The 72,089-nt window shown below is 38.0% G+C and overlaps 4 protein-coding genes across 7 annotated transcripts; 3 read left to right on the top strand and 1 right to left on the bottom strand.

Moving 5' to 3' along the window:
- The first annotated feature begins 13,744 nt into the window (after window positions 1-13,744).
- On the top strand, window positions 13,745-29,403 carry LOC149827615 (uncharacterized). Of its 4 annotated transcripts, XM_090018183.1 has the most exons (7): window positions 13,745-14,052; window positions 15,423-15,566; window positions 15,888-15,937; window positions 16,624-16,983; window positions 26,870-27,065; window positions 28,469-28,600; window positions 29,010-29,403. In XM_090018183.1, the coding sequence occupies exons 4-7, from the start codon at window positions 16,685-16,687 to the stop codon at window positions 29,133-29,135; spliced, it is 753 nt and encodes a 250-aa protein (XP_089874309.1). In that variant the 5' UTR covers window positions 13,745-14,052; window positions 15,423-15,566; window positions 15,888-15,937; window positions 16,624-16,684; the 3' UTR covers window positions 29,136-29,403. The 4 variants fall into 4 exon arrangements, with proteins under 4 accessions (XP_089874309.1, XP_089874310.1, XP_089874308.1 ...); XM_090018184.1 differs by lacking the exon at window positions 15,888-15,937 and having other exon boundaries at window positions 13,745-13,926; XM_090018182.1 differs by lacking the exon at window positions 15,888-15,937.
- Window positions 29,404-34,099: 4,696 nt separating this feature from the next.
- On the top strand, window positions 34,100-35,925 carry LOC149827614 (histone-lysine N-methyltransferase SUVR3-like). The gene is given in 3 exon segments (XM_090018181.1): window positions 34,100-34,728; window positions 35,329-35,384; window positions 35,386-35,925. Coding segments are annotated over 3 exon segments (549 nt in total). The 5' UTR covers window positions 34,100-34,565; the 3' UTR covers window positions 35,716-35,925.
- A 224-nt stretch (window positions 35,926-36,149) lies between these two features.
- On the bottom strand, window positions 36,150-39,186 carry LOC149827613 (LOB domain-containing protein 20-like). The gene is made up of 2 exons (XM_090018541.1): window positions 38,869-39,186; window positions 36,150-36,473 (listed from the first exon to the last, which is right to left on the bottom strand). The coding sequence occupies exons 1-2, from the start codon at window positions 39,184-39,186 to the stop codon at window positions 36,150-36,152; spliced, it is 642 nt and encodes a 213-aa protein (XP_089874667.1).
- Window positions 39,187-55,780: 16,594 nt separating this feature from the next.
- LOC149827612 (ubiquitin-conjugating enzyme E2 2) lies at window positions 55,781-67,881 on the top strand. Its single transcript, XM_090019531.1, has 5 exons — window positions 55,781-56,033; window positions 56,133-56,158; window positions 58,069-58,158; window positions 58,289-58,377; window positions 67,454-67,881. The coding sequence occupies exons 1-5, from the start codon at window positions 55,909-55,911 to the stop codon at window positions 67,580-67,582; spliced, it is 459 nt and encodes a 152-aa protein (XP_089875657.1). The 5' UTR covers window positions 55,781-55,908; the 3' UTR covers window positions 67,583-67,881.
- The last annotated feature ends 4,208 nt before the right edge of the window (window positions 67,882-72,089 follow it).

Here is a 72,089-nt window from a genome sequence, read left to right as displayed (position 1 = left end):
ACACTTTGTAGTGGTACTATGATTGTGAAATTGGTGTGACCTTTCTTATTAGCAGCAAACCATATTTTGAGAATTCTGCCATAACCTTTTGTTGTTTGAATGATTTTAACTGTATTTTGAATATATACACCTAGTTGCATTGACAATTTGCTTCAAAACCATGCAGTATCATGGATCTGTTGTAGTATTGGATGGGTGTCCGCAAGTATCAGTTATTGTGAATGCCATCTTTCTGTTATAGAACGATTTTTTCCTTGTATATTGTTTTTTTTTCTCCTCACATGCTCTGCTTGTGCTTGTAATCATCTTTCTTGAGGTTTGCATGAGTTATCTAGATACAGCCTTAACAGTTCGTGTCCTATAATAGAAGGCCACCCTGCATGTTGGCGTAATGTTTCTTATCATCTCAATGTTTTCATTAAACCATCAGACAGAGAATAGATAATTCAAACTGATTCTATGTTGGGACTCTGATCAGAGGACTGCATCAGAGCCATAAGTAATCTGGATGATGAGAAACCCCAGAAAGGACAACCAATTACTCATGAATGGAGTGGTGCGTAGAAATGAGACTCTGATTAATACGTTATTGTTGGAAGTCGATAAGATTGAAAAAGATGGACTTAACAAAAAAATATTGCCAACTTAATCTTCTTGCCAAATGACCTCATAGATCGCCAATCGAGCTCGTGGAGCTATTGACACCACGCACGCCAAGTGTTTGATGGTATGTGTGAGAGGACAGTGGTCTTGAAGCTTATTTTATTATTTTGATCATAAAGCTTACGCTCCAATGCCTCTAGGCTTACGCCTCGCTTCATAACATGCTCAACGCCTCGCTTCGCCTCATCGCATTTAACAACCTTGGAGATTATTGTTAGTATCATGATAAAAACATGATACTTTCAAAATTTCTGATTTGGTAATAATAATATATTAAATATGATTTGGATTTCTAACGAAACCCAATCCATTTGCTCATATTAGATCTACCAAGCTCTCTATACTAGCCCAAATTGGAAACACATCTAATTTCTAGGGATGTCAATGGCTTGGATTTTATCAGACAGATTTGGTAAGCCAAACCTGTATCTGATTATAATAGAACATGGATACAGTTCTGAGTTATACTAGAATTCTACAGATATCCAAATACAATTACATGTAAAATTGCAGACACACGCAATTTTCTCCATTCGAATATGAATCTAACTAGCATTAGGGATGTCAACGGGTCAGGTTTGGTTCAGACTCAGGTGGAACCAGACTTGCATCCAATTTTTGGGTATGGTATTGGGTTCAGACCCGGGTCTAATCGGGTCTACTATAAGAAAAACCATACCCAAACCCAATAAAAACTACATGAACCAAACCCGGTAAAACCATATTTTTTGTCATCTTTACATTGAAAACTTGCAGGTCTTAATTAGAACTCAGGTCGGGTTTGGGTCTGGTATAAAATCTCACAAATTATATTCGAGTTCATGTATTAATCAGACTTGCGGGTTTGGGTCTGGGTGAAAAAAAAATCAATGCGGCCTGGCCTGACCCAACCCTAGCCCGATAAGATCAGGTATCAACCAGAGCCTGCTAAGTGTTGGGTTGAGTCGGTGGGTCCTAGTGAAGACCTTGTTTGTTGAACTCTAACGAGCATTGATCAGGTTGGGTTGGCTCCATGTCCACCTCTAGGACCAATGGTCAAGGTGAAGGTTGGTTGGAGGTCGGACAACATCAGACATGTAAAACCCGCAAAATTTTTGATAATTATCAAAATAAATAAATATTACCATTCTTGAAAATAAATACGATAAAGTGATATACAGTCGATCCAAATGGATCTTGTATCCAAACTGGATCAAGGTTTTGGATTCAAATACGATGTATGGATTCAGATCTTGGATGGATCTGAAATCCGATTAAAATCCAATTTTTAGTTTTTAATTTCAGCTAAATTCTCAAAGCATATCTTTAAATCTTCATCTCTTGCAAAAATCGGCCTCGTTATGACCCATATCCTATCGATATACACTTTCTAGTAATTCACATGAAATAACAAGGTTTTTTTCCTCGTTTAGGTCCCAAATTCAGGGATTGACTAGTCTTAGATATTATGAATTTGACTTATGATTCTTGGGAATTGATTCCTCCTAAATAGTACTCATGCCACTTTGTACATCTTACTTACGCGAGTTCGGACCTCACTATATATATATATATATATATATATATATATATATATATATATATATATATATATATATATATATATTGAAAAAAATTCTCATAATCATACGAGAAATTCCATCTACTGAGACACAACCCATGCCCAAAGGATAATAAGTCAAGAGGCAAAACAAGAAGAGACGTCTCAGGTTCGAAACCCAGTTTGCGGAAAAAATGTGAAAACGCCCATTTCAGGGATTTAGATGAATTGTCATAATAGGATCAAAGAATTTTAGTTGCAAAAAGGGGCAACTAAAGAGGAGTTGGTGCAGTGGTTTGGTTGGTTGACTCACAGAGAGAAGAACTCAGGTTCAAATCCCTTGAGTGCCAGAACATTTTTGCTAAAGAAAAGGTTTTATTAATAAAAGTCATTCCACCATAATGAGGTTAAATACAATTTGGCTGCAAAGATTTGCAATGAAACAAACAATAGTGCACTGAAAGGGCTCATTACTTCTTAGGGAAGAGAACCCATGTTCAAATCCCCCTGTGCGCCGTTATCTTTTTATTAAAGACAGTTTTTGTAAAAAAAAATCAAATTGTGTAATAACTCCTCCATTAAGAAGACCTTAATGGGGGAGGTCTCAAAACAAAGAAAATAATGAGCCACCCAAATTTTGAAATTTGGGTGGGGAGTTTCAAGACCTCAATTAAGGAGGACGGTTACTAAGAGAAAAAGAAATAAATACCTAAGACGTCATTTTTGGAAAAACCCACCAGACGTCTATAAGTGGTTAAATAAAATTTTGTTGCAAAGATATGCAACGAAATTGTGTATGGCACACTTGTGGGGCTTGTTACCCCTTACGGAAGAGGACCCCATATCGAATCCCTTGTGCGCCAGGGAGCCTTTTTGCTAAAAACAACTTTGAAAAAAAATTATGCCTTTTGAAATTCAAAATGATTTGGAAACCTCCTCATTTAAGAAGGGTTTAAATGAGGAAACGCTGGACCATCAAAGGGGACGACTGGGCGGTTTCCAAAAGAAGAAACCCAATTGTTTTCCCCTTTGGAAAGATCCACTTTCCCATATTTTCGAAATCAGGAAAAGTGGAGGTGGGGGTTACAAGAAAAAAAACTGAAAACAAAGAGAGGTTTACAAAAAACGAGTTTCATGGAGACCCTTTCCCTTTCTCTCTCACTTTTCCCCTCTCAACCGTGTGATCTTCTTCCTTCTTCCCTCTTTCATGTCTTCCCCATTCCAGCCATTGCCATCACCATCTTTCTATCTTGGCTTCTTATTGACGCTGAACCAAACGACGAATGGAGACGTGTGGAGCAAGAGGAAACCCTCTCGCAAAACTCCTTTGGTCTTCAACAAGGTAAGAGGTATCGTATTTTTGTGCGTGTGTTTGGTGCTCTGTGGTACATGTATCTTGTTGCATCCCTCCAAACATACCTTGATTTCATTCCTAGTTGACATCGAACCATGCATTGGACTGTAGGGTTGCTTTTCTTTATATTGTGTGTAGCATATTGTGATCTAGATATGCGAATCTAAAAGCTTCATATAGCATAATAGATTCAATGCTTGTTCGTTTAGTTCACATGAATATTTGTTTCAATTTTTTCGTAAACATTTTGATATTTTTAGTCTAGTAAAGGATGTGTACTGGGATATTTTACTACCCTATAACTGAATGGTAGTCACGATAGTAATGAACCGATGGACACTGTATCCTCGATATAGGACAATCTGTTCTTAGGTTTGTTGCCCTCTAATGTTGTGATGCACAGATCGGACTCCATCGACCTGCACGCCTCGTGTTAAGGTTTGGCACCCATCCCTGGTAAAAGGTTAAGTAAATGGTGGATGTACAGTCAAACCGAGACTGCCCAGGCAGCATGCTTGAATCTAGTTTTCAGGGATATATGGTGACCCTGTTAATCACATCGAACTCATATAATGTCACTATAGGTAATCCAAAATGTGAAATGGGTTGATGTATTATATATAAGAGCTAGCATGTTATAGGTAGCGGTAAGGTATACATAAATAGAGTGGGACGTGTAGATTGCCAACGTGAGTGTCCAGATCATTAACATAGTGGGTTTAATGGACAGAATGGTGGTTACAAGAAACCTTGAAATGGGGTTCAATGCTTACACGAATTGAGCATATGTAGTAGCATTCTAGTGAAACTTTAAATTTTTATATGTTCAGCCAAATCAGTTCAACATTAACAGTGGGAATCAAAAGGTTTAACTTACCATCATCTGCTGGCACTACAAGAAAATTGTTAATTAGCGACGGAAATTTGCGACGAATTTTTTCTATCGCAAATTTGCGACAGATTAGCTAGAGAAAACTTTCTTCATGAATTCATCGCTAAGTAGCGACAAAAAACTTTCATCGCTAAATCGTCGCTACTTAGTGACAGATTAGCGACACCAATTTTTTTGTCGCTAATTCTCAATATAAGAAAACATTTTAGCGACGGATTTTGCGAGGGAATTTTTCTGATGCTAATCCGTCGCTAATTAACGATGAATTAGCGACGAAAAAATTCCCTCACAAAATCCGTCACTAAATTTCGATTTAAACCGAGCGCGAAATTTTCCCTCTCCTCATTCGAAATTTAAACTGACCTCGCCGATTTAAACCGACTTCGGATACTGAAGCAAGGAAATGAGAGAGAGAGAGAGAGAGAGAGAGAGAGAGAGAGAGAGAGAGACTAACCCAGCTTCAGACTCATCGGTCTCGTCGACGACGAGGAACTCCAGGACATCGAGTCAGAGGCGAGAGAAGAGGATGAGAGGGAGCTCGTGATCGGCCTTCCTCTTGGGGTGGTTGGAGCGCTCGACCTCCTCGGCACCGAAAGCTGCCTTGTAGAAGGCGATGACATCGACTGCCCTCGGCGCCTGAACCATGAGCTTCGGCCTGAGCATCAAGAACTTCGCAGCGGATTCACCGTCGTTCTCTACTCCGCTCCCGTTCTAGTAAACCAATCTAGGAATTTTCTAGCTTAAAATCTAAAATTTACACTTAATTTGGTCAAGCAGTGTTTCGTCATATTTGGGTTCAGGTTTGAATAAACAACCTGAATTCAATTATCAATCAGATATAAAGTTTATTACCAAACCAAGGTGATATATATATATATATATATATATATATATATATATATATATATATATATATATATATATATATTTAAAGTCAAGCTGGTACCGCAGAAAACCCCATAGAGATAACACGTAGTGCTGTTCCGGGCCGTGCAACATGGTGACATGTGCTAGATAGGTCAGCCATGCCGATCAGCCCAACCAACATGACATGGGACTCTATCGACTCTTCTCGGGTTGTGTGTTGTCATGTTTTTAGTTCACAGTCAGTGTAAGGCGTTAGGTTGGCTTGGGCGCTGCAAACCGGAACAGCACTACGTGTTATCTCTATGGGGTTTTATGTGGTACCAACTTGACTTTAAATATATATATATATATATATATATCACCTTGGTTTGGTAATAAACTTTATATCTGATTGATAATTGAATTCAGGTTGTTTATTCAAACCCTAACCCAAATACAACGAAACACTGCTTGACCAAATTAAGTGTAAATTTTAGGTTTTAAGCTAGAAAATTCCTAGATTGGTTTAATTTAGTTTCATTCGAACATAATTATGAAACCAAACCAAATTACCTTATACTTGCTTAAGTTGGACTTGAAAATGCTTAAACCTGACCCGAGTTTGGTTAAAATATATATATATATATATATACGCACACATGTTCATATTTGGGTTTTTAAGAAACCTTCCTATGCTTAGTATTAGCTATAGCGAGATTGCAACATGTTGATGACTCGTTGCATCCTGACTATGGTCTCAAAAGTATAAAGATACATATAACAACTCTCTTTGAGCGACGGTGGTTTTTATGCAAGCTTTAGATCATAAATGCTTGAATTTGAAAGACCTAAATTTTATACATACCCTCATTTTATTCGACTACCTAAATTAATATGGGAATTCAAATGGTTGTTCCTATCACCGTATACACACACATTGGGGCATGGTTGTACGTATTAAGAATGTACGTATTGAGGATTAAACAAGATAATAATGATGTAGTCACATTGCCTATGATTTTGTATGTGGCTTGTTGAAAAATACATATTTTTGTTATAATTGTACAATTGAGAAATACTACAAATGTGGTACCAAATGGGCACATAAGATGCTAAGTGAATTGCATATAATTGAATTGTGACTTCATGTAAATGTTATGACATGTCCTGTGTCGATTGATATATGCTTGTTTCACAAATATTCGCCTAATAAAGAGCATTCGTCATGTCATGATCATGATCATGTGAAGGCCTAAGACTGAGCTTGCGGTCTTGCGAGACCATTATAGTGCCATACGAGCACTTATGAAAAGTTATACTTGAGACATGCCTTATGAGTGCATGATCAGTGGGGTGCGAAATGTACACCCGAGCTCAAAAATAAAATCGTAAGATGCTGAAATTATAATTAAGTACTCGACTCAGAGTTGAGCCAAAATTCTGAGAAATTTTGGTTTGTGCCTATTGGGCATTCGATGGGTAATGTGCATACACTGAGATCACCCCGAGTGTGGGTTGAGATTTTGAGAATCCCTTATGGTGCAATGACTAGCACAAAGAAATAAACAAAAAATATAATATATGCACACATAACCTTAATGTGAGATTCTGGGTATACTTGAAAGACGGTATATGTTACTGGTTTCTCGGGATACTGGGTATACCTGACAATGGTATATGTTACTGGTTTCTCAGGGCTCTAGGTATACTTGGAAGACGGTGTATGTTACCATACCCATGATCTATCTTGGAGAGGGTAGGTGGTACAAGCTTCATGGACATTCTTGTTTTTGTGAGAGCTAGGCATCTCACCCGGTCCCCAGTCCACAGAGTTAGGGGGGTCAAGACTATCAATGCGTCCTAGGTGGTAGATCCAAGTCTTTTGCATAAGTACATGGTGCATCATAATTTTTGTTATAGCCATTGAGGAGTATTCTCTCAGTCGTGAACCGCCCCTTTGGATATCCGTACGGCTAGTTACACGAGTTATAAAATAATAGGCCTCCGTGTGGTCTCGGTCCACTATGATGTCAAATGCCTGTGCGTACCCACAGGAAAATTAACAAGATGAAACATAAAGTTAATACATTGAGAAAAATCTTCAAGTAATTGCATATTTCTTGATGTTGCAAATGTTAGAGTAAGATGTGATTCTTGTGGTGTATGGTTCAAATTTGTTTTCCTTTATATGGAAATTGTGATAACTTATGAATGATGTGTTGAACATTGGTGGTTGTGCTTTATGCACACTTTACATGAAATATTTTAGTTAATTCTGGTGTACATCCACATTAGTTTAAAAGTTGTTATTACTTATATGAATATGATTTATGCAATATAACATGAAATACTTGACTTTAGTGAACTGTACATTCATCACTTGTTTAGAAGGTTATTAGTTCTATCTAAACATGTTGCACATATACTTGTACACATGACACTGTGCACACTCATATGGATATTATGCTCCTTACTTAGACGTGGTAGTCTGACTCCTTCAGATTTAATATTTTCAGGAGACAGTATGACGAGCAATTGCGGTCGTCGCTGCAAACAATGCAATGTGACCATATCTTCTTCGGATGTCTTGAGGGTTTCTGACTTGTAATAAATCTTCAAGTTGTAAATGATAACTTATAGTACTTCAATGCAAGAATTTATTGTACTTAAATGCCTTGAGTCGGTGCTATTACTTGTAACCTGCCCAAATAATTTGACTAAGGATTTAATAAAGATTTTTCATTGTTGTTTAAAAAAAATTTGTATTCCAAAATTTTTAAGCTAAATATTTGGAGCGTTACAAGACATGATCTGACCCATTCTTTTGAACGAAACAAAACACTAAAAAATTATTGAAAATTGACTGTACTGTCTTCGTAAAATAGTGTTTTTGGAAAAGCCTCACAATTTGTCAAAATCCTCTTCATGTCCAAAATTTCAATTCTCAAAATTTAGGATATTTTTGTCCGTTCGCAAATATAATACAATGTTGTCAAGTCATTGTTGTGAATGTCCCCAAAATGTGAGAACCACCCTTTTAAAAAAATTGCATAATGAGGACGCTTGCAAACGTGTGTAGACATTCACAAGTCATTGTTGCAAATGTCCTCAAAATGTGTGAATATTCTTTTAATAAAAAAATATTGCATAAAGGCACATTTTCGCGGACGTTCTTCGATCATTGTTATGAATGTTCCCAAAAGGTTTGAACTTCTTTTTTACTAAGAGAAATAGCATAAGGGCACATGTAAGAGGATGTTGGCAAATGTGTGAGGATCATATGCCCATTTTGGGGACCTTCATAAATGTTGATGATATTCTTAAGTCATTATTGTGAATGTCCTCAAAATGTGTGAACAGCTTTTTTACTAAAAAAAAAGTGGCATAAGGGCATAGGCAAGAGGACCTTCACAAATGTGTGAGGATCATTCACACATTTTGGGGACATTAGCAACAATGACTTGCGAATGTCCTCACGCATTTGTAACATCCTCTTGTATGTGCCTCTTATGCCACGTGTGTGTATATATATATATATATATATATATATATATATATATATATATATATATATATATATATATATATATATATATATATATATATATATATATATATATACATATGTGTGTGTGTGTTAGTAAAATGGAGGTTCATACATTTTGAAACAACAATGACTTGCGAAAGTCGTGTTATATTTGAGGATGGACAAAAATATCCTAAAAAAAGTCAAGAATCAAAGAGTTTGGATATGCGGGGGATTTCATCAAATTGGTAGGTATTTTAGGAAGAGTGTCATTTTGCAAGGACAATATGATTATTTTTAAAAAAAAAATAGTGTTGGTTTGACATAGTTTCACATAAAACAACTAATTTTGGTATCAAAATGAGGGTGTAAAATGAACACTTCATGCAATGTCTAAAAGGTGGGACTAGGGATGCAAATGATTCAAGTTCGGAACAGCTTAATACATGAGGTTTTAGGTCAAAATCATATCCGAAACAACAAGAAATTGCAAAACCTTCATCCTGGATCTAACCCATTTGCATCCCTAGCTTGGACCCATGTTTCTCATCTGGAAATCAAGTTTACAGATGAAAAGGGGTCCGTCCCTAGGGAGGATCTTTCCTGCAGTTTAGTGTTGTGGGACCCTCCTTGTAAGTTGTAACAACCACACCCTTCTTTCGTGCAAAAGTTGTTCCCTAAGGGCACGTTTGAAAGCAAGAAAATCTCTCATAAGAAAAAAAAATTGCCTTTGAGAAGTTTTGATATGATATATTCTTCAAAATGAAAATTTTTCTTGTTTGGGTAGTATGAAAAAAAACCTTTAAAAAATGAGAGAGAAGAGGAGGGTGGTGGTGGTAGAGCTTCTCCAGCGCTGAGGTGAGTGATGGCAACGGTGGTGGTGAAAAATCATCGTGGAGTGGTGGTGGAGCTTTTTCGGCACCGTTTTTCATGAAGTGGGTGATGGTGTGGGGTGATAGATGGTGGTGGAAAAATCATTGTGGGGGTAGTGGTGGAGCTTCTCCCGTACAGTTTTTTGAGAGGGGGTGATGGTGGGTGGTAGTAGTGGTGATTAGAAGAATGATGGTGATGGTTGGTGAAAAATCATGAGAGGGTAGTTTTTCGCAAACTGGGTGGTTAGATGGATGACGGTGGTGGTGGTGAAGATGGTTGGTGGTGGGTGGTGACATGGAGAGAGGGCTACAATTTTTTTTTTTGAAAACATTTCTTTATCCTCTTTTGAAAGAATGTTTTCTATCAAAAAGTATACTTTTTTAAAAAACTCTTTAAGAAAAAATTTCTTTCGTTTCGAAAGGTTGGAAAAATCATACAGATTTTTTTACTTTATATCACTTTTTTTATATGTTTCTCACTTTCAAACGTGCCATAAAGGCAGTGGTGTGACCCATTTTCATATGAAAACAAGGTCAACCCATTTAAAATGTGGTCCCACAAACCCATTCTTGCTGGGGTGTTCGTTTCACCCAAGTTTGGATTGGATTGAAACAAACACCCTCTTAGAGTCCCTGGCTGAGGTCTCACTGGTCAACCTAACTTGGTGCTGTGGGACATGGTAGCTCTCATTTTTCCAAGACTCATCGGTATCACATTCCTTGGCAGATCGTGATTATTTAATTAAATAATCAAGCAGATTAATTTTCAGTTAATCATGATCAACCCCTTTATAATAATTTATGATTAATTGTTTGAATAGTTAAATCTATCATATCAATGCTTGCATAAAATTCAATTCTTCAAAGCTTAAAATAACCAGTATAAAGATACAATAAATAACATTTTTTTACTCAAATGAAACGTATATAGGTAGGGATGTAACCTGGGCATCTGACGTGAAACCGAATCCAATTATTGGGATTTGGGTTTGGTATTGTTTTGCGTTGAAACCTGAATCTGAATCCAACTAAAACCCTAATCTGATTAACCTCAAGTTGATGACAGAAACATTCCACTGTACCCCCATAGGCATGGTTATAGTACAAAATTCTCCAAAATGGTACTTTTGAAAAATGCAATGTTACTTTTTGAGGTAAAAAAAAGTAACTTTGATAGATTCATAAAGTTATATTTTTGAAAAAAGTATTTGTCTTTTCATTCTTCTGAGTTTAAAGGACTTATAATCCAAAAAAAAAAATGTAAATATGTATTTTAAAAAATGCCATTTTTAAGGGTATTAAAATCATTTTAATATAGTTGAATTTATCTGACATTAAATACAAATAGTTTAATGTTATATATATATATATGTTGTTAAACTGTCCGATACAAACCGGGCAGTTTTTGTACCGTGATCTTGTGTGTGATCAGCGGCCCATATTCTTTTTGTGCTTTTAGGAACCGCCACTAAAGAATGATTTTTTGAATTTTTTTTGGACGTGCAGTGCTCAGCTGTGTGTCACTTCAAAGGCATCTGACGATACACCCGATCATATATATATATATATATATATATATATATATATACACACGTGTGTGTGTGAAATAAAATTTCATCTGATTCAGTAAGCCAAATATATATATTTCATCATTATCTCACTATTCATAAGTGACATAATTAAGACATGAATGAATAGTAAAGAGATCAAAGAAACGTAGTTATTCTTAGCACTGAGAATATCGTTTGTTAATCTCGTTGTCAGGTTTAAGCTAGTCGGATTCTGATTCAGTTTTTATCTTTTTTCATCCAACTCAGAATCTGATTAGTTCAGATCCAATTAAGTCGGATTCACTAATGCTTAGGTCCAAGATGTCAACCGGCCGAATTCTAGTTGGATCTAAGTATTAGTGAATCCGACTTAATGGGATCTGACCTAATCAGATTCCGAGTTGGATATATATATATATATATATAAATTGGAAACGAGGTAAATTAGAAACTATAAAATATAACACGTAAAATATGTGTAAATATAAAGCTTAAATTTGGTCAAAATGAAAGCCTATGGTATGTTTTAATTGGTTTCAAAGTAATTATGACTAGTTTTTCAATATATTAGTAAATCTTTTAAATAAGATCACCTTACGGTAAACCTTGGCGATCTCTCTCTTTTTTAAATATTTTATCTAGTTTATTGTCATCCTATTCCATACGCACTTTCTCAAAACAAAAAAGACAAAATTTTGTTTTTGATTTGCTATTAAAACATTTTGACACGAATTTATAAACGAACACTACGCTGCCCACTCAATTGAAAATTCTTTATACACGAATATTCTTCGTATCAACCTTTTCAAAAACCCTTCCAACAGAGATATCGTAGGCTGGCAGGCTTAGTCCAGCAGGTGGTTTTTTAGTCACAGAAAAGCTAACTCATTAAGGACACATTTTGAGGAGAGAAAATCTCTCATAGGAAAAAAAAGTTTTGCCTATGATAATTTTTATATGAGAAGTTCTTTAAAACTAAGTTTTTCTCTTGTTTGTGTAGCCTGAGAAAAATAGAGTGAGAAAATGTGAAAAAATAAGAGGGTGGTGGTGGTGATAATGAAATGGTGGGTGGTGGTGGTAGGGAGTGTAAAATTAAATTTTCTCTTGTAAGGGTCGAAAAATAGGTCCAGATTTTCTATTTGGCATCACTTTTTCTATGTCTTTCTAGCTTTCAAACGTGCCCTAAGTAACTTGGTTTCCTTGAAAATTATTTGTAGTATTATATTTAACTGACTCCCATATTTAAATTCATTCCAAATACCCTGAAGTACAAAATGACATTTTTATACACTTTTTATATAATAAAAAAAGTCATCTTATGTCATTTTATAATCTATTGTCAAATGAACCGATAAAGAAGAGGCATTTTAACTTTAACCACTTTCCACTCGAAGGCCAATTGAACGAAATTTTAAAGCCAAGTGCAACTTTGAAATATATATGATGAAATGTAGGGCAATTTACGCTTAGGCTCCGAACTTATGAAAAAAATTATGTTTAAGTGTTTATGATATCAAAATTATAGGGTCAGGGTGTCAATGGGTCGGGTTTAACCGGGACCCAACCCATCCCAAACCTCATAGGGTCAGGGTTTGATGATAAATACCAAGGTTCGATTAGAATCTGGGTTGGACTCGAAAGATCTGATTAATATATAGAGCTCGGTATGATTTGTGAAATTTCATGTCAGACCTAGGTCTGACTTGAGTTCTAACTAAGATCCGCAATTTTGTCAATATTAAAAAGGTAAAGAATATTATTTTATTGGGTATGGTTAAGGTCTGGTTCATATAATTCTTACAAGATCTGGGTATGGTTCCACTTATAGTAAATTTGATTGGACCTTGGTCCAAACCCACTATCAGCATCTCAAATAAAGTCTGAGCCTGGTTTCACCTGTGTTCGAACCAAACCTGACCAGTTGACACCCCTAACCCACCACCCTCACACCAACCCATACTCTTGCCAAGGTGCTCCCTCTTTCCTTATGTTTTTTTTTTTTGGTGTATTTCCTTTATACTAACTCCACACCCTCATTGGCCAAAAGGGCTTGGCGTAGTGGGTAAGATGCTAGATAGGTAGTCAAGGTTCGATTCCAGTGAGCGTCACCTCTATGCACAAGTGGAGATGGAAACCGGTGTTATACCCTAATGTATTGGGGTTGTTTGACCCTCTCTCTCTTTTTTTAAGTTGATTTTTTTTTTTTATTTATAACCCAAAGAAACCACACCTAGCACAGATACCTGATCACTTTGACTTAGCCTGCCATACCTAAGGTCCTTGTGCCGGCAGCATAAAACTCCAAGCTAGGACCTCCACCCTCAGACTTATTTGAGCAATTTATTAAAATCTGATGCGGCTATGCTAAATCTATGAAAACTGAGGCAGTTAAGCTTAATTTCCTCATGTGTTAGGCGGCTATACGTAAATTGCTCAAATACTAAACTTTTGATTTGGTGGTAGGCAAAGTTTAATATGCTGTGGAAATTGCCCAAATAGGCATTGGACAGAGACCCTTCTCTCTCCCGCCATTTCCTTCCCCAATTTGAACCCCCTCCCCAACCCTAGATTTCGGAAACCCTCAAAATCCCTTCTTTTTACGCAATTTCCGCAGGATACGACCTCCCTCTCTCCTCCTCCGTTTCGATTCCGTTTTTTCCCTTTCTGATAGCCTCGTTTCGAGGTATTCCTCTTCTTTTCCGGTTTTCTATGCCTGTCCATTCATCAATTTTTAAGATCGCGAAGTCTTTTTTCCCTGTTTGGATGATCGGATTTGATTCGATTAGTGGTTCCCTGTTGGTTTTGATTGGTAAGCGTTTTCGTTCTGTGGTCTCTTTCTCTTTTGTTTCTTACAGAACATCTCTGTGTTTTCGGTTGGGAATTGGGGCTTTGCGTGTGGCGATCTCTTTTTGGGTTTTTTTTCGCGTTCCGGTGTTGTAGTCCAAGGTAGAAGTTTTAGGTCTTTGCTTTATTTTTGGTGTAGTGTATGGGATTTCAGGTAGAATTTAATGTTCGGATGGTTGGCGATGCGTTGTTGGAATGGATGAGGCGATGGAGTGCTTAGTTTTGTGAATTTGTCGAGGCGGGAATGAGATTACGGGTCTGCTTTATGCTTTTGTAAGGTTCTTAGCATTTTGGTTTGGTATATTTCTTCAAGTTTGGTGATTGGTTGTGCTTGAGCGTCGGTTCTGAGCCGGTAAGGGATTCTTTTTTTTTTCTGTTTGATTTAATGGAAAATTTATCATTTTTATTGTTGACATATGTTGTGGAAGAAGAGATTCCTTATCCCGCTAATGCTTGTTTATGGTTATGATAAAAACGCTCATTTTAGAGCTTTTTCTATTCTTTAATATGGATTTTTGGTGGTCTGGTGGATTGAGAAAGTTTAAATATTATATGTTTCAAGAGCTATTGCACATTTCCAATTTCGATTCGTAAAAATGTTTTATATGTCGATCCCTGATGCCTATTTATGGCTTTGGAGTACACATGGGGAAATTGAAATTCTGTAGCTGGAATAGTGAATTTACGCTGATTTGGAAAGTTTTATGCATTAATATGAGCCCAAACAGTTTCCTGCTTGAATTCCTATGTTGTTTGGCTTGAATAAAGGAAAATATGTATTGATTTATTAAAAGGGAAAATTATAAGAGTAGCAGACGCTGTGATACAAGGGTATTGGACAGTTGATTAGGCACTCTACATGGAACAAAACTTGTCGAGTATGTTATAAGCTTATGACAGATTGTTTTATGTTGTGCATGAATGAAGTTTAAAAAAAGAGCAGTTTATTTGTATTTTTGCTTGAAAAACATGATTCAATTTTACATTGTGAAAAGTGTAAAAAGCTTTGAGATTGCATTGGAAAGCATTTGATCTCCTGCTCGTGACGATTATCAGTGTTCGCAAACAAGCCTAACTGTTTTTATGGCCCGAGGGTGACATGATATGTATGTGGAAGCATTTAAGATTGTTGCTACAAAGCTGTACATCTTCTGCTAGCTCTAGATTAGGATTTTATACATATTTGTTGTTCGGCTGAACATTTATATTTTTTGTTAGTTGGACTATATTTTCAGTGGTTGATGTAACAGTCATTGTGTACAATATATAGTTTATGAAATTTTAGTTATTATCTTTAATGGGATAATAAAAAATTGCTTCCCACCTTATGTGCAGGTAATACGTATGTGGTTTGCAACATAGGTTGAAAGATAGTGATGCTCTATTTCAAGTTCTCAACTGAGCGGTCTTTTCAGATCTCTTAACACCACTAGGCACAATCAAAGAGAAAACGAACAAGAAAGAAACAAAGACTAAAAGGTAATTGATGGATGTCTGTTAAGACTTCTTGGACGATGCTATAGTTAGAAAGTAGCAATCAGGAACTAAGTGAAATTGCTCTAAAAAAATATGGTTTTAATTCTTTTCAATCTGGATTTATTTTTAAATATAAAATTTGTAGGACCAGCTATTTGCATGTGTGCAATCACTTGTTTCACCTTTGATCGAAACTGGAACTCTAAAGTGCTCTTTCACAACCAATGAAATAGAGATTGTTTCATGATGTTATACTATCATGCTAGACTAGTATCAATCCTTAATAAGCCATTTCCTACTGTTCCTGTTTATGATTTGGATCAGGCTTGACCGTTAAGGCTGGGATCAGTTCAAGAAACTTCATTGCAATCAAGGTTGTATCCAATTTGAAATTCAAACTTTAAGTAAAGAGGATACTATATGTTGACTGCTCCAAGTAGTTTATTTACATGTTTATGATCGTATGGTCAGTGTTTCTACTCCTTTTTAGGATGCCATTTTGATTTGAACTGCTTTGCACATTATATTATGTCAGATCATGCTGGCTATTGACTAGCTTACATAGTCCAAATCATCTTTAACTTAATAGATCAGGGTATGTGCTTGCATTTGAGTCCAACTTATTTTCGTATTCAGGTGTGATCTCTTTAACTGCATCTTTTTTGAGTCTTTGACTGCCTCATGTTGGGTTAGATATTTGCTTCATATCCAATTTGTTGCTGGTCCTAATTTCACCTGACATAATTTGGTCAAAGTACATATGTAGTTGGTTGAGTCAGGGTCAGTAAGGTTCCAACCTGGGAACTGCTCAGTCTTTGGGCATTGATTAGTGACTTGACATTCTCGACTAAAGCTGAATCCTGAGTGCTTAAGGTTTGGTTTTAACAACACTTAGTTCTTTAGCTTGTATCCCAATGGGTGCTATCATTCCAATCCTTGTGTTATATTAGTTACCTTGCCTTCCTATTTTCCTTTTATCATTTACAACTCTGGGAAGCTTTTCAAAGGATTATAAGTTCTCTTTTTACTTTTCTCGCCTCTTTCTTTTCTCCTGGTACAGGACCTTTTGCGTTGCTTGCTCTCCAGGTTTGAAGAGTTCGCTTGGTGCATTTTTCTTGAACATGAAGATTTCTCGAAGGCTTTTACCATGCATCCGAAATTATGCTTGTCTTATATATTCTTCCGAGCTGTCAACAAAGCCTGTTCAGAGTGGGCAGAAATTTGCCCATGTGCAAGGTTTTAGTAGCATTGCAGGCATTGAGTTTCCATCTGTCACCAAAATGATAAATGCAAACAAGCATCCAAATCTAAGAGGAGATGATTTCAGAAATATGTTCCAAACAAGGTGGTTTCTTGGTTGCGTTGATGGTGAAGAGGGAAATGCTCTATCAAGGAACTATGAGGAGAGGCGAGTTATGGGGTATGCATGTGCTTTGGACTTATGTTTCCTACCTTGTGTTAGAAAGGTTATGTATCCTTTTCCGTTGGGACTTCTGTTTCTTTGGCTATAAAATCTCCTTGCAGTTTTTTTTTCATTAATTTTTTGAGTAATTTCTGAATGATTGTGAAACCCTTATTTGCGGAGCTATCATTTATTGTGTTTTTCACCTTCCTTATGTCAGTTAGTTTCTTCATTGTCTTAAATGGGTCCAGAGATTATTTGTTTGCTTCATTTTAGTGTGTTTTATTCCATGTTTTGAGATCTTTCCTGCATTCTGGATAATCTTATATAATGCATTAACTGTCAATCTCATTTATGTATTTATTTAATTTTTTAAATATGAAATGTCCTTTCATCTTATTTGAATTGTCACTGGTTAGAGAGATTTGGTATTAGTTTCCTACTTCATATATTGTTTGTGTAGTTTTGTTTTCAGGAATATTCTTTTAGGCTATTTAGCCTTGATGTCTGTTACATTTTTGCTTGATTTTAGTCCATGTTTTGAGATCTTTCTTGCATTCTGGCAGTGGCGGAGCCATAAGTTTTTCATTGGGTGGGCAGACTTTGGGTCTCGGGGACAATGCTATGGTCTTGAAGGATGATCCATTTATTCGGACCAGTGGCGGAGTCAAAAAAATTTTGCTGAGGAACAGTCGTTCGTGGAGAGATAAAAGTAAAACTTAAATAAGCCTTTGAATTAAAATAACAATTGTTACAAACACAAACAACTAAATTTATGAACATAATAAGATAAAACCTTAAATTGTACTTTTAAACTAAAATAAAGATTGTTCACTTAAGAAATACAAACAACTAAATTCATGAAAATTTTACAATTGACATCTTCTATTTTTCATATTTTGAAAACAATTCATAATTGCATCATCACTGATGGTATCAAATGTCTCCTTCTCTATGTAAGTAACCAAAGCATCATTGATCCATTCATCTCCGATTCTATTACGTAGACGACTTTTGATATTGTTCATAGCTGAAAATGCTCTTTCAAGACTTGTTATTGCAACTGGCAAAGTTAATGCCAACTTAATCAATAGATACACATGAGAAAATGCAATGTGCTTTTGAGTTGCTACCATCATCTCTGCTAGCTCTGCTAAAGATTTTAAACTTGAAAACTGATCACTGTTTCGCATGTCTGTAATATATATATCCAATTGATTTTCAAGTTTAATTATGTTTACTTTAGAAAAGTCCTTAGGGTAAAGATCAGCAAGACGAATCAACTTATCTTTATTAAAAGCAGAAAAAGAATTCTTTGGACTCAAGCATGCCATTGAAAGGAGAAGCTCTGTATTTGCTTCAGTGAAACGATCATTCAACTCTTGAAGTTGCAAATCAATAATAGCATAAAACACATCAATACGATCATGATGCAATGTGGTGATCTTTTCAACCTTACGTCTTGGTCGTCCTTGAGGTGTATATGAGTCCCCTAGATCATGAATCAGAATATCAAATCTCTTACAAAATATGAACATTTTGTTTATGAGAGAGTCCCATCCATTGTCTCTCAAACCTTGAATGCATTGTTTTGATATAGTGACTAAACTCATAGCATTCACAATGTCTTGATCTTTTCGCTGAAGTGCTTGTAAAAGATCATCAGTTATTCTCAAAACTTTACATATCAAATGTAAGCAAAAAACAAATTCAAAATCTTGCAACTGATGATATAAAATAATTGCATCTGAACTTTTTCCTGAATATGTATCTTCTGCAATGAAATCTAACACTTGAATAACAGAATAATACATATTGAGTAAATTAACCAAAGCATCATAACAAGAACCTCACCGAGAGTATCACCAGGTCGTTTGAAACTTATTTCTTGATTTAATCCTCGTCCTGTTTCAAGTTCACCCAATGCAAGTGCTTCAACAATTCGCATAAATTCTGCTTCTCGAATAAGCTCAGATCTCTTGCATGAAATGGAGAAAAAAGTTGACAACCTGCCTGATATATTGAAAAACACATCAAGCAATGAATTTTTTTTAGCAACACCAACTAATGCCAATTGAAGTTGATGTGCAAAACAATGAATATAATATGGAGATGCATTTTCATGTAATATAAGACTTTTCAATCCATTAAACTCCCCTCTCATGTTACTTGCTCCATCATAACCCTGTCCACACAAACTTGATATGCTTAATTTATTCTTACAAAATGCTTCTTCAACTGCTTGTTTGAGTGACATATGTAATGAAATATGCGGAAAAGAAATGTATGTCCTACAATGGACATTCACACATAGAAATCAAAGAACAAGTCCAAAAGAGGACATACACAAAAGCCAATAATGGCTAGAAAGCATAAAATCTTATAAATGCACTAAAGGGCTTGAAGAAGCCACACATTACAAAGGGGGAGACCCCACTTATTTATAGGCAAGAGAGGAGTGAGAGAGGGTTTAGAGAAAAGGCACCATTGGGAGACCCAACAAGGTGTCGTTGGGCTCCCAACGGTCACAATTGTGACCGTTGGGGGCCCAACGACTCCTTGTTGGGGCCCCCAATGAAGGTGCATTTAATGCACAAAAAAGAAAAAGAAAAAATAAGGAAAAAGGAGAAAAAAGAAAAAGAAAAGAAAAAGTAAAAAAAGGAAAAAGACTATACTGCCCCTATTGGGCGATTTTACAGAAATACCCCTTATCGGGTATGGGTGAATATATATATATATATATATATATATATTTATATATATATATATATATATAAATATATTGATTACATGTATATTTTAACACCCCCCCTCAAGCTTTACGGGGATACAACCGAAAGCTTGTTGAGAAGAAACATGAAACGAGGAGTAGCAAGAGCTTTAGTGAAGAAGTCTGTTAACTGGTACTCGGATGTGACATAGGGCAGTGCTATGGTTCCTTTTAAGTATTCATCTCGAACATAGTGGCAGTCCATCTCTATGTGTTTAGTCCGCTCATGGAAGGTGTGATTGCTTGCAATGTAAATGGCGCTTTTGTTATCGCAACACATCTTCGAAGGAGTGGAGATGATTACGCCCATATCATTGAGGAGACTTCTAAGCCATACAAGCTCCATGGTTGTAGTGGCCATTGCACGATATTCCGCTTCAGTTGAGGATAATGACACCTTTTGCTGCTTCTTGCATCTCCAAGAGATCATAGAGTCACCTAGGAAAACACAAAAACCTGTAGTTGAGACTCTATCATTAGGGTTTCCTCCCCAATCAGCATCAGTATAAGCAATTAAATCAAGAGATGATGAAGAGGAAAGAAAAACTCCCTTAGTTATGGTGTTTTTAATGTATCTGACTATTCTTAAGACTACACTCATGTGCACAGATGTAGGTGCATGTTGAAACTGACTGACTGAGTGAACTGCATGAGCTATGTCTGGCCGAGAGATGGATAAGTAGGTCAGGGCCCCAACAAGTTGCCGGTAGGGAGTAGGATTCTCGAGAAGTGTTCCATCTTCCAACCTTAACTTTGCATTGATGACCTCAGGGGTGTCTGCCTTCTTATCATCGGAAATTCCAGATTTGGAACAAATGTCAGCAGCAAGTTTTATCTGGGAGAGAATATACCCTCGGGGAGAGTAGGCAACTTCAATACCTAAAAAATATCTTAAGAAACCAAGGTCGGACATATCAAAATTTTCTTTTAAAACTTTCTTAATATCATGGATTCTTTGTTCATCACTTCCAGTGATGATCATATCATCAACATATAGTAGTAGAATCACTACTGAAGATCCTGCACTTTTCACAAACAACGCATTGTCAGTATAACATGAACGAAAATTCAAACTAGTCATTACACTGCTAAATCTGTCATGCCAAGCTTTCGAAGCTTGTTTTAACCCATATAGTGCCTTTTTTAGTTTAAGAATTTTGTTTTCACCAATAGATACTCCCGGTGGAGGATCCATATAGACCTCTTCACTTAATTCGCCATTAAGAAATGCATTCTTAACATCCAATTGATAGATAGGCCATTTTTTAACGGATGCAACTGCAATAAGAGTCCTAACACTAGTCATTCTAGCTACGGGAGCGAAAGTTTCTTTATAATCTATTCCGTACTCTTGAGCATACCCTTTGGCTACCAACCTAGCTTTATAACGTTCTAATGACCCATCACTTTTAGTTTTAATTTTGAAGACCCATCTACATCCAATAGACTTCTTTCCAGTGGGTAATGAAGTTATTTCCCAAGTTTTAGCCTTTTCAAGGGCACTAAGTTCTAGTTTCATGGCTTCAACCCATTGAGGAATGTTTTTGGCTTCATTATAGTGTGATGGTTCATGATAAGAGTGTAATGCAATTAGGCATGCCCTATATTTAGGTGTTAGGGACTCATAGGAAACAAACCTATTTGGTGGATTGGAGATCCGGCTAGATCTCCTTAAAGAGGTTTCTTCTATGTTGGAACTTTGAGAATATTTTTCTAACGCACTAATGGGAGTTTCTTGACCACGCCTAGCATAGGTTTGAATTGACCTATTTTCAACATCATTACTTCCATTTTCAACATTACTAAGAGGAGTATCCTCTAAATCATTAGAAACATCCTCAACGTGGGGAGTCACGTCTTCTTGAGAGAGAAGATCAAATAAGAAAGCATATTCGCTTTCATCAATATCTTTATTTTTCTCAAAACCGTTCTCATTTTCTAAAAAGGTAACATCTTTGGATACATATAGTTTGTTGCTTTTGGGATCGAAGCACCTAAAACCCTTTTGATTTTCTCCGTATCCTAAGAACACACATTCGATAGCTTTGGGAGATAACTTATCTCTTTTATGTGTAAGGACAAAACACTTACACCCAAAAATTCTTAATCTATTAAAATCGGGTGTTCTTTCAAAAAGTTTTTCATATGGAGATATATTTTGTAGAGATGAGGATATCATCCTATTTATCAAATAAGTAGAGGTTAAGGCGGCTTCGGCCCAATAGCATTTTGGAATTTCTTTGGAAATGAGAAGAGTCCTAGAGGTTTCCAAGATATGTCTATGCTTTCTTTCGGCTAGACCGTTTTGTTGGGGAGTCCTAGGACATGACCTTTGATGACAAATTCCATTGGTTTCCAAATATTCTTGAAATTCATTTGATAGATATTCTCCACCGGAATCGGATCGAAGAATGGAGATATTAGTTGAAAATTGATTTTTGACAATCATATGAAATTTTTTAAAAAAGTTAAAGACTTCGGATTTTAGATTGAGAAAATATATCCACACATATCGAGTGAAATCATCAATGAAAGTAACATAATATGAGTATCCTCCTTTTGATATGACCGGAGAAGGACCCCAAACATCCGAATAAACTAGTTCAAAGGGTCTTTTTGACACAAATGTTCTCTTTGGAAAGGGGGTGGATTTCATTTTTCCAAAAATACAACTCTTACAATCAAAATGTTTCTCATTACAAAATTTCTTTCCAAAAGGAAATGAGTACATTTTTTAGAAGCTTGGATGTCCAAGTCTTTGATGCCAAGTTTCTATATTTTTATCTTGGACATGATTACAAAATGAGTTAGTAGGAAGTTTCAAATTGGTCATGTAGTAGAGATCTCCCCTCCTATGGCCTTGCCCAATCCGCTTCCCGGACTGGAGATCCTGTATAGAGCAATCTTGGGTTGAGAAGGAGATTTCACATTCATGATCACATATTTGAGAGACAGATAAAATATTTAAATTAAGTTGAGGTACTACTCTTACATTTGGCACAAAAAAATCTTTTGAAAAATCTAAGGTTCCAAAACTTTTAACTTGTAAAGAGGTACCATCGGCGGTGGAAACATAGGATTTTTTGGAGTTGCTACATACATTGGATAGTCCATTTTCAATAGGGGTCATATGAAAAGATGCTCCAGAGTCAAGAATCCAAGAAGGCGTACCTGGAGGAGAAGAAGAGGCAATGGCGGCTCCCGAAGTTGATGGTGACTTGAGTAGGATTTGAAGTGCTTCGGATAGTTGAGCAAGGGAGAAGGACTCTTTCCCTTTCATTGGCTCCTCCTTCTTTTGCGGGATTTCTTCAATAATGGCAACTTTACCTTTTGGAGGTTCATTTATCTTTGGACAATTAGGTCTTATATGACCCGGTTCTTGGCAATGATGGCAAATGGCTTTCCTATAATTGCCATTATAGTTATTTTGCCTCCCAAAGTGTGGAGGCTTGTAGGTTTTCATATGATTGCCGGGTTTAGTCACGGCAAGAACTTCATCTCCTCCTTTAATCATACCAAGACGTGTTTCCTCTTGGCATATTTCGGTTATTGCATCTTCCAAAGGAAGTGGTTTGGATCTATGAAGGAGGGAGGACCTCACTTGTTCATATTCGGGCCTAAGCCCATGTAAAAATTGGAAAAAGTGTTCTTTCTTCATTTGTTCTCTTCGCATTTCCACATCTTCACTTGATACCCATTTAGGTTCAAGAAGAGATAACTCATCCCACAAAGGGCCAAGAGTGCTATAGTAATCTCTTACACTCATTTCACCTTGCTTAATGGTACGAATTTTCTCTTGGATAAAGAATTGACGAGCAAGGTCTTTTTGGTATACATACCTTTCATAAAGAACCATGCTTCATTTGCTAGGCGGAATTTAGCAATGTTGGCGCAAATCTTTAGCTCCACGTTGTTCATGAACCATGCAAGAATTTTTGCATGCTTACTTTCCCAATCTTCAACCTTGGATTGGTGATCTTCAATAGCCTTCATGCGAGCATTTCCTTCTAGGGCTTTTTCTTGATCACCATCTATTTTCGTAAGTTGAAGTTGAGGTTCCCTAATGGTGCCCATAACGTATCCCCAAAGCTTTTTACCTTTGAGGTTGTTCTCCATGGCGGCGGCCCACATCATGTAGTTAGTACCATTGAGCTTGAAGGAGAGATCAATCTTTTGTTCTCCTTCCATTATATAATCAACAATGGAGGACAAGCAAAGAGAGATAGAACAAGACAACTAGCAATATGAATCAAGAGCACAACCAAGGCTCTGATACCATGTAATGAAATATGCGGAAAAGAAATGTATGTCCTACAATGGACATTCACACATAGAAATCAAAGAACAAGTCCAAAAGAGGACATACACAAAAGCCAATAATGGCTAGAAAGCATAAAATCTTATAAATGCACTAAAGGGCTTGAAAAAGCCACACATTACAAAGGGGGAGACCCCACTTATTTATAGGCAAGAGAGGAGTGAGAGAGGGTTTAGAGAAAAGAGAGAAAAGGCACCATTGGGAGACCCAACAAGGTGTCGTTGGGCTCCCAACGGTCACAATTGTGACCGTTGGGGGCCCAACGACTCCTTGTTGGGGCCCCCAATGAAGGTGCATTTAATGCACAAAAAAGAAAAAGAAAAAATAAGGAAAAAAGAGAAAAAGGAAAAAGAAAAGAAAAAGTAAAAAGACTATACTGCCCCTATTGGGCGATTTTATAGAAATACCTCTTATCGGTTATGGGTGAATATATTTATATATATATATATTTATATATAAATATATTGATTACATGTATATTTTAACAACATAGAACTTGTTTCAAGAACATGCACAAGAGTAAGAAATCGCTTAACCACTCAACCTTTTTCATTAACAAACCGTAAAACAATAGTCATTTGTTCTTTAGTTGATACATCACAAGAATCATCAAGTAAAATAGTAAAAAAAAGTATCTCAAAGTTCTATGATAATAGCATTTGTGGTTTGTATAGAAGCAGCCTTGACAATATCCTTTTGTATATCAGGAGATATCAATTTGTTATTTTCTGGAGCACTTTTCAATACAACTTTATTTATGTCATCATTGATCTTTGCAAATATCTTTAACAACTCAATAAAATTTTCTTTATTAAGAGATTCTTCAACTTCATCATGCCCTCGAAATGCCAATCTTTGACTTAACAAGTATTTGATTGCATTAACAGTTGCCCAAAGGCGAAGTCTATATTCATCTTTTTGTCGAACACTTTGTTGATAAAGTATAGCATCAATATGTTGTTTTTGTTGCATCAAATTTTGACACTTTATTCGTGCTGAATTGTAAAAACTGCCAGAGCTTCCAACATGTTTATCAAACCTCTTCTAGTCTTTCCAGTTATCAAATCCTTCAGATACGAATGCCTCTACACTAATCTTCTCTGTGCTTTTTGGCCTGAAAAGATAACACTGCAAACAATATGCTTTATGTTTACTTGTACTATACTCATCATACCAAGTTGGAATAAACCTTCATTTTTGGTGGTTTAGTTGAAACGTACAATCTCGAGGTTGACAAGGACCTCAGATCATATATGCTCTACGAACATTATCTTGGATATTAGGATGATAACTAGAAATAGAAGGACGATGTGCAGGGTCTGCAGGTAACTCTGATTCATCAATTTCTGTTTTGATTATTTTCTGACTTGGTTCTCCTTCTTGAGTTAGAGAAGATTTATCAAAGATTGATCTTTTCATTATAAACTTATCCATTCCTACGCAACGAAAAAAATATGACAATATTATATGAGTCAAATTTCATTGCAGAAAAGGATCGAGCAAAATGAAATGACAACAAGAACAAGAACAATAACAAGGCAGGGGGCGAAGCCCCCTATTGGCAATCAGAGGAGGCAGTGGAAGCAAAGCCCTAGCCGGACAGGGGGCAAAGCCCCCTGTCGGGAAGGGCTCGCATAGGCAAGGGGGTGAAGCCCCCTGTCGGAAACACCAGCACAGGCAGAGGAGGCCGCCTCCTTGCCGGGAAAAAAGAGGCAAGGGACAGAACCCCCTACCGACAAACAACCATGAGGCAGGGCCAAGGGGCTTCGGCCCCTGCCGAATTATCAAGGGGGGGGGGGGGCTTCACAAGAAGGCAGGGGCTATGATGACTGCTGGGAAACACAAGAAGGCAGGGGGCAAAGCCCCCTGCCGGGAAACATCAAGGAGGCTGTCGGGAATCATAAGAGGGAGGAGAGGGGGGGGGGCTCACCGCCTGCAGGGAAACACAAGACAGGTGGCGCCCCCTGCCAGGAAACATCAAGGAGGCAGGGGTCTCCACCCCCTATTAGAAAAACATCAAGGAGTAAGAGGGAAGGGGCTGGGAAACAGGGGGTCAAGGGGCGGAGCCCCCTGTCGAGAAACAACACAGGCAGGGGGGGAGCGAAGCCCCCTGCCGAACAACATCAAGATTCAAGAGTGAGGGGGTAGGGAGGTTACCTACGACAGTGTGACGACCGGCGACTAGCGATGGTCGCCGACGAAAGGAATATGGCGAAGGAGGAGGAAGGTCCGACTGCGACACCGGTGGCTCGCGTCACCGGAGCTTGCAGCAGAGAGGGAGAAGCTCGGAGGGGGGCACCGGCACCGCGGGTTCTCCGAAGGAAGGCCGGCGGTACAATCACCGCGGGCTGCAGAGCACAGGGGAGGAGAGCCGGCAAATGGGGTTGCCGGTGCCAGATGGGGAATGCTGGAACGGAGGGGCAGAGCACAGAGGATAGAGGAAAAGTGGCGGGGGTTTTACCCCTCGCCCCTTTCGGCCTGCGTCTTTAAGACACAAGCTCTAGACTCATCGAGAGCCCGGGTCCCAAGTCGATTCGGTTTCAAATTCTAGGGTGGGTGACCGCCCACCCCTGGCTCCGTCACTGCATTCTGGATAATCTTATATAATTCATTAACTGTCAATCTCATTTAGGTATTTATTTAATTTTTTAAATTTGAAATGTCCTTTCATCTTATTTGAATTGTCACTGGTCAGAGAGATTTGGTATTAGTTTCCTACTTCATATATTGTCTGTGTAGTTTTGTTTTCAGGAATATTCTTTTAGGCTATTTAGCCTTGATGTCTGTTACATTTTTGCTTGATTTGGTCCAATCAGGTACTCCCCAGAGCAGCTATTTTCTGTTGTTGCTGCTGTCGATTTGTATCAAGATTTTGTCCCTTGGTGCCAGCAGTCAAAGATAGTCCGGCACAATGGTGATGGGTCATTTGATGCAGAGCTGCAGATTGGTTTTAAGTTTTTTGTTGAAAGTTACATGTCTCATGTGGAACTACAGAAGCCTTGGTGTATAAAGGTATGAGATAGAATATTGACTTTGAAAAAATTTAAGCTTTCCGTGTTCTTCCTAGAATTCCTCATGTTATGAAAATGGTTACACTATTCAACTTTTTGGTTTTGCAATGCAGTGTTAAATTGTTTGTTGCTAAAATATTGCTAAAATAAGAGCATTGCATTATGGCATTTTCACGTACATGTCTTATCACAGAAAGGATTGATGCTAAAGGATCATGCTTCTATTTCATATGGGGTTTTCTGTTCATTTAATTGTAATCTTCATCTTGAGTCCTTGTCTTGATTTGAGATCTGAACTATCCCTATATGCATATGTGAAGATTGTATTTTGTCTATCCTTTTTCTCCTGTATTTGGGACATGTTGACCAAGATACAGGATTTTGAGGGCTACAAATTTGAAAAATTAGTCTGTAAATCCTTGTCAAGCTTCCTTTATGATTTGTTTTTGTTACAGCACAAATAAGTTTTGATTCAAGGTTACTGCTGGCAAGTTGGCAACCTATGTGCAGCTATAATGCAGGTGGCATTGATACAGATTTTTGTGGTATTATACTTTGGGTCTCAATAGTAGAACTGAATACTTCTAAGTAAACATGTCATATGAAGCCAATAGGCATTATATGCAACTGAAATAACTGATGTTCTTTGATGCCTTTGTATAGAATTTGATACAAATTGAGATGGTTTGGGATGATTGGAAGTTTCCAGTGAGTGACATATATGAAATCTTATTCAAGCCTCATATCTTCTCCTTCTTTGATTACTTTTGCTATATCGCTTCTAGAAGATCTATTTTGAGAATGATATACGTATTATCTATTGATTTCTCCATTACAAACATAAGAATATGATTGGTCTCTGTTGAATAAGTTCTATATTGATTTCTCCATTACAAACATAAGAATATGATTGGTCTCTGTTGAATAAGTTCTAACAGCCATTGCCAGTTCATGTTAGTGGTGATCCTTCCACGCTGAATAGAGTTTCAATGATGTCTTTCTGTGGCTTTGTGGTTGAAGTTCTATGTGTTTTTGACCTTGCATAGTGGAGACAAGCTTTATCTGTCTTTCCTGTTGATGAAATGTCATGTTTCTGATCTGGAGTAAGTTCATGTTGTCATTGTTTTGTCGTTTATTGTCAGTCCTGCTGCATTATTTGTCAACCAAAAAAAGTAGTTGCTAATTGCTATGCATCATCTATGCATGTGTTATATTAATTTCTGAATGTAATCCTGCTGCATTATTTGTCAACCAAAAAAAGTAGTTGCTAATTGCTATGCATCATCTATGCATGTGTTATATTAATTTCTGAATGTAATTTTTGTTTCCCAAGCATTATTTACTGTTGATTGTTCTTTTGGTTTCCTTGAACGTATGAGTTGTTTACTGATAAGTTTGTTGCAGACAACATCTTCTGAAAGTGACATTTTTGATCATTTGATTAACATATGGGAGTTCGATCCTGGTCCTATTCCCGGAACCTGTGACCTTCATTTCTTGGTGGACTTCAAATTTCAGTCACCCCTTTATCGGCAGGTTATTCTTTTAACTTGATATCAATTATCACCTTGCGTCCGCTTCAGCAGCTGCTGATTTATCACCTTTCCAGTGCAAGCTCTTGAGAATGATTTTTTTTTTTTTGCATTTTCTTGTCACTGGCTGCTGTTTAAGTTATGGGAAAATATTGGCAAAACCTTAGTTGAAGCTCTTAAAAATAGCAATTTAGAGTCTCAATCAATTTATGGTGGTCTGATCCATTTTTCGTTTTTCTGATGGGTTTCACTGATTAGTTTATGGACTGCTTGAGGGTCTTTTGTTCAATAAGAAACTTTTTCCTCCATTTTAAAATGGTTTTTTTTTATCCACTGTCCATAACTTTATAATGTATTGTATGTAACCTATTGTTCATCCCTATCGTCTATCCTAATCTTGTTTCATTATTTAGGTGGCATCCATGTTCTTCAAAGAGGTGGTCTCCCGGCTAGTTAGTTCATTCAGTGACCGTTGTCGTTCCATCTATGGCCCGGGTGTACGTATCCTGGAAACTGAGTATGGAGGCCAGCGGTTATAATCAGAAGAACCTTTGCATTTTCATCTTATGTGGTTAACAACCCGATTATTGATTTCCAGTGTATTATCAAAAATGAAGTTGCTCATATGGCTTAAGCATTGTTTTTTGGGGATGTTTCTGCTATAGGAAGTGGCCTTTACTATGTTGTACATGTAGCCCATTCTTTCAAATGACTAAACCAGTCACAAAATACATTGTTGAGAATACAAATTGTTGGCAGGGAGGATTGCCTCCGAGGTAAGCTATTTCTTGCTTGGCAGGTGTGAAATTGAAACTTAAGTTTTACTAATCTTAGTTACTGTACCATATAACATATGACTAGGTTTTTTTTTATTGGCAAGCTGGGGTTAGGCAGACTCCTACCAGTACAAGGACCCCAACTGGATCTTACAAATGAGAAATGGTGGGAAACCGCTCAGGTGGTTTATCCTTCCAAATTCTATTCACACCAATAGAACCCATGCAAGCTAATCTTTTACTAACATAATTTGCTGGATTTGGGAATCAGTCGACATTTGAACATCTGGAACGCAAGCATCCTAGTAAGCAAGGAATCCTCTATGGCACCTGAATGCTCTCTATTCACCAATGCAACTGTCAGACTGAGATGATTCCAAAGGTATCTGGTTTGAACAGTGTAATTGTGATAAAATAGTCTCCCAGTTCTGTAGTTCTTCAAGTAGAGCATTGCCCTGAGATAGGATCCATCCTAGGAAGAGATATCTCCCTGAATATCACATCGCAAATCCTGTTTGCCACTGACAAACAAATGCTCTACACTGAAACAGAAATCGAATTTGGCTCCAGTGGAAACCAATGGTTAGTATAAAGCCATAGTCTAAAAATTGCTCCTTGAGATGCTTGAAGGCTGGGAAGAATCTGTTCCCATAACAGAGTTAAGTGCCTCCACCGTGAATTTGTGAAGGAAAATATGAAAATCCTTGGATATAACTTTGTTCTTTGTTTCCCAAATGAATCTAATATGCTATTAACCAACACCGCCATATGTGCCTGTTAGTGAAAGTCTCTGATTTCTGCCAATGAAAATGGTCTATAATAGCTCCAATTTTTGAGGTCTTTTTAACAATTTGTCATCGTACCTGCAAAGAAATGTTGATACAAGAAAGAACACTATTAGGTAAGGTAGAGACAACTTCATGCACTGATTGAAACCGGAGCTGTTTGTATTGGTTCTTCGTCCATGGCTCAGGTGACACCCCTGCTATCATATCCATCTGATTTTTTCTTTAGGCTATCTAGCTCTCATTAAGCTTGTGAATCACATGCATTTTCTGTTCCTCCAAAAGATTGTTGTGTACTTGGAACCCTTGTTTGGTGGCCTTCTCCTTGGGCCCTTTTGGTCATTCTCATAAGCATGATCAGGCTAAAGGAAAGCACGGAAGCTTAGGTCTGAGGCATAATGAGCACCCTTACATTGTTACATCCACAGGGCCGAGTGGGTCTGATGAGGCATGTTCCAGGGATTGGGATTGGGCCCACACAAAAAAACATAAAATTGCTGTACGTAAAGCACTTTTTCAGAGACCGAGAAAATCGTTGCACATGCGGCAATTTTTCTGTGTAGAAAACAGAAATTGCTACGTGCAATAGAAAAAAACTCACTGTACAGAAAAAATTTCAGATGCTCTTAAAGACACTTTTGAGGAGGAGCTCATACGAGGACTTGATCAAGATTAGTTATATCTGAAGCCTCTTGATAAGATAAGTTGTGGTTCTAAGGGCATCTACCAAAAACTTGTTATCCAAGGATGCATGAAACAACAATGCTAAGCATGTTTTAATAACATGATGATGTTTTCTTTCTTTTACACCGGTTTGTTCAGGAATACGAGGACATGACAACTATCATTTGATGCCATAACCAGATAAAAAGATTGTAAAATTATCACTAACAAACTCTCTTCTCCGATCATTATGAAATATCTTTATTTAACTTACAATTTGTTTTTCAACAATATTTTTAAATTTTATAAAACATGTGAAAGTATATGATTTCTTGGTAAGCATGAACAACTATAAAAATTTTGAAAAATCATCAACAAACAATAAGTAAAACTTGTACTCTTTAAAAAGAGCTTCAGCATAGGAGACGGGTTTTCTTTTTCATGCTGCCCAACCGACCATGAGTAAAGTCCTCCTTTAACCGATCATTTTAAGAGAATAGCCTCACTAAGTGGATTCTTCACACAAAATCCATTTACATCAAATTAAAGCAAGCAATGATTATTTCTTGTCAACTTTGTTACTGACAAAATATTCCTCTCAATATAAGACACATAAAAACCATCCATGAACTGAAATTAGGTAGGTAACGTGATGTGTGACTGTTGTGTTTGTGTACCACACTGAATATTGCATGTTATTTAGGGTCATGGCTGCAAATGCCTTTTGAAATATCATAACATGTGCGAGCAATATGATTATTACGATCACAAAATTGACAGATTACATGTTCTTCTCTCTGTTGTGGTCAGCTCTGACTGACCTCCTTGATTATCTTTATTAAAATTTTAAATTTTTTTAAAAAGGTTGTTCAACTCCTCTGGAGCGACCTCTACCTCAACCAGAGACACCACCTCTTCCACGACCTCTCTGGGCAAAGAAAGCCATAGTGGATTACTCTTCTTACAGGAATTGCTTATTTATTATTTGTAACATTTTCTCTTGATTTAGCAAAGGTTCATAAATTTTCATAAAAAAGGGCAACAAACTATTAGTGAAAATTAAGGTAACAAAACTTTCATAGTTTCTAGAGAAAACATTCAACGTGTAGTGAACCAAATTTTCATGAGTTACAAGTTCACAAACAATATATAATGAGTCAACAAGACATTTGATATCATTCATATATTATATCATACTCTTTTCTTCTTTTTAAACATCCTGAAGGTCCTTTAGTTAGAAGAAAGATTTTATAAATAATGAGTTGCACTCCTCTCTGCGTGAATTGAAAGAGAGCGTTTATTCATAAACGTGGGTCAAGTTGACTAAACTATATTAAAATTAGTGTTTCTTGTATATGTGTTCTATGTTCAAGATGTGTGTGCTTTCTTAACATGGTATCAGAGCCACACACTTTACAATGATTTTCTGTGTCTGAAGTTCCTCTCCAGTTGGTTATAATTCCATAACATCCAGTTCAGTTTTGTCTTTCACAGGTATGTTTTCTTCGTTAGTGTCAATCAAGCTTGACCGACATAACTATTTCATATAGAGACCACAAATCAAGTTGGTTATATTCTTTCAAGATATGATAAAATATGTATCTTGCGTCCAGACAATTCATTACAGAAGGAAAATAGGTGAAACTGAATCCAGAGTTTATGGTGTGAAAACATGCAAATCAATTGGCCCTTAGTTGGATTTAAGGGTGGACAATGGGTTGGGTAGCCAGCCATGGGGCAGTTTTTGGGTTAAGGTTTTAAGCTCGGGCTCGTTAGATACCGGGCTGAAACGGGACCCATTATATACGTGGGCTGGGTCTGGGTCTGGGTCTGGGTCAGCCTGCGGGTTATTTGCCCATCTTGACGAGTTTGAGTTATTTATTAATTTTTAAAAATATAAAAAATAAATTATTTGCATAGTAACTTGGTAACTATTATTATTTAACTAATTAGTTGCATTAATTTTATGAAAACTAAAAAGATAATTAGTTGGGTATATGGGAACTTGTTAATTATTTATAATTTACCTAATTAGTTGGGTTTGAGTTAGGCCCGACCCGCTTCACATTGGCCGATTGGGCCGATTGGGCCGATTGGGCCGATGGGCCAGGTCATAGGTTGCTCTTTAAACCCGAGCCCGTTAAGAACCAAGCCAAAACCTGACCTGTTAGTAAATAGGTTGGGTCATGTTGACCGGGCCGATGCCCACTCTTAGTTGGATTCATGCAACTGTTACAAAGTCCGTCCTAAAGTAAATCATCATACGTATTTGATATGTGCATAAGGTTTAGATCAGGTTAGAGCGATCCTACTCCTCTTAGTCTAGTATACACGTATAAGTTACATTTAGATGAGATAATTCTATTATTTTCAATTTTCTTAGACTTTACTAATAAGAGTCATTATTGAGATGAGTCATTTCTCTTGCAGGAGTTACTTAGTTCAAGCTTCTTCTTCTCACAAGCTACTTCAACAAGAAGTTTCTTGGAATGAGTCTTGTGTAGAGGCATGTAAAGATTTTTGGACGTCCCTTTACGAGGAAGACTCTTAAGGCACATTTGAAAGATAGAAAAATTCTCATAGAAAAAAAAGTTTTGGCTGAGAGTTGTTTTACATAAGAGTCATTTCTCTTGCAGGAGTCTTATTTAGATCAAAGCTTCTTCTTCTCACACACCTCTTCAACAAGATTTTTTTTTGAAATGACTCTCATGTTGTAGAGACTTTTGGATGACCCTTTTTGAAGAGGACTCTTAAGGAACATTTGAAAGATAGAGAAACTCTCGCACGAAAAAAAATTGCAAGAGTTTTTTATACGAGAAAATTTTCAAAAGAAAGTTTTTTACTTGTTTGTTTAGAATAAGAAAAACATAATAGGAAAATGTGAAAAAAATGAGAGACAAGGAGGAGGATGGTGGGTGGTGGTGACATGGAGGGTGGTGGTGGTGAGATGGAGAGTATAAAAATAAATTTCCTCTAGGTAGGAATGGAGGAATGTCTCTTTTCAAAAAATGTATTTTTTAGAAAAACTCTCTCACGCTGATCAGACAATTTATCTGCATCACTTTTCACCGGTTCATACCCCCCTCTCTCTCTACGTGTCGTGTCTCTCTGTCTATAATAGACCAATTCGCTTTCACCTCTCTTTCTCTCTATACGTGTCGTGTCTCTGTGTGTATCATAGACTAGTTAGCCTTCATTTCTCTCTACGTGTTGTCTCTTTGTATGATAGTCGAGTTTGCCTCTCTCTCTCCCTCTCTCTCTCTCTCTCAGCATGAAGAACAGATCCCCGCTAAGAGATACCCATCAACCAGACCTCTTCTTTGAGTGCACAGAACTAGTCCTTCCATGGCTACCTCTTCCCGATTTGGCCTCCGTTTCCTCGACGTTCAAATCCCTCTACCAAATAGCACAAGCCATCACCAAACGCCGCTCCTCAGACGCTTCCAGAAGCTTCGAGAATCACCAGATTCCCTTCTTCAATCCCGTCGACGGGGAGCCCTACGCATACTTCCTCTACACCCCGTCTGCGATGTTGGGCATCGCTCCTTCCACCCCAATTTCTCAACCGTGGGGGACGAGACGATAGCTCCTCTTCAAAATCTGGAGATACCCAAAAATTTTCTTACGCAGATATTGGTGCTTCAAAGGGTGTGTCTGCAGAGATTACTATAATGGGGAGGAAGGATGCCCGTGTTTGGAGTTCAATGGGTTGTTTCGTGGGGAGGTGTTGGGCGTCGGATCAAGGATGGAGTGTGGGAGTGGTTGTTCCTGCGGCATTGATAGCCGGAACCGATTAACGCGGCGCGGGGTGACAGCGAAACTGAGGATCGTGAAGCATTTGGGGAAGGGTTGGGGATTGCACGCTGCAGAGTTCATTCCTAGTGGAGAAATCATATGCGAATATGCAGGTAAACTCTTTACAGACACGAGAATTTTCATTAGGTGTTTTGTTTTTTCTTGATTGTTCAGTGTGTTGGTTGTTAAAAGAAGAGGGTGGTAATGAAATTATGTAAATGCAATTCTGCATTTTGTGTTGGAGTTAGTTTGCTGGTGTTATTTTGGTATATGCTCTGTCAACTCTGTGCTAGGAACTGATGTCCACCACTTGTTTGTCAAAATTTCCCAAACAAAGGTCCCCTGTTCCTTGGTTTCTCATCAGTTTCTACAGTCACATTCTAGATATTCATCGGCTTTTATAGATAATTGTGGGATCTATGCTTCTGCATCACATCTAAAACTTATATTAGTATCCTCTCATCTTCAGATTGAATAAAAACAAACTTCTATTCTGTATTTCACGTCTATAATTATCGTGCAAAAAAATACACATTGATCACCTAACGCCATTGGAATGTTGGAAGTTGCTAATATTTCCCAATAATATTTTACCCATAATTTCCTCCCCTTTAACATGAAACCTAGGTTCCACCTTCCTGAAATATCCAGTTTATGTCATTTTCAGTTGTGCTTCTTAAGAGATGATTCTTATCATCGTGTGGTTTCTTCAGATGAACTTTTGATAACACAAGAATCCAGGAAGCGGCAACAAGAATATGATAGGTGGGTGTGCATCTAGTGGTTGCTTTTCTTCTGCACTATTAGTTCGAAGGCATCTTCCATCTGGAAAATCATGTCTAAGGTTAAATATTGATGCCACTAGAATTGGAAATGTTGCAAGATTCATCAACCACTCTTGTGGTGGAAATCTATCAATTATACTAGTGCGTTGTTCAGGTGTGCTACTTCCTCGTTTATGTTTTTTCGCTGCTCGAGATATTTTCGAAGGAGAAGATCTTGCTTTTAGTTATGGTGATATCCGGCAAGCACGTCAAGCAGTACCATGCTTTTGTGGTAGTTCAAATTGCCTTGCTGTGTTTCCATGTGATCAAACATAAGAGGCTTTGTTGTGTTGCTTTTGCTTCCAATTTTCTTTGCCATTTTGAAAGACATCATCTTGTGCTTTATATTCTTTGGTTGAAGTCACCATTTTTTATGATTTCAATTTGTTCGTGATAACCTTTTAACTTTTGTAGTTAAGATATATTGCCGAGTGTGTAGTTCTTACCTTTTCTGCGTAAAGAAAAATGTCTAAATTGGAAGAACAATCTCTGTATTCTTGATATAATTTGGTTGATTTCATTGGTAGAGGTACATCACGCATTGCTTCATGCATGAATTTGTCTGTGACTGTCTGTTCAGACTTCCCACTGAAAGAAACTAACGATTATCATCTGCAAAAACACCTTGTTGAGACTTACATCACATTATTCTCACATATCTCGAGAAACCAGAGGATGTAGTGTTTTCTTGGAAAGAATCGGTAAGTTAGTTATTTTGGGTGAAGCATGGTGTTAGCAAATACAACTGGTTTCTGGCTTTCTTCATCATCATCATCTTCATCATTTGACGGATGAGATAGTTGAAGAGGCTCGAAGCTTCTTGAAGATGGCACTGCATCTGCCGGATCGAAATTGCCAGGATAGTTTCCTAAGCTGACCAAATTGTTTGAAGCAGAGGAATTATTGGAAAATGCTGGTTGCAGAAGACCTACATGGTGTTGCTGATGTGGGATTTGTAGGGCGTTAGCAACGGCTAGCCTGCTATTTATGAGCTGCGTTTGGACTACTGATAGCTCTGCTTGTAATGCAGCTACCTGAAAACAGTACGATTATCGAATTTAATCTTTTTTTCATAGAACTGCTTTTTCTTAGATTTGGAGGAACAAGAAGCATCAAATAAGGAGATCGTATTGGGAGGAGTCCGACAGTGTAATTTAAACGAAAATGAGCCCGGGAAGGTGGATTTGAAATAATGATGAATATAGAAAAATAAATTTTAGTAGGAATGATTGAATCCATTTCTTTATTGAAATGGGTCTTCTTTCCCTCTTCCTTTCTTTTTTCTTCCAACATGACAATCAAATACGGGCTCACAATTTTTTGGGGTCGTTTGTTTCATGCTGCAGAAAGGGAAATCAGCAGAAACCAAAATCCCGGAGGAAAATGCTTCCCAGGGGGGAGGTGCGACGCAGCTTTCCATTGAAACCCGTTATTTGGGAGGAATGTATGGGCCCCACTCTTTCTTTCCCGCTTGGTGGTTGTTTCAACCCAGGCCGGAAAGAGCACCACTTTCATGTGAACGATCCCTTTCACGTGAAAGTGGGGCATGAAACAAAAGACCCCACCACCTGTTTGTTTCAACAAGAGGGGAAGGGAAAGCCCTCCCATGGGAAAGAGCCACAGTTCGAGAAATGCCCTTTCCCACAGGAAAGGGCTTCTCCAGCCCAGCCCCAGGGATGGATTCAATCCTTTTACCGAGGACAAAATCGATCCTCTGTCAATCTTGGCCTTTGAAGCAGGCCAATGTCGTACACTGAGAGGGACCAGATTTGACAGAGGACCAATTTTGCCCTCTGCAAGTGGATTGAATCCTTTTTTCCCCACCCCAGCCCTTCTCACTACGGATATAACAAACACCCAAAATAGTATAGGTGGGAGAAGTCCACACTGGCTCAAGTGGGTCTCCGCATTTCTCACCTCCCTCTTGTTTTCATGTGTAAACTTATTCATACTCCCTCCCATGGGAAAACTATTTCACGGGAAAGACTAACCTGGCAGGAGTTTTTAGAAACTATGCCAGTCCCATGTCTTGTCAGGTTTCGCTCTTCATAGACAACCCAAACCTGGCCCCTCCTAGGTCATGTACCCGACCTGATGTCCACACTTAGTAAAATGTAACCTCTGATAACCAGATCAATTTTAAAAGACGGGGGTTCGAAAATCATGGTTGTCCTTGAAACCAATGTTACAAAATGGGCTTTGAGTAACAAAATTGGACTGCATAGTTTCTCTAATGTTCTATATGGGTTGGAATGCAATAGTTTCTCTAATGCGCTATATGGGTCACCCTTGAACTGGGTTATGGTTTTGATGTTGGATCTGCATTGGTTTAGTCTGATTGATATTGTATCTCAAATCTACACAAATGGTTGGATCCGGATCTTGGTTTGAAATGCCTGAACTGGAGCCAAGTCCAAATTGGGTTTGATTTCCTTTTATAATAGTCAAGCTAGAAGTTTGCCCCCAACGGGCTTCTAATTTGAGAACCCTCAGTTAACATAGTGTGACTCTAACTGGTCCAGCTATCTTATTTGACCCGGCTTAGTTATTTCTTATGGAAAAACATAAAAATGCCCCATTTTTTTTTGGTATACCAAGATTTAGTTAAACCTTTCAATATCTTGTATAGTGTAAATCAAAAGATTTTTTCATTCAAGAAGAGAAAATCCAGGCCAGGAAGATTACACTCAATTAGGTTAGATTTGGTTGGGAGACTCATTCATGCTTCAAGTTCAAATTTGGTCTCTGACAAGATCCTAGTCGAAATAGTCATGCTCGTCTGACTTACTGTTAGAGGGTGGTTCATGTTTGGATGCAGCCACTTATCTGGATAAGTTGGATAGGCCAGGATATTCCAATGTTATCCACAATGCAATATACCGGTTCATTCAAAGTACCTTGATAAGTGGCTGCATCCAAGTTCCTCCTTCAAGAGATCACTTAGAACCTACAGAGGGACATGATTCATATGAATGCTGACAAAAAGGAACCCAGACTAAGATCCAACTGTCACATGGAAATAAATGGAGAAGTGAGCCTTTAAAAAATATAGTATAGTATTTTGAGCAAAGAAAACCCTTCAAAACAAGTAACAACTTTGTGATTTTGTTTCCACCATGTTGCTTTAAAAAAAAAAGAACAAGTGCGTGTGTGAATCCACCCACTTAACATTTAAAATCCATGTAAATCAAGAACTTATACTGCTGCACAATGCAATTTTTTGAATGTATCTTGCTTATCTAGATAAGTGTATCCAAACACGTTTTGAACTTGTTTAAAACTATTCTTTAAATTGAAGATTTCGATGGCCACCATTTCGTTCAAGATTTTGCACCAACTTTGCAAGTCAGATGATGTAAACATGTCTTCTTCTCACACAGACACACACACACACACATGCATGCACGCACGCCATGACAATTATCAAACCTGTTGTTGTAATGCTAGTATTGTTGATACACATCCGTAAACAGGATCAGAAAGCCTTGCTTGAGCTTCATATGATATCGTCACGACCGCATCTTGCCTACGGTTTGCCGGTATGTGCAGTAGCAACTTGGACACATTACTCGCACCAAATACCTTATGGACTGCAGCAAACCTAGCGGCACCTTGGTCCGAGCCAAAGTAGGGCGCAAATATGCATCCGCTTACGCATTTCCTTCTAAGGAACTTGCATGCACCGCAAGGCACGGTGCTTCCACTGCCGTTGCTACTACTCCCATTGTCCCTACCATGTGTCACCATGTGTTTCCCGGCATCGGGACTTCGCGTAGGTGGTGTAGACTTGGTGCTATGTGGGTTTGCCGGTGAGCTTTTTGAGTCGTACCATGGCTTCTCAGGCGACTTCTTGGTTTGGGGATCCAGGTTGATATGCTGGAATTTCAAGATTCCTGTGAATTGGTGGCCGGAAAATGGCAGGTGGGGAGGGGGTTTGGGGGGATTTGAAGTAGGGGGAAGCGGGAGAAGAGGAGGACACGCTTGTCTCGTGAGTGTGTTATACCGAACATAGGCAATTTGAATGTGATGGCCATTGAGAGGCGTTACTCTTGTAAAAGTTTAAACGTATTTCTTTTCTTTTAAATATGTTTCATGCAATGCATGCCAAATTTGACCTTGCCTTTAGAGTACTTTGCTTCTCTCTCTATCTCTCTCTTTGGTATGGTATCGATGATTATGAGAGCCTTATAGTTGAATGATTAAGAATGTCCAATTAGTGATTTTTGGGACTCTGTCAAAGAGAATTAGTCGTTAATTTTTTTTAGCATAACTCTCTTATTCGAAGTCGAAACTCTGTGTGAGCTATCGAGCACTTCTACAAACTTCGTGTTTTTCTTGATTTCTGATTCTGGCGTTATCCCTGTCAAAAATGTGTTGAAAGAGAGAGGATAGATCTAGGCCTATACCAGTCCAGCTCAGTGTTTGAGTCTGAGTCATCCGAACTCAGATTTTTATTTTGTTGGAATAACAACAATATTAGCTAAAACTTTAGTGTTTGAATCTTCGACAAATTTCTTAAAAAATAACCTTAGTTCTTATCTGTCTCAAAGCAAACTTAATATAGGCGTGGACACCGAGCTGCACGCATGAGCTAAGTTGACCAGGGACTCATATATGCAACATTGTGCTAAGCCTATGTGATCAAACTCATTGACTCAAGATAAAAGTATAACTTAGTTTTGTTTGATTGGTTTTGGTAAACCAATTAGCTCTAGCTTGGTTTGAAACATGAAAGAATCGAGCCTACTTGGTCAAGTTAATGCAAGTCTGAGTGGACTCATTGGGTTAAGTTGGGCATAGTTGGCAGGGTCTGTTCTTGTTTCCTAAGTTATTGCTTTGTTGGGTCGGATCCAGGATGGAGGTTTTGCAAGGTTTGGTTGCTCCAGTCCCCCTGTATTTATCTGTTCCCGATCCGAACCATTTGCATCTTTAAGTTCAGTAAGCACTAGCACTTTTGTAGTTGCGACGAAGATCATGCTATTGTGGGCCCACCATTTGTAATATCCTCACTTGAAATCCGTTCATCTCTATGATAAACGGTGTTATGTGAACCAACATAGCCATGCAATAGCTGCTCGAGGGTGCATTTGAGTGCTTGGATCTCAAGCCGTGAGTTTGAAATCTATATACTAGAAATACACATATCTCTTACCCGAACCTCCTCCTGGCCTTTAAATTGGGCCAAAATTCATGAACCTCTATTAAAAAATAAATCTCAAATAGGGATGCAAATGGTTAAGATCCAGGAAGGAGGTTTTGCATTTTTTAGCTATTCCGAGTCTGAATCTCCATGTATTTAGCTGGTCCAGATCCAAACCATTTGCATCCCTAATCTCCAATCTTCATTTCAAGCGAAGCTGAGATTCAAATTTTTTGGGGTCCCACATCAGATTTAATGCACTCATTTACTACTATGCCACGGATTTTTCAAGTGGTGCCTGTGTCGTCTCCTTATATACTAGTCCTAATGAGAAAATCGGCAAGTGTGTGTTTTTTTAGAGTGTCCATGTGATCCGAAGCATTCAAACTCATCCTAGAACGGGCAGTCAAGGTTTGATTCCCATGGCGGGTCGCCTAAACCAGCACCTAGCATAGGCCCCGGGGCCAGGGTTCCTAGCATCTGAGTTTTATGCTGCTGGCACAACGATCTTAGGTATGGCAGGGTGAGCCAGCGCGATCAGGTCTTCGTGCCGAGTGCAGTTTCTTCGGGTTATAAATAATAATAATAAAAAAAAACTCATCCTAGAAACGTCCAAACCAATGTGTTGGGAGTTCTACTTTGGCAAATCATGGAAGGATGTTGGGTGTTTTGGTGGGAAAGAATGAGTGTGTGAGCTCTTGCATGTGTGGTTGGGGTGTTTGGTTGGTCCCCCCACACCTCTTGTGCTGTCCGTACCGTGTGGGATGGCAACCGTATCTAGTGCTATCACACCAAGAGGGTGGTGCAAAGATGGATATCATGGAGGCCTGAAAAAGCCATTCGGCAGTTTGGATCCCGGGTCTGGGTCAAAGAATGGATCTAAACTCCATGGCCTCAAGATACATCCTCTGTGACAAATATTGGCAATAACCTCTGTGACAAATATTGGCAATAATTGAAAGTATCGTGAAAGACACCATAGTTTGGTAGCGATTTAAATGTTTCAGTAAGGTCCCATTGAACCCAGCCAAGGTTGGGTCAGGCTAGGCCCTACTGTTTTTTCTTTTTTGTCCTCGCCCAGACCGGAACCTGGTCTACTATGTTACTCGGGCCAGGTCAGGCCCAAGTCTCATCAGGTTTCGGGCTGCTTGCACAGCGGAAACCGTACTCATCCATGGCATGGAACTTGAAAACATTGGGTCCCAACCCAATGTTCACTCTTAGTAATGATATATTAGGGTTAACATTACAATATTTCATTCTTGCGAACCAAAGATGGAAATGGATCAGTAAACACCCTTGACCCAGCTGTTTTTGGATTTAGGGAATTCAGTGGATTTGGAATCCAATTCCATAGCCAGAAAGAGGAATTTAATCCAATTGGATCCAATTCCACTGAATTCCCTAAATCCACACACAATTTTCTTAGAGAGCATACAAGATGAATGTGATGTAGGACTCGTGTCCCTAGGGCAATAAACTGTTCAGACTTTGTTTGACCAGGGTCCATAGCAAACTCATATTGGTCCTTTATCGGGTCCACACTAGGGGTGGCAATTTCTGACACGACCCGCCAACCCGCCTCTTAGGCGGGTTCGGGTTGGGCTTAAGCCAACCCGTTTAATAAACTGGTCGACCCGCGTAACCCGTTTATTAAACAGGTCGGGTTCTGGTTGGGGGTATGCCAACCCGCCAACCCGGCTGACCCGTTTAATAAACGGGTTAGGCGGGTGGGTCAACCCGCCAACCCGTCTGCCAACCCTCCAACCCGACCCGTCAACCCGACCCACCAACCTGCCAACCCGATCCGTCAACCCGCCAACCCGACCCGCGAACCTGAAAACCCGTTTACCTGACCAAACCCATTTATTAAATGGGTTGGCGGGTCGTGTCGGGTTACCCGTTTATTAAACGGGTCGGGTTCGTGTTTGCCACAGCCGACCCGTTTAATAAACGGGTCAGGTTCGGGTTGAGGTATGCTGACCCGCCAACCCGACCGGATTGCCACCCCTAGTCCACACCAATATCCAATCATCAAGGCCTATGTTTGACTAGGATGACCTGAAACCACAAACTTCATAAATTATACATCTAAATTTGTTGGATCCAGGTCTGGTCATATATCCTTGTTCAAAACTTTGATTGGATCCTAGTGGTTCTTGCACTGTCTTGTGGTCTGTCAATTTGGACTCAACATTGTAACCTTATGTTTTAAGTGGATCCATGTCTTGGGTTCCAATCCCCTCTAGTCATCTTTTAGGAACTTCGGTCAATGTCAGAAATCCTTCCTCACAGGGCGCAAACAGCAGGCTCCCTGATGAGCAAGGGACGGTCTCATAGCTTTTACACCAGGGGGGTCTAGGTTCAAATCTCATGGGTGTCACCTCTTGCACAAGCCGAAGCCTGGCGAATTCCTAGGAAAAGGGGTAAGCCCATGAAGTTTTAGTGACCATAAGTACGGCAGGCAAAGCCAAAGTGGCTAGTATATTTATGAAAAATCATAAAAAACATTCTTAATGTATGAAAAAATGCAATATTTTTAATTAATGATTTATGTAAGGTATCATGTCTCTATGGGCAAAATAACAACTACTGAAAATATTGCAAATATTGGGTATATTCACAACTATGATTAGAAAGAGAAGTCACTTAATGAGCTCCCTGAGTGAGTGCCTTAACCTGCAAGGAGCACCCAATAGGCAAGTCATTTTTTTCGCAAGACAAGTTGGGGTTAGGTAGACTCTAACCTGTTATTATTCAACGTAACCACTGGAGTTTGAACCTGTAATGTCCCACCACAAGGAAACGTACACTGACAGCTCCTACCCACCACACCCCCACCAGTTATTATTCACGGCAACAACTGGGGTTTGAACCTCCAATGTCCCATCACAAGGAAACGTACACTGACGGCTCCTACCAACTACGTGACTCTCCAGGCAAGTCACTTGAATGATCTTTGGAAAGACAAGATTTCACCATCGTCTCAATTGAGCAACTTGAGGCCACATCTCCCAGCGCTCTACGCGTGGCCACTTGTTAAGGGACGTCACAAGTTCGAAACCCACAGGTGGTGTCCCTTGTAAAGTCAAAGTTGAGTGTATTTTTCGGTGGGCAAGGGAGATCTCAAGGGTTTTACCAATCCAAGGTCAGCTAATGTGCGGTCAGTCATGGGGATTTTTCGATACTGAATAGGACTGAATCCGCTCATTCAAATTGTATTGTCTAAAATTAGGGGTGGCAAAATCTGACACGACCCGCCAACTCGCTTCTTAGTCGGGTTCGGGTTTGGCTTAAACGGGTTCATGTCATAAATGAGTCAACCCACCTAACCCGTTTATTAAACGAGTTGGGTTCATGTTAGGGGTATGCCAACCCGTCTGACCCGTTTAATAAACGGGTTAGGCGGGTGGGTCAACCCGTTTACTCAACCCGACCTGTTTATTAAACCAGTTAACTGTGTCGTGTCGCCCGTTTAATAAATGGGTCGGGTTTGCCACAGCCGACCCGTTTAATAAACGGGTCGGATTCGTGTTGAGGTATGCTGACCCGCCGACACGACCCGCCAACCTGACCCGATTGCCACCCCTACTAAAAATCAATACCAAAAACCAAGTTGATTTGGCTTATTTTCTAATATTTTAAAAATTAATTTAAATCATTTTTAATATTTTTGTGACGCGTCATTTGATGGTTAAAAATTGGCCAATTCAGTTTGATTCGAAAATCGATTCAAGATGTGATAAGATTATGACAACATCGGTCTAGATATTGCTTACGAGGGTTTTGGACATCACTCATCAGGTAGGGGGTGACTCTTCAACACAGCCAAGTTGACAAGATGTCACGAATTCAAAATCCTTGAGTGTGCGCCCTTTGCCACAAGGCCCAAGCTCCACGTACCTCCTGGCGAGAAAGGAGCAATGTTGTCAGTATTGTCACTAATAGGCCTGAATTGGCTGATTCTTATGGTATTGGCCCATAATCGATATGAAACAGGGCTGACCTACTTTTCAAAATGCTAAAATCGTTAAAATAATTTCAAAATTTGTTATTTTTTAATATCATACTAATATGTGTCATCTATTAAATGACAACTAGTCGATTCAATTTTTTTTTTTAAAGTCAAGCTGGGGTTAGGCAGACCCTTACCAGTTATACAACTACATCATTAAGATTTGAACTTGCAACGTCCCAACACAAGGTGACGTGCACTAACTGCTCCTACCAGACAAGTGGAGTCCTCATTGGTAAAACTAGCCGATTCCGGCCGATTCATGACTATTCAGGCCCGGAATCAGCCTATTTTATGAATCATTTTGAAAATGGATTCAAGGCTGATACTGGTACTCACAACATTGGGATGGAGGACTTGATGGCACGTATGAGCGCCACATAAAGTACACAAGACTTCCTTTCAGCGGAAATCAAGTTTGACGGGGGGTGGTCGGACTTAGTTTCTGCAGACAGAGATCTGGATCTGGTAAGCAAGCCAAATGAACTGAACAGTGCATGCTCGAACTCAGCTCGTTGACCAGCGGATTGAGCTTGTGTTCGTGTTTAGCCAAGCTGAGTTCAAACTCAATCCGTTCTTGAATGAGACAAGCTAACTCGTGTAAAAAGATTCTATATTATTTATACATGGAATAAATATAATTCATATTTTATGTATATTGAATGGTTTTACACTTCAAATATATATTATTAGGGGTGTCAGCCGGTCGGGTTTGGTTACGATCCAAGTGAAAACCATACTTGGGCCAGATTTTGATTACGGTATGGGGTTTGGATTCGAGTCTAATCAGGTTTACTATAAGAGAAATCATACCCCAGACTCGATAAAAACTATGTGAACCAGACCCAGATCAGACCCGATAAAATTATGGGTCTTAATTGGAACTCAAGTATGGCCTGAGTCTGGTGTACAATTTCACAAACTATTATTAATCGGACCTTTGGGTCCGGACTCGAGTATGGGGTCATCTTATTTGTCACCATACCGGAACCCTATAAGGTTTGGTCCGAGTAAACCCAACCCGTTGACACCCTTATGTTTTATACATAAAATATATATTGATCTATACAAGCTCTCCGGAACCGAGCTGAATACACTCTACTTGTTTAAGCTAAACAAACCGCTCATGGCTTGGCTCGCCAATTATATGAGCCGATTATAAACGAGAGGGTGACGAGCCAAACTGGGTGCTAGGTTCGTTTACCTGCTTTCTGTAAATCATGACCAATTTCTGCAGGAGCTTTCGCATTTTTATGGTGTGAAAAGGCTTGGAAAATGGTTGATCGTACACTTGTCAGCAAATGGGTCCGGGTCCGATACGCCTAAGCTATATTGACAGGTGTGCCAAGATCCCAAATAGACAACTGCTTGACTTCCACGCTACGTGACCCAATATTACTTTAGATTATTCACAAGAACTCACCTTATCTTTTTGATAATTCAAATTAATACCTTAAAAAATTGTAATTCAAAATCATCAGTAGTGAATCTTCAGTTATTCAAATCAATACTCTGATAACAATTTTTCCTTTAACATGGCTAATACTAAATAAATTCAATGCAAACCGAATTTCATCTCATTTTTTTTATTTATAATCCAAAGAAACCACACTCAGCATGAAGACTTCATCGCGCCGGCTTTGCCTGCCATACCTACGGCCATCATGTCGATGGCGTAAAACTCTGAAGCTAGGACCCTCGCCCCTGGTGTCTATGTTGGCCATAAGGGGTTTTAACCTCATTAAATATGTTTTTTTTGCCTATTTAATTAGTAAATAGCTCTCTTTCTCTATTTTATATATATATATATATATATATATATATATATATATATATATATATAGTAATTGTTTCCTCCTAGGGTGTACATGGTCTTATTTAAATTTTTATTTTTTCTATATTTTTTTTTTATATTTCAACTTTACATATGTGATCTACATGGTTTGTTTAGCCTGGCTTTTGAGTCATCTGATTATGACAAGTGAGAAGAAATTTGTAAAGTTGAAAAAATGAGTGGCTGCAATTCTTATGAAGTTTAAAGCTCATAAATCATATTTTTTATTGGAAAACATTGTCATAAAAGTTGACTTTTTATTTGAGTGACAGTAAGAAATGCCAACTTGAGGGCTAACTACAGGTATTCTTTTGGTTAACTATAAAATAAATGAAATATACATTTAAATTACTAAATTTTATGAATATGAATCTGAACTATATATTTTTTTATGTTTTTGTAAATAACCTTATTACTTTTATTCAAATTATTGCCCTCAAGGATCCTCACTTGATTCAGTTTCACAGGGATCGAAAGTTTATGCTTCTTTGGGTTCGAATCCAGATCTGAGAATAACTGAGTGCATTTGTTCTGGATCTTGTTCAGGAAGGGAATAATCGAATAGAGACCATCCGAGATAATGTGGGTGGAAACAGTTCTGGATCTGGGTCTGGACCCAAAACCATATGCACCTTTAAATTCAAGTCATGATGAGATGTGAGGTTAGCTGGACCTGAATCAATGGTTTAGGTCTGGTTCTAACCTGATCCAGACTTCAGCCAACCCATATAATGGGTTAGACAAATGGGAGCTTGATCGGATTGGTTTCAGATGGAGCATTTTCAAAATGCTCGTATTGTTGTACGGTTTGGATCCATACTTAGGTCGACAAGGGTTTATTATTAGGTCACCATTGAATTTTGGCCCATTCATGGCCATGTCAACATTACTGAATCCATGGAACATTCCGGATGTTGGTTCATTACCCTGATCATTTAATTGTTATCATCTATTGTCCTCTTGGTTTTTTTTAAAGGCAAGATAGGGTTAGGCAGACCCCTACCAGTCATACAACTATACCATTGGGTTTTGAACCTACGACGTCCCAACACAAGGTGACTTGCACTAGCTGCTACTACCAGACAAGCAGAGCCCCACGTTGGTCATAGATGGTCATCTTTCCGTGGGAGAGAACCACTATTATATTATGCAAGTGAGCCTGGTCTATGCCTCAAGTGGGGTTGGCGTAGTGGGGTGGGGCCTTGGCTGCTAGACAGGCAGTCAAGGTTCAATCCTCATGGGTCCTAGCTTTGTTGTTTTACGTTGCCGGCACGACAATGGCAGGCTGAGACAGCTTGACCAGGTCTTCGAGTTGTAAAATTGAAATTTGAAAAGAAAGCCTTTAATAGCTTGACTTATAGCAAGGTGTCCTTTTCGAGAAAAATCTCGAGAGAAAGATTTGTGACATTAAAATGTCTCCATTAGAAGCTTACATGGGAAATAGATCTGTCAAATCACTTTGATTTGACATCTTCACCGTCCATAGGTCCTTGTGTATATTGTGGACGGTGAGGATGCCAAATCACTTGGCAGACCTAACCTTATGTACACGCTGATATTCATGAGACTTGGATTGAGGGGTCTAATAGTAAAACAATAGAGCTAGCGTAGGTGAGTGACGTTGGCCGAATCGTGTCAGACCTGACACTTTGGACTGTGACTCACGTTTCAATTGAAAAGGACAAAGCCCGCAAACGAAGAGAGTCCAAGTTTCAAGGCAGACAAGGACTGGCCTCAAAGGCACGTGAACGTTGTGCTCTTGGAATCATATTCCTCCTCCACAGGCATCAATGATTGTGGGCTTGATGGACGTTCAGCGCAAAACAACAAAAAAATTCTGTGTCAAAAATGAGTTTTTGCACACAAAAAAGCATCGCAAAAGGGTTAGGGATGTGTGCGTTATTACAAAATTGTATCAACGTGCTCGTTCTTTTAGACATTTAGCGGCACTTTCTAAACACACTAATAGTCCTTTGCCACGTTTTAACCCGATTTGGGGATGAGATTTTTTTTTTTTGGTTTCTGCGCTGGCCATCCATAAAATGTGCGATGAACAGCCAACATGATCAAATAGGTGCTCAAGAATCTACTCTCTCTATGTACATATAGAGTGATGGGTAGGTGCTGTAATGCATAGGTGTTGAAGTCGTGCTTAATCGCACTCAATCATGTGCCTTTGATGGACGATTAGCCAAAAAAAATGCTAAAAAGACGTTTTTTGATAAAAAATGAGCTCAAAAGACCCTTTGCCGGCATTTTTTAAGTATTGCTAAACTTCAAAAGGATGTGTGTGATTATAAATTTGTAATATTGTGCATGTCCTTTTTACCTTTAGTGGCATTTTAAAAGTGCCGCTAAAATGTATTTTTACCTTTTTTTATGTCAAAATGCATTTTTTTTTGCGCACTGACCGTCCATCAACATGCATGATGTACCGTCTCAAGCACCTGTTCATCAAGTAGCTACACATTTTACTATATATATATATGTGGTAATTTTGCTACTCATGCGTAACGAATTCTTAATGGAAAAGAGAATATAATATTTTTACTTTTTCAGATTTTTTGCACTTCAGACCATCCAGATGTGTTCTATATATTAAGTTTAGTAGAAACCAATGTTTTCATTATCTGTATCCGCGTTGAATCGTTTGGCCAATGATTCAGGTGAATTGGCCGCTACAATCATTGAATCGAATAAAAAGAATTAAAAATTATTTGTGTCAATCAGAACGTGTGATATGTGTTAAAATCATTAAAATAATATTAAAGTTTTAATTTTAAGCTTTTTATATGTATTAAAAATATCTGATTCAGGTTAGTATCATATGATACGATACATATCAGCCGATTCAGACAGATATTGATAACATTGGTTTGAATAATGTTTTGGTGATGTATATGTCAAATTCTACTAGGGTTAAAAAATTAACAGCGTACAATGTACTAAATTTTCAAACATCAAAAAAATAAAAAAACTCTGGTCCAAGGGTCCGGTCCATTCATACTATTTTGAAATGGCACCCACGTACCCGGTGAGATTTTTTTTTTTTTTGAAAGGCAAGCTGAGGTTAGGCACACCCCACCAACTATTATTCAATCATGCCATTGGGGTTTTGAACCTGCAACATCCCACCAAAGGGAGACGTGCAAGGACAGATCCTACCATTAGTACCTGGTGTGACGACCGAACTATTATTCGTTTGCTGACAATGGACAACCTAGTCAGGGGAGTTTTGAACCTGCAACATCCCACCACAGGGAGACTCTTGACAGCTCCTACCATTGGTACCTGGGGTATGAGTGCGATTATTTTTTTAATATGAAATTCCACTTTTATTTTGTTTTTGATCAAAAGCAACGTCAGTCTTTTGAAACCCGTTACACGATAAGAATGCCATAGAATACGTATAAAAAGTGTTGAAATTGTACCAAGCGTTGTTGTTTGTTAAGAGAGCTTCTATCTTCCTTTTAAAGTTTTTGTTTCTTTTTTTTTTATCAGCAACACGAGGTTAGATAAATCTCGAGTTACCAAAAGCTTTTTAGGTAGTCTGAAAGCGTGTTTCTCAAAAACTTTCTCATTTTAGAAACTTCTTAAGAATCTCGATTCTCTCACACTTCTGGTATGCTTTTCTACATGCTTTTTATATATTTTTTCTGCTTTTTTTCATGCTTTCAGTCCCTTCCCATGTATTTTCTTTAAATTGGTAACCATCATTGTTAGATTAAAAAAAACAATTATTACATAAAAAATTATAAAATATAAGAATAGTCTTTTATTTTAGTTTTCATTTGCTTTTTATTCTGTTCTTACATTGGTTTCTTTTTATTCTTATTCTACTTTCAAATTAATACTTTGTTTCTTGTTTCCTATAAATTTTAAAATGTTTTGATTCTCGCTTTTGCTTTCGGTATCGTTTCTTGCTAAGTCACACAGACTCGACTATAAGGTCAACGTACCTGCGTTGACACGCCCTGACACAGGTGTGGCTTTGAACACAAGACAGATACGGTCAACCAAGTATCAAACTCGGTCAATGCACCGAGGTTGAGTCTGTTCACATTTTAGACTCGATCAACTTTGACTGAGTTTATTTTTATCCACTTTTTAGAACAAAAGATGTATAAAAACTAAAAAATAAATAAATTTTTTATATATTTTTTAATATATATATATATATATATAACCGTGTCTCTTAATGAACACAACTTTGACTGAGTCTTATATATATATATATATATATATAACAGTGTCTCTGTGTCCAAAATTTTGAATTTGCTCTGCACCTCACCTATACTTCTACCAGCACCCATGTGACATAGGTTTCTTGTTATGTAAAACCCCTTCTAGGGTACATTAAAGTCATATAGAACCAACCAAAAGATACTGATCCTGTTGAAAACACTCACCACATCCCTTCGAGAAGACTCAATTATCAGCTTGTTCACTAGATCAAATCCCAGCAAACATTTCCCCCATTACCATTCATAATCCCCTTTATTAAACAACCTCCCTATCCACCCAATCCTGAGGTACCAGCTTTCACTGTTCTGCATTGTGAACCCTATTCTCCATTTTTCTTTGGCTACACTAAAAATTGAAAGTGTAATCCAACCCATTGGAGGGGGTGCCTCCATCTAAAAGTTGCATATTACAAGTTTAACATCAAGTGATGGTCCACCTCTTTCAAAATATGCACTAAGTGCTCCCTAGTAGGCATTTTTTTTCATAAGAGTGCAAGGGGAATTAAGGCCTCCCCATTTACAATGGTTACACAATCATCTGCATACCAGTGGGTATCGAGCTTGCAATGACCCATACTATGGTGACATGCACTAACTGCTCCTACCAAACAAGCAGAGCCCTCGCACTAACAGCTCCTACCAAACAAGCAAGGGATCCACTTGTTTGGTAGGAGCTGCTAGTTCACGCCACCATGTGTTGGGACATTGCAAGTTCAAAACCCAATGGTATGTTGTGTAACTGGTGGGGGTCTGCCTAACCCCAGCTCTGTTGGTATTCATGAATCATCTATGCATTTGATAGGGTATCCTCGTGTTGGGAAGGCTATAGGGCTTTTTCTCTTGCCCGGTCTTCAAACAGAGTTTTTATTTTTTTATCACCGAACTAGACCTTCCTAAAAGCAGCAACATTTCAATTTGTGAACTTGGTCAAGTGTCACTTGACAGTAAATTGAGCCCTAACAGCAGATAGGATTTCCTTCTCTAGAAAGGAAATACAGACACCATGAAACTGTTACTGTTAGGGTAGGTCTTAGATGTTGCTTATAGTTTCATATTCTGCACTTGGCATTTCAAGAAGAGCCATATCTACACAGCTTTCTTGATTGCTTCTATACCAAGCAAATTCGGTGAAGTTGGTTGCTTATTTGGAAAAGAACTTGTGCGGTATAAAAAATGTAAATATTGGCTACTACCAAAGGTACGGAACTAATGAGCTAGAAATCTAGCCACATAAATGTGTTCAGCATGGTTTGATTGCTAAGGATCAAACCTTGAATTGTGCTTTTCTAATGTAAAAATGTGATCTTTTGAGTTTGGAATTTTAGCACATTATAGGCTGATGATTTTTAGACCCTTTTAAAGACCTAATTACTTGTCATAATCACAAGACACAAAACAAGTTTCCTACTAAACAAACCATGTAGTTCAAATGTACAAAAAAATTAGAATTTTTTGAAGAAAAAAAGTGATTTATACTCATTAGTTCCTTACCTTCCTTACTAGCCAATATTTAAATACCTTATAAATAAAATGCACAAATATCATTCTTATTAGCAATTTTCAAAAAGTGCCTAATGTTTTGTAAAACTGTTAATCACTATTGTGGAGTGAGCAAAGGTCAGTTGAATGTTTTTTTAGGGCCATGCATGCCTTCTAAACAAATTAAAAAGGGCAGCCGAATAAAATAACACAAAGTTCCATGGATCTTTTCTATAATTAGCTGATAAGCTATGCCGCTTTTTGAAAGTTACATCGGTAACATGCAAATTACGAGGGCGTTTTAATCATTTGGATTGTCTTAGCCAAGCTTATTTGAAATATTTTAGCACCATGCTCGCGGTTAAAACAAATAATAAAAAGAAGTAGGCAGCTGAATGTAATTACAAACATTATGTGCATTTTTTTGTAAATATCTAATAAGTAAAGCTGCTTTGTGTAAATTATATCGGCCAAGACCGTGGTGTAAGTTTTACCACTTTATGGATTCACCTCTTTCAACGCAAATGTGTACTCTCACTTCTTTTTTTATACTTTTGAAAGTGGGGCCCACGAGACATCTTTTCACTTCACATGCCTTCACCAACTTCGAATTCCCCACATACAAAAAGTTTGATAGGATAAGATTATATGGACCCCATGAAGGTTTTGAGAAAAGTATCCAACTTTACAAGGGTCCACTGTTGAATGTTGACCCAAGTATTAATTTTCTATTATCCTCAAATGATATGTGTTAAAGACTAAGAGTGACATGAAAAACATGATCAAGTTCACGATTTCCCATCTTTCTACCAATACAAACCCTAAGGCTAATTGTTTAGACATAAGAAAACATGACCATTATCGTGAACTCCAACATCTTAGGGTTGGTGTGCATGATCTTGGTCATGTTACAAGATTTAGGTCCATGGGTGGAAGTGGAACTACACTCTCCTTGAGGCCTTATGGTGTGTTTTGGATTCATATAATAGGTGGAATCGGAATCCAGTTCCATCAAAATTCTATTTTCTGATGGATGAGTTTTGTTGAAATTAGATTCCAATTATACCCAATTCCACGAATCCAAACACAACTTAAAATAACGTGCATCAATCTATCAAACTAATCTGGGTAGAAAATTAGGAGGATTGTGTTTGTAAGAGTATGACTAATTGGACAACTTCAAACAGAAAAAGTGACTAAGAAATTCAAAGCAATATTTTATTATTTATTTGGATGAAAAGTTACTCGATGATGACCTTCCATGGCTAAATGTACTAAAGAAACAAGAACAATTACTAAATCAACGGTTAATATATTCTTGAAAAGTCAAAATGTATTTGATAAAGGGTTTTGAGAAATCTTCTAAAACATTATTTGGTAGAAGTATTGGAGTTGGTTAAATCTATATACCGAAGAAACTCCATCCCTTAAGGCCTGCATAGAAATGTGCCACTGACGGGAGTGAATATAAAGCAACAGTAGTGTTTATATCATTCGTTGGTCCAACTAACTCCACATGAGGTAACTGTATGATTCTTCAACTTAAAAGTGCACCTGACCATTTAGAAACAAAAACAAATAGAAAAAGAGTACCAATAAAAGGAACCCAAGGACCATATTCTTCTCCAATTTCAGTTTTGCTCACGTCTTGAATGAAATCAAGAACATATAAAAAGAAATTTTGGCTGTCGGTCAAAATAGTTTGTGTATTCTGAACGGCTATAGCGGCTGAATCTTATAAGATAGCAATTACAACACAAGGAGTGCATCACAATCATTAATTAAATATCTATGATTGGAAAAAGATATTACATTATTGTAAATCTTGCCTTTTTTTAGGTTTCCAAAAGGAAAAATCGGACGGTTTGAAAACCAAAACTTCATTTTTTGAGGAAAACCGGATAAAAATTACATCGATTTGCTAATTTCATTGGCATAAAAGCCCAGAATCTTCCTTTTTTTGTTTTTTTCTTGGACAAAGAAAGCTGGGGTTAGGCAGATCCCTACCAGTTAATATAACCATGTACCATCGGGATTCGAACTTGCAACTTACCAACACAAGGTGACTTGCACTAACTGCTCTTCCAAGACAAGCAAAGTCGTTGGTAAAAACTCATATCTTCCATACCCATTAGGGGGGCACACAGTTCTGTTGTTTGCATCCATTATGAGTGCCAGTGATTTTCAAATTTGTGATGTCCTGTTAACTTAGACACATTAAAGGTGGCTGTAAGCGGGGTCCTCTGTAAGGCTCAGGATCGAAACCCGCTGTCACATGGGGCTGCTGTTGCTTTTACACGGCTAGGTCACTTAAGGCTGGGTGGTCGTGTCCTGGACGTGGAGTTTTACCTTGCAGGGAGGTGGACCCACTAGTGACCCAGTTCTTGGTGAGGGTTCCTTGGTAGGGATGGCAGTGGACGGGGGAAAGCGGGGCCCCGCCCCGCACCGTTTGGACCCGGGATGGAGGGTATGAAACGGGGATGGAGGCGGGGACGAAGGTTAAAATCCATCCCCGTCCGGGGGTGGAGGCGGGGATGGATGTGCACTTTTCCCCGCCCTGCCCCGTCCCCGCCACAATCCCCGCCTCAACCCCGCCCCCGACCACTTTTCCCCGCAATATCCCCGCCCCGCCCCGCCTCATCCCCGTTTGAACCGGGGATGGAGGACATGAAACGGGGATGAAGGCAGGGATGAAGGATAAAATCCATTCCCCGCCGGGGATGGAGGCGGGGGTGGAGGATAAAATCTTGAGGGGGGCGGGGGTGGAGACCGTGTCCCCCGCCCCGCCCTGCCCCACTGCCATCCCTATTCCTTGGTCATTAAAAAAACCAAAAAACAGCGCTTCAAAATATGTTCAAATCCTGAAAGTGGTTATTTCATTCAACGAACCCAAAGCCAAAATTGTATTTGATCCGTTTGTTTTCACCACCATGAAACAATAGACCACACTGAGGGCACGGTTATAAGCATTTTGAGAGATTGAAAATCAAAAGAGAATCCTTTTTCCTTAGAAATGAGCCAACCAATCTCCTTTTGGCAAAATTGGGGAATCATTTTTTTTTTCTTGTCCCATTCTCCATTGGCGAACCATTTTCTCATGTTTGCAATTTGATTATCTTGAGAACTCAGTTTTTCTGGGGTACATTTGGTTTGATTTGGAGTCATATGAATCTGATTCTCATGGAAATGGGAAAATGACTTTTAACTTGCCAAGGCAGATGAGAGTAAGTTTCCAGCCATTCATTCGTGATGTTTGTCTAGTAGTGTCAATGACATTCATTACCTCATTTGCATGAGAGTTTAAATATAATGAGATGTAAGTTTGGGTCTAAAGAACCTCTCTGGATCTAATTTTTCTTGTTTAGATTTGGATTTCTTTTTATATAATGGATCTATCTCGGATCTTTTTGATATAAACCAGAACTTTTAAAAATATCGGGAGATTTTTCCTCGCCGACATTTTCACGAGAACGAGATTTATGACTCGAGACACGAGACAGAGCGAAAAAGCTAGAAGGGCATAATGGTCATTTTATGTGTACTCGTCCGTCATTATGAGAATCCTGACGGGTTAAATGGTAAATTCTATTACATAAGACAAAATCGCCGCGAGCCCCCAACAATTTTTTCTCTCGTAAAATCTACATCAGAGAGAGAGAGAGAGAGAGAGAGAGAGAGAAGGGCGATTTTTTTCCTCGGCTTCTCGTCTCCGATTTTCGGGGTTCTGTAAGGGCAAAAAGAAGAGGGGAGGAGAAAGATGTCGACTCCGGCGAGGAAGAGGCTGATGAGGGACTTCAAGCGGTTGCAGCAAGATCCGCCTGCCGGAATCAGCGGTGCGCCTCAGGATAACAACATCATGCTGTGGAACGCAGTGATCTTCGGGTAAAATCTTCGCTTTCTTCTTTTTCTCCCGTTTCGGGTTGATTTTTGGAGTTTTTCGGTTGATTTAGGGTTTTGTTTCTGTGATGGCTTTGGTTGCAGCCCTGATGATACTCCCTGGGATGGAGGTGAGGTTTCTCTCTTTTTATCGCAGTTTTTGTTATATATATGTTTTTTTTCATTTCTTTTTTTTTTCTCCGTTGATCCGTGAGGAAGATTAGGGTTTTTTTTCGGTTTTTCTGTTCGGCGCTGGATGTGTGCTAAAGGTCGTGCTTTGCTAGGGTTTCGGTTGTGATTGTTGTGGAGTACTCGATTTGGTTTTTTTGGATCTTTCGGTCTGCTGATTTGGAAATTGTGGCAATCGGATCGTTTTAGGGTTGTTTTGTTGATTACGGTATTCTTCTTCGCTTCCTTGAAAGTTGTTTTAGGGACTGCTATGGTTCATCTGTTTTTCCTTTACGGTTTCTTTCTTGGTCTTGCAGAGATGGTTTGCGTTGTAAAATGTTTGCTTGTTTTTACTGATTATCTACGAGTTCGGTTTTTCTTGTTCGTAGTTGTATGCGTTCGCAGCTGTTTTTTTTTCCTTTCCCTTTTTCTTCTGTTTGTTCTTGTTGTTAGCTTGATTCTTATTCTATGTTTCCTAGGGTTTGTGGTGTTTGTCCAGCATCTGTCCTGATTGTGACGTTTTGATTCCTGTTTCATGACCATGTGAATTGCTGTTTTAGATTAGGGTAGGACCGTAGGAGTATGTGATTTTGGTTCTACTTTTAGGATTGATTGCGGCTGTTCTATGCTTGCACGGTGAATCTTCAGAAAAACAATTTCCTTTAATTTTCACTTGTGAAAATTTCATTTTCTGCAATTTGTCCTTCACCACTTTTTGGGTGTGTAATGTTGTCTTTATGACTTACAGGTTGCAGTTCTTCGTGTTGGTACTGATGCTGTTTTTATGTTCTTGAGTTGTAACCTTTTTACTGATTAATCATTTATGTCAGAGTATAAAACCCATTTTTGACAGTCACAGGGAATCGGATACTTTCTGTATGACTCTTTATTTGGTTCTCTTATTGCTATTAGTGAGAGAATCTTAGTTTACTGAAGAACCTGGGACTCTGTTGTCTGTCTATCATTGGATGCCACTTCTTTTAGAGAATCATTTACACAAAGCTTCTTGAGCTCTGTGTGCTGCATGGTATTCTTTTTGTTTTCCTTTCTTCAATAGATTTTTGGTTGTGGTATATTTTAGTGTTTACATGGAAGAATCTTTTGGGCTAGTTTGTGTTGTCATGTCTGTCAAAATCCACAATTTAAGGAGTGACGATTTGTTGTTGAGCAAGGTTATATTACTTTCCTTGATAGTTAGGTTCAACTTATTGAATTTTTTGCTGCTCACACATGAAGCTATGAGGTTAGGAAGGATTGGGATTCTTTAATAGTTTATACTTTTTCATGAGGAGATGTTGCCAGTTCCTGTAATCTTATAATTTCTCGCATGAGTTTTACTGTATTTGGCGTTTAGTTCAGCATTGAGGTAGTTTTCATATTTCTTCCTTCTTTGATGTGGAGAACAACAAAATATACTGTAAAAGCAAATGGATACGGTAGGACAATAGAAAACAAGTTGTCACATTAGTGCAGCACTCACACTTACTGATATGCAGTTTAAAACCTTGAAAGCCACTGTTGATCCTTGGATCTTTTTTAAGAAAACTTTAGAAATGCCGAAATTTCTCATTTGATTTTAATCTAGGGGAAGTCATCCTTATTAATTCAATTATGGTGTTTGTGCCTGGAAGCATGCTGTCCCATTTTTTTCCCTTTTACTGTTGTTGTATTATCCATGAGCCCTTCCAAGAATTTCAAAACATGTTATATTGATAATGGATTTTATTTGTGGTTTTGCACTTTTCTGTTTCATTTGAAAAAAGTAAGATTTTGATGGGTTTTCTATACATTATTTTCTTTTTTAATTTCTATAATGCTTTTGGGAGTTAATTTTGGCAACTCAGGATTTAACTATTTCTCTGAGCTTTTCCAGGTACGTTTAAGCTAACCCTTCAGTTCACGGAGGATTATCCAAATAAGCCCCCAACTGTTCGGTTTGTCTCTCGAATGTTTCATCCAAATAGTAAGTCGAAAGTTACTTTTAGCATTTTTCATGCATTTTAAAAAATTACTATTTGTGAAACCGATTTTTGTGGTTGTCTGCATGATTTTTTGTGCTTATTGTCTAATTCCTTCATTTGTGGTATTGGCAGTCTATGCAGATGGAAGCATTTGCTTGGATATTTTGCAGAATCAGTGGAGTCCTATTTATGATGTTGCAGCAATACTCACGTCCATTCAGGTATGAATTTCTGAAGTGATTATCGATTTTTATTTCATTTTGTTCTTTTTTGTTTACTATGCTCTCCATATACACGTCATCTTTTATGTCCTGGATTTAGTGCATCAACTGATCTGCTAACTTGTACAGAGTATTTTTTTGTTCAGCCTGGGCATGGTTGAATGATTGATCAAAACTTTCAGCATGAGTTTTTTTGTTTGCTTTATTTGTCCATATGCGATTCAGTCCTGCTTTTCTCATATTTTTCTTTGCATTGTTATTCTATTTTTTGTTGAATGTGAAATCATGTGATGTAGAATTATTATCTTGGACTTTTTTTCTTTTTTCCTTGCTTAGTTGATGAAAAATGGGGTTGAATATAAACTCAGTTATTTTGTTTGCTCTGTCGCTTAATTTGTAATCTCCTGAACAATTATTTTTCTGCATTTGTTCACTAGTTGTCAAAAGCGCAAGTCGGAGCCTAGGCGAAGACCCTTAAAAGGACTAGTCGAGGCCTAGACAGGACAAAAAAAATAAGACATCAAGAAAAGCAAAAAATTTACAATAAATAGTTGAATTTAGGTAACAAACTTATGATTGTAACTATGGATGAAGTGTGTAATTCAGTGTAACATGTTGCAAAATTCATGAAATTGCATAATATTGAACATACACAAAAACTTGGGTCACATCATTTGATTACTCGATATACCTATATATAGATAGAGAGAGAATGAGGATTATCCTGCCCCTGTTTAGTTAGGTCACTGTTAGGACCCTCCAAAAGTCATGGTTTTTAGATGTTTTATACTTGATCTTAATCTATGTCACATAGGTGCGGGTGCGGCGCGATGCGGCACTTTAAAAAAAACTTTGGTGCGGGGTGCGGGAGGGGATTTATATATGTATATATATATATATAATTTTTAACAGTTAAACGGTAACACTAATAAAATAAAAACAATTATCATAATATCATCAAATCAATTCATCATGCATGCAATAAATCAAATTAACAATCTACAATTCTATTTTTCATCATAAAAACTAATACCACAATTAAATCAACCTAAATTTATTATGGAAACCCAAGAGCCCAAAGAATTGCAAAAGACAACATTGACTAACCTATACACAATCTAGGAAAGTGTCGGCAACCATCCAAATGGTCCACAACGCTCTTCATTCTGTAACAAAGGCCAATGATAAGATAATGCCAGTCTTGAAGAATCTCAAAATCATTCTAATATGAATACATTATGGTTATTAATATTGGGAAATGATAGAGCAATATCAAAGCAAATATTATTGAATTACTCATCTAAATGGAGAGTGTGCAACATCAAAAGAATGATTATTGGATTACTCATTTAAACTTTAAAGTCATTTGAACAATAACATGGAGAATGACCGTGTAAGAAAAGTCCCAAGGTATTAATTAGTTGAAGTTACTTGTATATGAGAAGACTATAAATAAGATAAACAAAGAGTTGTGAATTAAAGTTTTATGTGAGAAAGAAAAGCATAAAAGTCGACTCTTGTGAAGTTGATGCTGAATTTTATTTGAAACATGACAGTTATGGATTAAATTTTAACACTAAATAAACTTGCTGTTACAAAATAAAGTCTATTTTTGTCATGTTTCTAGTTGACCAGGTTGATGATGAGTTGACTGGTCCCCTTTTTGTGTATTGTCTATAGCTCTTGTTAATAGGGGCATTTTTTTCATGTAACTGTAAGGCCCATGCATTAATAACAAAAAAAGGGAGAGGGGTTGATATTTTTTTGGGTTCTCTTTCTCTCTCTCTCTTCTACTCATTGTCTCTTCTTCTTCATCTTTTTCTTCTATTCTCCATTTCTTGCTTTCTAAACCTTATTGCACGTACCCAAGATGTAGGAGCTCAACTTGGAGCATGTTATGGGAGCATTACAAAGCTCTAACCATTTACACCACCAAATAGAGATGACACCTAAGAAGGCAACATCTTTAGTTCTAGGGTTTGTCGGGAAGAGCGAGAGAGACGGGAGAGAGAGATTGAGAGAGACATACCTGGAGTCGCTGCGTCGGAGTCGTCATGCCGGAGATGGCTCAGAGGAGAAGGTGTCGGGGTCGGGAGGGGGGGGGGGGTGTTTGCCCTAATCCCCTCCCAGCCCCATTTCATTATTTTTTTAAGTCCAGAATTGGACTGTAAAGACCTTGGGTGCGTTGACTGCACCCAGTGTCGGTTTGACCACAGCGGGTGCCGCACCCGAGTCGCATTGCGTCGACGTGGGTGCGGCACCCTGCTGGCCTAATCCCTATGACTTAGATCTTAACTGTTAGATGTGTTTATGATTGTTGCTGAATAAATAATATTGATTAAGCATTTTATGCTGAGATGTGTATTTCAAAGAGTTAAAAAAAGCATCGTTTGATATCGTACTAAAATTTTATAATAAAATGTTCACATTTTTTTACATCAAATCAATTTGAAACAAAGCTTGTTTCCCAATAAATGAGTATTGATAAACACATCTAATGGTTCAAATTGAGCATAAAACACCTAAAACTTTGATGTTTGGATGGTCTTAGCAGTGACATAAAGAAAGAGGGATAAGATGAACCCCGTTATATATATATGGGTTAATCTAACATTAAACTGGTTGTGTTTAACATTAGATGGATTCAATCTTATTAAAGTGATTAAAAAACTATTAAAATAATGATATTTTTTGAAAATGCATGCTTACTTTTATAGGTATTATAAGTCTTTTGAACTTGGAGATAATTGAGAAGTCAAACACCTTTTTCAAAAAAGTAACTTTATGAAGCTATCAAAGTTACCTTTTTTATTTCAAAAAGTAATAATGCATTTTTAGAAATGCTTTAATTTAAGGGTATTTAAGTCATTTTAATAAGGTTGAATCTATCTTATGTTATACACAAGTAGTTTAATGTTAGATTAACCATATAGATAGACATATAACTAAAAAACAGATTTTATATATGTGTGGGTGTCAAAAACACATGCATACATGTAAACAACAAAAATAAAAAAAGAAGGAAAAAGATAAAATGGAGAAAAATGAAGGTAAAAAAGGAGAGTGGAAGGGTGAGATGAGGAAGAAGAAAAAGAAAAAATAAGAAGGGAAAAAAGAAAAGGAAAAAAAGTTTTTGGGACAGGAAGAAAAAGAAAAAAAAGAAAAAAAGGAGAAAAAATTAAAAAAATGACAACCATGGCCCTGTTGTCTAGGCGGGGACAACCTAGGCAGCCTAAGTAAAAAAAATAGGGCACTACTGCTTAAACCCATAAGCCTAGGCGGAGCCTAGGTGCAATTTTTGACAACTAAGATGGTCCCTATTTATGTCACATAGGTGTGAGTGCGGCACTTTAAAAAAGCTTGAGTGCGGGGGGTGCAAGAGGATATATATATATATGTATGTATATATATATATATTTATAAATAAATCTAAATAAACAGTTAACATTAACACTACTGCGACAACAACAACAACTACTACGCCTTCATCCCAAAACAATTGGGGTCGGCGATATGAATTCTGGGTCTTCCACATGAATTCTTCTCCTCCAATCATTTCTATCCAATGCCATGTCCTCGGTGAGGTTCAAAGCATTCATATCCTTTCCTATCATCTCCATCCAAGTCTTTTTAGGCCTACCCCGACCTCTTTTAACTAATATATTTTCCCATTTCTCCATCCTTCTAACTGGAGCATCATTAGGCCTTTGCCGAATATGTCCAAACCACCGTAAACGATTCTCTCTCATCTTATTTTCAGTGGATGCAATGCCTACCTTCTTACGTATCTCCTCGTTTCGAATCTTATCTTTTATTGTATTTCCACACATCCATCTAAGCATACGCATCTCAGCTACATTCATTTTTTGAATATGATGTCTCTTGGCAGCCCAACATTCCGTACCATATAGTAAAGCGAGCCTAATGAAATAAAAAACAATTATCATAATATCATCAAATCAATTCATCATACATGTAATAAATCAAATTAACAGTCTACAATTATATTCTTTATCATAAAAACTATCACCACAATTAAATCACCAAAGGAGATGTTTCTCAATCAATAAGAAACAACTTTTTTCATACATTTTTAAAGTTTCTCACAAATTTTGAAAAAGTTGGGTTTCTAGTTTCAGAAATAGTTTGTCACGAGACAAGTTCAAGTAGAGTTTTCGGTAACCCTTTATCGGATCATATACGGCAACAGAGTCGTATAGGAACCGATTCGGCCTGAAAAACGGGTCTGGTGATCTACGGGACAAAAGTCGCTCCAATTCCAACACGTAACCTTTATTGTGAACAACAGGGGCTAGGAGGACCTCTCGTCTCGTCCTCTATTCATTTCCTCTGGTCTTCCCAACTCTTTATGTTTCTCTCCCTTTTCCAAGAAAACAAGTGAAAAGAGAGGGTTCGAAGGAGTGTGCAGTTTTTGGAGGGTTTCGTCTCCAAAACCCTAAATTCCACAATGGGAGACTGGCAAGAGCTTGGCCAATCTGTTCTGCTGGGCCTCATCTTCTCCTTCCTCAACGCCAAGATCCTCTTAGTCGTCTTTGCCTTCTGAGACGAGAATCTTAGGGTCGTCAGAGAGGAAGATCTCCCCCTCCAACCGACCCCAACCGGCGAGGGTGGCGATCACAGCGATCCGGCTCCCGCCCCTGCTTCTGTGACTGCGGTGGCATCGTTTGCTGCTGGAGATGGAGGGATTGGAGTTATTGATGATGCGCCAGAAGCAGTGAACGCTGCTGGACTGGGCCACTCTGCGGAGGAGAAGGAAGAAGACGATGATTGGGAAGGAGTAGAGAGCACGAAGTTGGATGAGGAGTTCACTGCCGCGACAAATCCACGACGTTTGTCGCGACGGCTGTAGTGGATTAGTCCGCTCTCAAGGTCTCAAATGGCGTCCAGATGTAGCTCTATGGGTATTACAAGATTGCAACAGAGGGTCCTTGCAGCGTTCCTCAGCCATCAGGTGCCGGAGTCGTCGTGCCGTTGGGTTGGAGACGGAGAAGAGGAGGCGTCATGGTCGGGGGGGGGGGGGGGGGGCAATTTTTGTGCCCTAATCCCCCTCCGAGCCCCATTTCATCGGAATTTTTTAGGTCCAAAATTAGACAATTAAGACCTTTGGTGCGTTCACTGCACCCAATGTCGGTTTGACCACACCGGGTGCCACACCCGCGTCGACGCGGGTGCGGCACCCGGCTGGCAGAATCCCTGTGACATGGGTCCCTATTAGTTTTTCTCTTGGATTACATTACTGGATGCTTCTTATGTGCTTAAGATTTTGTTGGATGAAATTCTGTGTGAACTCCATCTAGCTATGTGGCAGTTTTGTGATCCTCTTCCAGTTTCCGTTCCCATTACAGTGGAAGATTGAAGTAGTTTGGAGCAAAGCAACCCTCTAAAAACTTACTTATGTGTGTAATCAGTTCTGTATTTTGAAGGAATTTCTTATGAGTTGGATTTGAAGAAGACATCATTTTAAATGGTCAACTAATGGGTGTTGATCTGATCTGATAAGGTTCAATCTTAAATAATCTAGTTTATGTTTAATGTAATTGAAGCTAGATTCCAGTCAGAAGCAGCATAAGTAGGTAGACATACATCTATGTATTATAGGAATGATTAATGGCCTATTGGGAGTTCTTGAAAGCTTGTTCTGAGATGAGAAAATTGAAAAGAGTTCTTGTATATCAAGTGCAAAAGATTTCTTCTTTGTATTGGATTGTTCATTGGCATGAACATGTTTTGAATGATTGGACGTTTCCTAAATAGTCACTATCAGTTGTCACAATCTTCTTTATGGTGGTTGGTTGTTTTTGGAGTGTGATTATTCTCTTTCATGTAGTTTTTTTCCTGGCAGTGATTATATAAGTGTCTCAGACCTTTTTTTGTCTCCAAACTGTGAGTGTGAGTGTGTTTATTGTGGAGTATTTACTTTAAGGATTGGATATTAAATTTTGTTAATTCAGGAAGATTGTCATGCCATGCCCTAACTGTCTAGGCGTTCCTCTTGATGAGGCAATTATATATTGGTGAATAAGACTGCAAACCTATGATTTAAAATAAGGAGACAGAAACATTAGTGAGAAGTTTGTTGACAAGAATGAGATGACATACTTCAGCATGCTGTTAAGGAAAGATCTTGAAAGAAAATGGGGGATTTACTAGCTTCTATCTGGGACTGTGTCAATGAAGTGACATGAGGTATCCCTTCATCTGCTTAGCCTTGCAGAATTTATTTTAACTTTTAGATGTTAATCATAGGGATTGAAGGGCTTGAGTACCAAAGTATTTGTTGATGATTTTGCAACTTAAGTTTGAGTAATTTGTCTATGCTGGGAAGCTTGGATTGTAAATGAAAAGTTTGATTTTATGGAAGAGATGGCTTTTGGCAAGTATGAAATATGTAATAAGTATCATGCATCTTGTTATGCTAAGCACTTTTTGAAGAATGGGTTTCTATGTTTTTTAGGAGTCGTAAGAATGGCTTTTCATTAGTAGGTAAATGCTGCAGTCATTCTGGATCTTAAGAGTTTGGAACTTTATGGTATCAAAGAAAATCTTCTTTGCAAATCAAATTGATAGAATTAAGAAAGAATTGAAATGTATACAGTGAACTGGTATCTGCCGCATGGGTTGCTGTATGAAAATTCCAGCACTTTACACTGAGGCCCAATCAAATAGCTTCTTGATTATTTCTTTTCAAGTAGAGAATTGTTTTACTTAGCTCATTTTATTTTTGTTTCGAAGGATAGATATGTGAAAATCAGAGTTCAGGTAGTGGTGACCTATGGATACATCTCTTTTATGCATTGGGCCAGTTATCTCTGCTTTCTCTTTTGCAGGTCTGCCTCTTTCTTTTTCATGTTTTATGAGGATATATATGTTTGTGACCTTTTTCATTAGGGTCGTGGACCTGTGCCAAAAAGAAACTAATGATTTCTATAAGCTTTACAAAATCCAACGGCCATTTACTGTCTCTAGGGGGCTGCAATTTAACTACAATTTTGATAAATTTCTAGGTCTGAAATATTCTGAAATGGTTTGTTTTAACGTCAATGAAGATTTAACAGATTTTGAAAGAATGTAGGGAAGTTTTGGTCTGATAGTATCTAAAAAAAACTCTTATGAAAGATAAACGCAAATATCAACTTATATGTGTTTCACATGATAGTAAAATCATGTAAAACAGTTCTCATAAACCAAGGTTAGTGGACCATTCATTTGAAAAGGGACATTTGCATTTATGGAGTAGCAGATTGTTTCATGTTGAGAGAAAAAAGGTAAAAAAAGTCTGCCTCATATGCAAAAAGTAGCTCTCTTACATTTATTAAATAGTGTCCATGAGAAAATGTGGCAGGACCACTTCCATATGGATGATCTCTCCTTCCTGTCAAATAAAGAGAAAGCTGTTTCTCTTTGACCATTTCCCCCACAAAATTGGTACGGTTTCACCTTGCAAAAAGGAGCCATTTTCATATCAAAGTGGCCCATTTTTCTCTCCAAAATGGCTGAAACAAACTTACCCTTAAAGATTGTCCTGCCTGTATAATTTTCCATTAGATGGTAATAGTCTATGGTATATCCAAATGAGTTTTGCTGCCAAGAGTTAGATTGGACATTATTTTCCCCGTTTGTTTTATAGATATTTACCGGTAGTTCTGCTTGAGTTTGATTTGTGGTGTAAAGATTGTTGTTGTCATCACCATCGTCATAATCATTGTTGTCAATAAACGCATGATCAAGATCTATGTAGTCAAAAGCGCTAGTCGGTGCCTAGTCGGTAGACCCTTAAAAAGACTGGTCGAGGACTAGGCGGGACTAGTCAGACAAGTCGGTACCCCAATTAAATATAAAAAAGCACAAAATATACATGAAAATATGTTTTAATTCTTTTACTAAGATGATTTCATTACACAAGTACATAATTACACATGCTTTCACGAAATATATTAATATACATAACCAGAATATATATATATATATATATATATATATATATATATATATATATATAAGAATTGAACATATTAATCCCCATTACTCGATCTGCCCCATAGGTTTTAAGTGTTTTATGATAGATCTAAACTGTTAGATGTGTTTAACATGCTTGATTTAGTGGGAATAGACTCTTGGAAAATGTTTTTTTGACGAAAAAAATATTTTTATGAGCTGGGAAAACTAGTACTTTCATATCCATTGATTTTGGATCACCGGAAAACATGTATACAGGTCAGATTCCGATGATCCAAAAGCTGGTCCCCACTAAACAAAACCTATAGATCATGGCTACGGTGTTAGTCGCGAGAAAAAAATACTTAAAACTATGATTTTTGAATGGGCCCAACGAGACCTAACAAAAAAGGGTTCCCAAGGAACACATTACTCTCTCTCTCTCTCTATATATATATATATTCAATTATTCATAACATATTCAGTATAATCAATTTCAACCTTTTCACAAAAGCACAATAATACACATATATAAATAACATATTACATAATTCATAATGCTAAACATGCTTTCGGGCTTTTATAGAAAAATTCATCAGAAACAAAGTAACACACATATATAAAAAACATAATTAATTAAAATTAATTGTGCATTCTTTCAATGTTTCACAGAAAAAATCCCAAAAGCAAAGTAGCACACACATATAAATATAATAACTAAGCATGTATTCATGATTTCACAGAATAAATGTCACAAACACATGCACATACATGTAATTATATATAAAATAATATATATATATATAACTATAACTATAACTATAACTATAACTAAACTTCCCTTGTGCCTAGGCGGAGGCAGCTTAGTTGCCGACTGGGGGGCCTTAGTCGGTGCCTAGTCGGAAAAGTTGGTACCTTTTAAGGTACCCACCTAGGAATTGCAAAGCTTGGGCGTTTTACTTATCCTAGGACCTAGACCGGCTAGGCAGACTAGTCGTTGCCTAGTCGTGGCTTTTGACTACATAGATCGTGATTAAACATTTTGCTTAAAACTCTTCTTGGGACTGGTTATGCTTTATTATTCAAGATCCCTTAAAACTGACCTCTCCTATTTGTGCAGTCCCTTCTGTGTGATCCGAATCCTAACTCACCAGCAAATTCAGAGGCGGCTCGCATGTTCAGTGAGAACAAGCGTGAATACAATAGGAGAGTCCGTGAAATTGTTGAGCAGAGCTGGACAGCAGATTAGAAGTCAGTCATTCAGAATAAAATGAAAGTGTCTAAATTCGGTGTGGACATCTGTTCCAACTTTAATCAAATGACTGCAATGCTGTAGTGGGTCTCTTTCTCACCCTCCCTCCATTTTTCTTAGTATTTCCTTTGTGTATAATATGTTACAGTCAATTTCTGGCTTGTAACTCGTATGTTGAATTTGCTGAGTATAGATGACACTATTTCTGTGCTTGGCAATGATAAAATGTTGTGGATTTGTCAGTATTCCTTACATGTTCCATATGGCTGAACAAATATATAGTTGCCTGCTGAAAATGTATATGTAGTTGCCTTGTGCATTGGGCTCCTTTTTCTTTTTTAGGCAAGCTGGGGTTAGACCGACCCCCACCAGTTACACAGCTTACGATTGGGTTTTGAAGTGACGTGCACTAACAGCTCCTTCCAAACAAGCGGATTGGCTAGGAATGTTAACAGTTAGTGTGGGAGTTTTTTGATGTGTTCACACGTCCAATGCACAAAACTGGCCATTGTAAAATTCTGTAGTTCATAAATCCTACTCTGTTATTGAAACGCTTCTTGTTCTACCTGAGAATATCCACACCTTCGTTCCAACATTTTTTTTTCTTTCGTTCATAACCTGATGAAAACTGCAACCAGGCGTGGAGACATGGTCGCTGTCCTGATGGCATAAAACTCTGAGGCTAGGACTCTTGCCCCGTGTGACAGGATTGACAGCCGAGGCCTGCTCCAACTATGCTAACGCCTTTGGGGCGCATTCCGTCCAACATATTGTCCGTGTTTTGTGCATTGAAAGGCCTGGTACTGTGGTACCCGTTCTTCTGGATTTGTATGAATGTTTGATACATCGACATTAATAAAAACATTTATTTTGCTCACATTGTCTTGGGCTCGTGGATGGGGAGACATCCCCCTATCCTCAGTTTGAATCTCTGTGTGGGCACCCCCTTTCAACAAGTAACCATAGGTATGGTAGGCATGGTCCAGTGCTACTAAGTCTTGGACTCTGAGGGTTGATGTGACCCACAGAGAACTCATGCAAATCTGAGTTAGCCGGGTGTCTCAGTGGCGCAGCCACGCCAGTGCAGCAACTAAGGAAGGCTGCACTTGCCAGTGTGAAATTCGGTTGCTTGTACATTTTGTTTTGTTGAGCTGCCACTTCAGTTGTGATTCAGCCAGTCACTTGAACGGTCGAGAGAAGGCCACCTCAGCAGTGTCCAGATGCAGTGAACCTTTTGTGCCCTCTTCAGTTGGATGAATCTAGTGTAGGTGCGCCAGGTCAGCTGAACAGGTTCAATGCATTTGACTTGAGCTGAATAGGGACCACTTCAGCAGTTACAAAACTGCCATGGTTTTCCACTTCTGGTTTCCGGTTTTTGGCAGCCTATAAATAAGGCATTTGTACACGCATTCTGTATCTTTTGAAAGATAAGAGCTAAAGAGATTAGCTTAACAACTTTAAACTTTCGCGCAACGAGATTATAGAGACCTTGAGCAAGGTCCTTGCCTTTCAAAAATGAATCCTAAAATTAAGGTCTCAACAAGTGGCATCAAAGCCAATGAGTGTTCTCGTTCTCATTATAGAGAAGAAAGATTGACATGATCATTCTATGTTGAGACACAAGCTGAATTCATGAAGAAGCTCTCTCATAAGGTTGAGGAGTCAAATTCGAGAATGGAAAAACTTGAGTTGCTCATGCTTCAACTCAAGCAAAATGTAAATGCTATGGTGAGAGGAAAAGAGCAAATGACTCCAAGGCAAAATCATGAGGCACAGTCCAGAAATGAAGAAAGAGATAATGATGTTCCTCCTTGAAATTTCATTCAAAAAGCAAAAGTCAAGGTACAACTACCTATCTTCAAAGAGAAAAATCCGAAAGAATGGTTGTTTAAAGCCATTCATTACTTTACTTGCCATCAAACTCTCAATGACCGGAAGATTGATGAATCTATATCATAGTTAGAGGAAAATGATTGCGTTGATATTCTTGGTATGAAATTACGTACGAAAAGCCATATTGACCAACTTTTCAACAAGCAATAGTAGAAAGATTTGGCCCTATACTTATGGTCAATCATAGTGTATCCCTAAAACAATTTAAGCAAAAGAGAACGCTAGATGAATATCAAAGTGAATTTGAAGAAGTATGTTCAATGCTTCCACCTATGGATCAAGGAACCTTGTTTAGTTCTTATGTAAGGAGTTTAAAAGATGAGTTGAGAATAGAAGTGCTCGCGACCAATGTGCACACTACACGTGAAGCCTACAAAGTTGCCAAACTCTTTGAAGAGAAAATCAAGTTGAGTGCTTCCATCCACAAATAGAAAGGTAAAGACAATCCCAAGTTTGTCAAAATAAATCCAAGAGAAGATGACAAAAGAGGAGGCTTGGTTAAGCATACAACCAGTATTTGACCCAATCATAACTCGAGAAAAAAGAAAAAATGGTGAGTATTTTCAATGAAGAGAATGTTGGAATCCAAGCCACAAATGCAAAAGTTTGAAGATTCTCCAAATCCAAGAGGAGGAGGAGGAGAGTGAAGAATATGAAGAGGAAACACTAGAAAATGAGGGGTATCATGCACTATCAAGAAATGCTAGTCCTAATTCAATGAAGCTTGAAGGCAAGGGGCACAAAGTTTAAGTGTTGGTAGACACGGGGGAAACACACAATTTTATTGAGAAAAAAATGGCTTTAAAAATGGGTTGCCAAATCAAGGAACACCCAATGTTCCAAGTTTTCATTGGTGATGGTGGAAGTCTACAACACACTCATGTTTGCTAAGATGCTTCACTCATGTTCAATCAATCCAAGTTCTTGGTAGATCTCTATCTACTTCCAATATGAAGGATGGATGTGGTCTTAGGGATCACATGACTTAAACAATTGAGAAAGGTCTCATGGGATTTCGGTAACATATAAATGAGTTATAAAAAGGGCAATGAATGTGACATTCTGAAAACGAGTAACTCAAAAGACATTGAAAGTAAGAAAGTACTTCAAACATTGAGGTCAACCAAGATGGCCATTTTATGTTTGGTTAAAAAAATTGAAACAAAAGAAAACCAAACAAACATCTTGAGTGATTTGGCTCTGTTAGAAGAGTTCCATATGATATTCAAGGAACCTAAGGAATTTCCACTACCAAGGTCCCAAGATCATCATATTGTGCTAGATGAGAATTCCAAACCGGTGAATGTTCGACCATATCGTTATGCGGTTACTCAAAAAGAGGCAATGAAAGAGATGGTAAAAGAAATGCTTGACAGTGGAATTATCAGGCCAAGTTCCAGTCCATTTTCTTCTCCAGTGTTATTAGTAAAAAATAAAAATAATACATGGAGATTTTGCATTGATTACTGAGCACTCAACAATATCACGGTTAATGATAAACATCCAATATCAGTTATTGAAGAATTGCATGTAGCGACACATTTCTCCAAGTTAGATTTAAGGGTCGGGTATCAACAAATAAGAATGACCAAAAATGACATCTACAAAACCGCTTTTCGAACTCATGATGGACAGTTTGAGTTTCTTGTTATGCCTTTTGGTCTTACAAAAGCTCCTGTGATATTTCAAAGAACAATGAATGATATATTCAGATCATTCTTGAGGAAGTTCATTTTGGTATTTTTTGATGATATTCTCATCTACAACAAAAGTTGGGAGGAACATCTAATTCACGTTAAAGAGGCATTAAGGGTCCTCAAGGAGAACACTCTATATGTTAAGATATATAAATGCGAGTTTGCGTTATCTCAAGTTATGTATCTTAGACATATTGTTTCAAAGGATGGGATGATGCCAGATCCCAATAAAATAAAGAACATGATAGAATGGTCTGCACCAAAGACAATTAAAATGTTTAGAGGCTTTCTCGGGTTAACAAGGTATTATAGAAGATTCATCAAGGGTTATGAAACTATTGACGCACCCCTTACATAATTATTGAAGAAGAATGCATTTGAATGGAATGAAAAAGCCAACCAAGCATTCAAATTACTGAAGAAATCTATGTCTAGTGCTTCAGTCTTATCGTTACCAGATTTTTCAAATGAGTTTATAATCGAAACAATGCAAGTGACTATGAAATTGGGACAGTCCTACAAAATGAACACTCTATTGCATTTATGAGTAAAGCTATACCAAAAAAGGTGAATACCATGAGTGCCTATGACAGAGAAATGTTTGCTATCGTATTGACAATTGAGAAATGGAGGCCATACATTCTCGAAAGAAGATTCAAAGAACTGACCACCACAACCTCAAATACCTGATAGAATAAAGAATAACTACAGTCAGTCAACATAGATGGATTGTAAAACTACAAAGCTATGATTTTGAGATTGAATATAAAAAATGATCATGCAACAAGGTGATGCACTATCGCTCATGGGGGATGACAATCATGGTGAAGATAAATATGGCTTTCAGGACAAAGGATAGGAGGAGCATGGTGGACTGATGTGATCCACAGAGAACTCATGCAAATCTGAGTTAG

This window comes from Nuphar pumila, chromosome 10 (assembly GCF_984573655.1).
Source record: "Nuphar pumila chromosome 10, dmNupPumi1.hap1.1, whole genome shotgun sequence".
Classification (NCBI taxonomy): domain Eukaryota; kingdom Viridiplantae; phylum Streptophyta; class Magnoliopsida; order Nymphaeales; family Nymphaeaceae; genus Nuphar; species Nuphar pumila.
Note: the sequence above shows the minus strand (reverse complement) of the source record. Positions and strands in the feature narration are given on the sequence as shown.

What these genes read in the sequence shown, in the direction of transcription:
- LOC149827615 (XM_090018184.1), top strand. Translation starts at nt 16,685, where the DNA reads ATGAAGATTTCTCGAAGGCTTTTACCATGCATCCGAAATTATGCTTGT. An exon ending in GAGGAGAGGCGAGTTATGGG is followed by an intron (nt 16,984 to 26,869) that starts GTATGCATGTGC and finishes TGGTCCAATCAG; the next exon opens with GTACTCCCCAGAGCAGCTAT. An exon ending in AGTCACCCCTTTATCGGCAG is followed by an intron (nt 28,601 to 29,009) that starts GTTATTCTTTTA and finishes TTCATTATTTAG; the next exon opens with GTGGCATCCATGTTCTTCAA.
- LOC149827613 (XM_090018541.1), bottom strand. Translation starts at nt 39,186, where the DNA reads ATGGTGACACATGGTAGGGACAATGGGAGTAGTAGCAACGGCAGTGGA. An exon ending in TACTAGCATTACAACAACAG is followed by an intron (nt 36,474 to 38,868) that starts GTTTGATAATTG and finishes TACTGTTTTCAG; the next exon opens with GTAGCTGCATTACAAGCAGA.
- LOC149827612 (XM_090019531.1), top strand. Translation starts at nt 55,909, where the DNA reads ATGTCGACTCCGGCGAGGAAGAGGCTGATGAGGGACTTCAAGCGGTTG. An exon ending in TGGAACGCAGTGATCTTCGG is followed by an intron (nt 56,034 to 56,132) that starts GTAAAATCTTCG and finishes CTTTGGTTGCAG; the next exon opens with CCCTGATGATACTCCCTGGG. An exon ending in TGATACTCCCTGGGATGGAG is followed by an intron (nt 56,159 to 58,068) that starts GTGAGGTTTCTC and finishes GAGCTTTTCCAG; the next exon opens with GTACGTTTAAGCTAACCCTT.